Below are 71824 nucleotides of genomic sequence, written 5' to 3' on the forward strand. Positions count from 1 at the left end.
CATAACTAATCTGAACGACGTATTTGTCACCTCTATTAGACCCGTTATCAATTTAAGACCGCCGTAAGCCCATAGCCATAACTAATATGAACGACGCGTTTGTCACCTCTATTAGACCCGTTATCAATTTAAGACCGCCGTAAGCCCATAGCCATAACTAATATGAACGACGCGTTTGTCAGTTTGTCACCTCTATTAGACCGGTTATCAATTTAAGACCGCTCCGTGTTCTTCGTCTCTACTCTACTCTACTCTACTCTACTCTACTCTACTCTACTCTTCCTCGTACCACCGTAGAGAGAGGGGGAAGGCGACGCCATGTCCTGTGGTAAACAGTCCTGCCAATCAGGAGGCTGCAACAAAGACGACAACGAAGAAGAACAACCTCTCTCTCGCACCAAACATCCAATCACTATCAATGGCAACTCTGTTCGCGACCATCGCCAAATCCCACTAAACCCTAACCTCTGCGTCAAGTGCAAGCTCAACGACCCCGTTGCAGGATGCTCCAGCGGCGGCGGTGATGGCGGCAGATTTTGCGGGGATTGTTTCCGTGCTTCGCTCTTCGGAAAGTTTAGATTGGCTGTTACTTCTAATGGCATGATTTCTCCCTCTGATAAGGTCCTCGTCGCCTTCTCCGCCGGCCCTTGCTCTCGGTAATTCTCTCTCTTCTTCTTTTTCGTTTACTTATTGTGTTTCGTGTATCTCGCAAATTAGAAGGTGCACACGGTCCGTAGGATGAGGACAATAAGGACAGTATATTGATTATATGATAGTTTTGTTTGTGTTTTTGTATATGTTGCAGAAGCTTGCAAATTAGAAGCTTGGAACTTAGTTTTGGTTGATGGCAAAAACATATTTTAGAATCCTATAGCTGTAAATCATGAATGTGGATGCTAGAAGTAGTGCTTTAAACTCTTGTGTCATAAGCTGAATTCATAGTGGTTATGGCCCTTGTTTTTTTTTTTTTTTGGTGAAAAAGGATAAAACATTAAAAATTAAGTAATAGAGTCATACATCTCCTAAGTGCTATCCATACTAGGATCCCTAATACATTCCGCTAGGGGGAGAGGGGAAAAATCTTAGCTATCCTATTACATATCGCCAAGTCATTAGTGTTGCTACACTGCTTGGCCATCATATCCGCTATCTTGTTGTACTCCCTACCGCAGTGAAGAATCTCGAGACTTTCAAACTTCTTGCCTAACTCCATGCATTTACAAAGAACATTAGCATATATGTTAGTATGGGTTACTTCTTGGTCAAGAAGTTGAGTGGCCATTTTACAACCGGAAAACAGCATCAATTTCTTTAAGCCATGGTCTAGGGCTATTGATAAGCCTTCACGGATGCCCTTTAGTTACGCTAAGAGCGTGTCTCCTGCAAAGGTAGTTTTTGTGAAGCCCAAAATCCATCTCCCTTCATTGTCGCGAATAACTCCCCCCACCCCAGAAGTTTGTAGATGACTTTGGAAAGCAGCGTCAAGAAAGTGGAGTCTGGTCCATTAGGTTTGGGACTTGGTTTGCGTTTTCGTGGATATGGCTGTGAAGATTTGCTTGTAAAAATTCCTTAGCATTTCTCCCTGTGCAACCACAGCCTCAGCTGTCAAAGGGTTCTTAGAGGGATTAAAAACACTATGGTTTCGGCTCTTCCAAATTTCAAAACACAGGAAAGGAAACATGATGGGCATGGCGAATTTCCAAGTTTTAATTCCGATTGGATTTTATCCAATGAGATACATCAGTGTTCCTATGAGGGTCACAGGAAGCAATGAGATTCCAAATCTCAAGAGAGCGTGGCCATGATCAAAGAATATGGTGGGAGTTTTCAACACCTTAATTGCACCTAGTGCATTGGGCTGAGATGGTGATGTGACGATCGCTAAGGAGTTTGCCATGGGGTAGCCGGTCTTGGCATACCAACCAGAAGAAGAATTGAATTTTTGGGGTTGTTTGGATTTTCCAAACCCAGTCAATAGCCGGAATGGCAGGGTCGGAATGGCAGGGAGGAAAGTTGGGTTTTATAGGCAGAGGATAAAGAAAACCCTTGTTGTGATAGAAAGAGGGGGACAAGGGAATCTGGTTGTGCCTCCTCCTTTGGGACATCTAAATCGTAGATCCTACTGATGGTAGTGTCAGGGAGGCTTATGGATAACATTTGTAAATTCCATTCACCATCCATACTTACATCTTTCACTTTTAAACTCACTTTCATGATTGTTAGGGGTCCCTCACAAAATGTTCTGATGGGTCCTATTCCGAGCCAATCATCATGCCAAAAGTTATTGTTTTCTTCGTTCCCTAGGATCCATTGACTATTTTCAGCTAACAACGACCATCCTTTCCCTACATTCTGCCATACTAGCGACCTTTTCCGGAAGGAAGTGACATAATGTTTATGAACATACTTAGAGGTGTGTAACAAACCCAGCACGTCCACCAATATTAGTCACGTATCAGAGACGTGGCAAGAGGGGTAAGGAAGGACAAGAGAGGCAACGGTCACCTGGAGGAGCAGGGGATAATCAGACTGCCAGGACAGAGGATAATCAGAAAATGGCAGAGAATATTCTGAATTAAATGAGCTGTATGGTGAGGTGGCACCAGAGGGTAGGAGGAGAAGAACCTAGTGGCTATAAATAACAAGGGTGGGAAAGGGTTAAGGTATCCAGAAATTGAGTAATTGCATTGTGTAATTGGGAGAGATCTTGGCCTCTCGAAAGCCTTGACTTACCTTGTAATAGTGTTCTTCTTAATCAATCAACCACCATTAACATTCTGAGCTTCATTTATTTTGATTACTGTTTCTATATTGTGCTGCTAGTAACAGTGAGGAGAGTAGTTTGTTACAACTTGGTATCAGAGCACAAGGTCCATGGCACCACCCACAGCCGTCCAAAATGCTCAACGAATGGACAAAATAGAAGAGGAGATAACCACCCTCAAGAATACCGTGGCGGAGGAAGTAGCAACGGCAGTGGCGAAAGCCGCGGCGGAAATGCAAACTTCGATCACCCAACAAATCATTTCAAGCATGGATCTCTCGATTCAGAGGTTAGAGGGACGCATTGAAAGAACGAGGGAGAACCATGAAGGGATGATTGAAGTAATCCGAGCAGGGCAAAACAGATTTCAAGAGGAAATCAGGAACTCATTGAATCAAAGGAGGGCCCCCTCTTTTCAAGATGGGGGTGAGGAGGAGAACCTCCGTTGGGGGGAGTTTGGGCCCGGAGAGGACAGAACCCCACACACGGAGGAAAGGAGAGAAGGAAATGACTTCACCTTCGCCGAGAATCCGGGGGGAGGAGGAGCCTTTGTGGTGAACCCCGGTGGTGGGGGGTCCGGAGGCGGACCCGGCGGATATGAAGACGGACAGGGGTGGAGAAGAGGTGCAGCAGGATTTACGGGAGGGGCTCGTGGCGGATTTGGGTGGAACGGATGGGAAACCGGAGGCCCAGGCGGAAGTGGCAGTGGCAACGGACATTTTGAAGGGAGAAACGGTGACAGAGGAGAATCCGGGTATGGGGGAAACTGGGATAATGGAGGCGGTTCCGGCGGTGGAGGCCCAGGGAGTGGAAATCGCCGATATCGAAAACTGGATATGCCTCTATTCGACGGAAAAGACCCGGATGACTGGGTTGTCAAGGCGGAGCGTTACTTCAACTTCTATTATCTCACAGAGGCAGAGAAGATGGAGGCGGCGGTGGTTGGGCTGGAGGGTGACGCTCTCTCATGGTATAATTGGGAACACCGACGGCGGCCCATAAATAGGTGGTCGGAGCTACGAAAGTTAGTTCTACAGCAGTTTCGACCGGCAAATTCTGGATCCCGTTATGAACAATGGCTCGCCGTCCGTCAAACGGACACCGTCGTTAACTATCGCCGGCAGTTCATTAAGTTAGCGGCACCACTGGACCAGATACCTGAAAGGATCCTTATGGGACAATTTTTGCATGGCTTGAAGGAAGATGTGAAGGCTGAAGTCAGGCAAATGGGGCCATTGACCTTGGACCAAGCTATGGACCAAGCAGCACGGGCCGAAGAAAAACTAAGGGTAGCAAGGGGGCCCAAATCCTATGGATCAGGAGGAATTAAGGGAGTCAACACGTGGGGGGCCCAAAACAGAGGTAACAATTCTTCCCTTAGTAATAATCAGCCCAATATGGGTCAATCTTACCCTCTTAAAAACTGGGGACATCAGAACTCCTCGGGAGTACAAATCCACTGCCTAAACCACCAGGAGAAATCAGGAGGTTGACTGAGCGAGAATTACAGGAGAAAAAAGAGAAAGGTCTGTGTTTTAGGTGTGACGACAAATGGACCATTGGTCATCGTTGCCGGAGGAAAGAATTAAGTGTCTTACTCACCTACGAAGAAGAGGGGGACGAAGCAGAGCTGGGGGAAAAGGAGGTAGGAGAAGGGGAGACAGAGGAGCCACCTACGGCGGAGGTATCTCTCAACTCGGTGGTGGGAATCACCAATCCGAAAACGATGAAGGTGGTAGGAGAAATCGACGGGAATCAGGTTGTCATTATGGTTGATCCCGAGGCAACCCACAACTTCGTATCTATGGCAGTGGTGGAAAAATTGGGCTTACCGGTGAGAGATTCTAAACGGTTCGAAGTATCATTGGGTAACGGGGATTCAATCCTCGGAATGGGTGAATGCACCGGAGTAAGAGTAAGGATAGGGGAGCTGGAGCTTGATGAGGATTTCTTGCCAATTAAATTAGGTAATCGTGACCTGATCTTAGGAATACAATGGTTAGAGAAGCTAGGTACGGTGGTGACGAATTGGAAGGAGCAGACTATGAGGTTCAGGGGCAAAATAGTCACCTTAAAGGGTGATCCAGCATTAAACCGGTCGTGCATTTCGTTAAAGGCTATGATTCGGACCATCCGCAAGGAAAAGGGGGGCTTCTTGATTGAGATGGGGCAGATGGACCAAAGCTCAGATAACAAGGCACAAGGGGAAGACACAACAAGGAAGGCACCTGCCTTTTTGAGACACGTGATGGAGCAATACCGAGGGGTATTCCGAGAACCTGCTGGGCTACCTCCACCAAGGGGACATGAGCACCAGATCACTTTGAGGCAAGGTAGCAATCTAGTTGGGGTGAGGCCCTACCGGTATCCGCAATATCAAAAAGATGAGATTGAGCGGTTGATCACCGAGATGCTAGAAGCCGGTATCATTAGACCCTCAACAAGCCCTTTCTCAAGCCCCGTGTTACTGGTGCGCAAGAAGGACGGTTCTTGGCGCTTTTGTGTGGATTACCGGGCTCTCAATAAGGAGACCATACCGGATAAATACCCAATTCCGGTGATTGATGAGCTTCTTGATGAGCTCCATGGTTCCAAGGTGTTCACCAAATTGGATCTCAAGTCGGGGTACCATCAAATATTGTTCAAACCGGAAGACACTCACAAGACGGCATTTCGCACACATGAAGGACACTATGAGTTCCTAGTGATGCCCTTCGGGCTAACCAATGCCCCGGCCACATTTCAATCACTCATGAATGAGGTATTCCGGCCCTTCCTTCGTAAATTTGTGCTTGTTTTCTTTGATGATATACTTGTGTATAGTGCTAATGAAAAAGAGCATGAGTATCACTTGGCAATGGTTTTACAAACACTGGAAGCAAATCAATTGTTTGTAAATCTTAAAAAGTGTGAGATAGGCCTTCCGGAAGTAGCATACTTGGGTCACAAGGTGAGTGGAGATGGTGTGGCGGCAGATTATGATAAAATCCGCGCCATGGTAGAATGGGAACCTCCCAAAAATTTGAGGGAGCTGAGGGGGTTCCTTGGGCTCACAGGGTACTACAGAAAGTTCGTGGCCCGTTACGCACAAATCGCGCAACCTCTTACCGCCCAGCTCAAGAAAGAGGCCTTCGGGTGGACTGAAGAAGCAGACCAAGCATTTCAGGCCTTGAAGACAGCCATGACAAATACTCCAGTCCTGGCCCTCCCTAATTTTAAAATACCCTTCATACTGGAGACAGACGCATCCGGATACGGAGTAGGAGCGGTTCTGATGCAGAACCATCACCCCATAGCCTTCTACAGCAAATTGTTAGGGCCACGCTCTCAAGCCAGATCGGTTTATGAAAAAGAATTAATGGCAATCTGTTTAGCCATTCAAAAATGGCGCCATTACCTTCTGGGGCGACATTTTATTGTGCGAACGGATCAGCAAAGCCTTAAGTTCATTATGCAGCAACGAGAGGTGGGGTCTCAATATCAGCGTTGGGTGAGCAAGTTAATGGGTCTGGACTTCGAAATACAATATAAACCGGGGCCATCTAATCGGGTAGCTGATGCGCTATCCCGAAAGCAATCTGGGGAAGTTGAATTGGGGGCTACGGAGTGTAGGCAAGAAGTTAACTGGGCGGAGTTACATCGAGAAATCGAGCAAGATCAGACTATGCAGAAAATGATAACAGAATTGCAAGTTGATCCAGAAAGCTCACCCATATTTTTCGTTGGTGGAAGGCAGGTTGTTGTACAAGGGATGGGTCGTCATTCCACAAACCTCAGTTTTTGTGCGGAGATTATTGGAGGAAAATCACGATTCTCCCACTGGTGGACACTCGGGAGATCTAAAAACTTATCTCTGATTGGCTACGAATTGGTATTGGGTGGGCATGAGGGGTGATGTGACGAATTATGTGAGGAGATGCGGGGTGTGTCAACAGTTCAAAGCTACTAATCTGAGCCCAGCACGGCTGTTGCAACCCTTACCCGTGCCTAGGTTGGTGTGGGAAGAAATAACGATGGACTTCATCGAAGGTCTTCCTCGTTCTAAGGGCTGTGACACCGTGTTTGTGGTGGTAGACCGGCTCACGAAGTATGCACATTTCTTAACTCTCAAGCATACATTCACAGCGTATACAGTAGCAGGAGTGTTCATCAAAGAAATCGTCAAGTTACACGGATTCCCTTCATCCATTGTGTCCGATAGGGATCGAATATTTATGAGCTTGTTTTGGAAGGAGCTTTTCCGTCTTCATGGCACAACACTGAAGAGGAGCACCGCCTACCATCCGCATACGGATGGACAAACGGAAATAGTAAACAAATGTTTGGAGGCTTATTTGCGTTGTTTCACTTCGGGTCAGCCAAGGCAATGGGCTACATGGCTCCACTGGGCTGAGTTTTGGTATAATTCATCTCCCCATCTTTCCACAAAGATCACTCCGTTCAAGGCCCTGTATGGGAGAGACCCACCCCAATTAATTCGCCTGGGCAGAGGACATACCGCTGTTGATAGCTTGGAGACATTGTTGCTAGAGCGAGAAGCCATACTGGATGACCTCAGACTTAACCTGGTCAAGGCTCAACAGAGGATGTCCAAGTATGCAAACCAAAAAAGAAGGCAAGAATCGTATGAGGTTGGGGATAGGGTGTATCTCAAATTGCAGCCTTACCGGCAACAATCCTTGGCACGTCGTCCCTTTGAGAAATTATCCCCGAGATTTTATGGACCCTTTACCATCATCCAACGCATTGGGGAAGTGGCTTACAAGCTGGAGCTTCCAACACACAGTAAAATCCACCCAATTTTCCATATATCTCAGTTGAAAAAAGCAATAGGGGAGACTCAGGCTGTGGCAGTGATCCCAAGTAACATTTCACCTGACCTAGAGTGGCTAGCTGAGCCTGAGGCAGTTCTGGACGTACGCACAGTGGGTTCACCCTCAACCCCACTCCTTGAAGTACTCATTAAGTGGCAGCAATCTTCCAACTTCGAGGCAACATGGGAAGAGTTCCATTCAATCCAACATCGCTTTCCTCACTTCCACCTTGAGGACAAGGTGAGTGTTTGGGACCGGGGTAATGTAACAAACCCAGCACGTCCACCAATATTAGTCACGTATCAGAGACGTGGCAAGAGGGGTAAGGAAGGACAAGAGAGGCAACGGTCACCTGGAGGAGCAGGGGATAATCAGACTGCCAGGACAGAGGATAATCAGAAAATGGCAGAGAATATTCTGAATTAAATGAGCTGTATGGTGAGGTGGCACCAGAGGGTAGGAGGAGAAGAACCTAGTGGCTATAAATAAGAAGGGTGGGAAAGGGTTAAGATATCCAGAAATTGAGTAATTGCATTGTGTAATTGGGAGAGATCTTGGCCTCTCGAAAGCCTTGACTTACCTTGTAATAGTGTTCTTCTTAATCAATCAACCACCATTAACATTCTGAGCTTCATTTTATTTTGATTACTGTTTCTATATTGTGCTGCTAGTAACAGTGAGGAGAGTAGTTTGTTACAAGGTGATACACTTTTGTGCTAGATTTTCAGAACCTTGGGACAACTTCCATCCTAATTTAGCCATGTATGCTTTGTTCATTAGAGTTTGATTGCAAATACCTAGGCCTCCATAAGCTTTTGGTGTGAAAGTTTTCTTTTTACCTACTAGGTGAATTTTGTTCTCTTTATCCTGATCCCCCCCCCCAAAAAAAAAAAATTTATTGCACACTCTATCTAAGTCTTGGAAGGTCGCCACAGGGAAGAATGTAGCTTGCATGTAATATGCTGGGATTGTGGCAAGCGTAGAGGAAATCAGGCATAATCTACCCGCTCTAGAGAGGTACTTTGTTTTCTAGGCTGCGACCACAAATTGGACTTGGTTTCGCGATGGCCTTTTATGGGATAAAGGGAGTCCTAAGTAAGATGCTCAATATTTTAGCGTGTAGGTAATTTCTTGTAAACCACGATCCGACTTCCTTGCTCTTTGATATGTTTAGTTGATATTGTCATGTTACCCATACCTCTGTAGTTAAAATAAAGATTTCTTTTAAGTGAATTTTGAACCACCTCATGTGTTTACTGCTGGACCATATTGATTTGCAACCTTCAAAAAGTGTATCGTGTGCACTGCAAAAATGATTGAGATCATGCTTTTGTTTTTCTCGGGGGACAACAAATATATTCTATCTGTTTAGTGTTACATGTATGTGATAGGAATTAAGTATTCTGGCTCCAAGTAGAAACTTGGACACTGACTTGGGATGTCAGTTGTTGAACCTTTTAACGTAAAAGAGAGAGAACTTTCAATTTTCTTTTGGGAAATGGCGAAGCCTGACTGCTTGCTGCTACATCTACTCGTACTCGTTCCCATATATCATATGCCTCAACTTCAAAAATGTTGCTTGTTTGATGCTATAGAGGCATTCTTTGAATTACTTAGAGCTAAATGCCTACTTCTTTTAGTGATTTTCACCTCTTGATTTCATCACATATCCTTAGAGACGAGTCAAACTCTTAAAGACTAAGCAGCATTGCCTCCTGGATGAAGTTGATGGCTCGCTTAAAAAAGTGATTTTTAGAGACTCCAACTTTGCTTCAATAATGGTTTCTGGTATACAACTGTACATTATAGTGGACCCGAGGTAGGCGGTAATTTTCATTAGTATGCTCTGACTCGGTGGTGGTAATAAATATCATAAGGATTTAAATCTGTTTGACACATGATGATCTTTGATGGTCTAAACGCAAGAATTAACCACCCATAACTTTTCTAAATATTCCATCCATCTCAGAATGATGAATAATTTCAACGCTTGTGTTTGTACATAGATTTAGGAGTTAATTGTAAGCCATATAGTCGTGCTCTTTCATTGTAAAAGTAGATGTAACAAGAGAAAATGGGGTTTAACTTTATTGAAGGGGATGTGGCCAGGTGGGGCATTTAAATTGCATATTACTGAAAAGTGGACGAGATAGAAGATAGTGGAGACCAACCAATGGGGAGAGAATTAAAATTACAGTGGGTCCTGTTTATTTAAGTAAGTGTTGCAATTATCTCTTGACGAATGCAAAACTAAAGTGTTGCAATTACTTTATGCCCGAGGGAGTAGTTTATTGCAAGAAGTATCATTTCCTGTTTTAAAGAAGAATTTTGTATGTACCAGGGTGGCTTTGCAATTCGTCCATGAGATGCAAGAAAAAGCTCAAAAGAACTTTGACGCAAGTAGGGATAAATCTCTTCCCGTCTTTGGGGTGGGAATTGTTTTTGTTGACGAAAGTTCAGCTCGCTGTGTTCCAACTGCTGAAGCTGATGAAGTAATTCAACACATTAAGACTGTTGCCAGTGATCTTGCCGCGCCAGAGAAATTGTTACATATTGCTCCTCTTGAAAGCATCTACGCCTCAAATCCTGCTGATGGTAGAGAGAGGTTGAGAAGGCTGCTAGGTGCTATTAGTGATAATACTGGTAAAGAAGACGCTTTGACGTATCTCCGTATGCTATGTTTGCAAAAGGTTAGACACTGTAGGCATTTCATTTGTGGAAAGTTTCACCATGAAGAAAGTGATTTCCTTAATTTATGTAATGCACCGTGCAGGTCGCTGTGGAAAATGGGTACACTCAGTTGGTACTTGGGTCGTGCACTTCCACTATAGCTCGTCATGTACTTTCAGCAACTGTAAAGGTTGGTCCTTGTTAATTTGATTAGATGCCTGAATTCTCTATAAAATTTAGCTTAATTTGATGAAAATTTTGTATCTTTTTGTATATTTGTTTCGTTTTGCAGGGTCAGGGCTTCTCCTTACCGGCAGATATACAGTATGTTGATGCGAGATGGCAGGTTCCCGTGTTGCTTCCACTTCGTGATTGTCTTGCACAAGAGCTCAACCTGCTTTGTCAGCGTGATGGGTTTGTCTACTATATTCCTTTTCAACTACCTTACACCACCTGTTAGCCCCACAAAATTTTAGAATCTCACAGAACCACTTTCTCTGTCCTATTTAAATAAAGAAAAAAGACCCATTTTCACACTTTACACTCCCCCTCGTTGTGTTGGTTTCTGTTGCTACAGTAAATAGATTTTTTTAAAAAGAAATCAGAGGTAGTACATGTAAGAATCACTTTTGGAAATTTAAAGTTATCACACTCATGACTCTCTTTTACCCATTTTTGACAGGGCAGATTGAAGACATTAGTGATGGTTGATGGTCCTCAGTCTGGGATCAATGCGTTGGTTTCATCATTTGTCTCGCTTTTGCAGGTACCTCTTTTTCCTAATGCGACCCATATGAATCCTATCAGTATCTTTACAGATGTTTTGTCCATTTAGGAAGAAAATCCTTCTCGAGAATGCACGATTGTGAGGACTGCTGGGAAGCTTACACCATTTAGTTTTAATAGACTACCAGAGGTTGATGATGACCCTAAGGCACTTCTAGCATCCCAAAGGCGTCAAAAGAAGTTCAACATCAAGTCAGACGAGTCTACTCCTCCAGAATCATTCTGTTCTCTTTGCAATAGTCCACTCCATGTTTCTGACTCAAGTTTAGGAAGTTTTTCTGGTGAGCAGCAGAGTGCTGAGTCCTTCGGGGCTACTTGCTGCTCAAGTTGTAGATTTCAAATACTTCCTTATGATACGGTGTCTATGGACCAGTTTTATGCATTATTGCCTCAGCCAATAATGTCCCGAGCAACAATCAGCAACAGCTCAAGTAATCATAGATTGCTAAGGCAAGTATCATCTAATTGCAATTTGCTCATTAATTTTGCAGTCTTCAGAACTAGTTGGTAAGAATGGAGCTAATTTGGGCTTTATTGGGGTTGGAAGTGTGAGTCACTGGTCTATTTGGATTGATTAGCTTTGTTGTTTGGCTTCTTTTTAAGGAATATATCTTCTTGAAAGTCTTTTGGTTCAGGAAGTGGGACTCTTTTCAATAGGCATGGTCTGGATGTTTCTGCCTGAGTGATCAAGTGGTTAATGGACGACAGGCCAGTGGATTTATTTTGGTTGAATATAATGTAACACTATTTTGCTTTGATGAAAGCAAGTGACCTTTTAAATGAGTCTTAAAGCATACTTCTTGATGATCTAGTATGTCAGTAACTTCCCATTAGAGGATTTTATTCATTGGTCTTAGATGATCCAGGCTTGTGTTATTGTGTACCCTTACCCCTCATCAAATTGAAATTAATCTGAGGGACCCACATACAAAAGATTTCAAAATGAAGAATAATATGGCAATTGATACATGATGCGGAAAATTCTGCTTGTAGATTTTCTCCATCTTATTGACTGCGACAGATGTCTGTGGTCTTGTTTTCTTAGCCCTCCCCACCACAGGCAGAGGAGCGGGAGGGAGGAGAGAAACAATTTAAAAGTACCTTTTTATTGAATATGGTTTCTCAGGGGAGAGGTGTGCTTAACTTATCTTGCTTAGACCCTGTGGATAGTAGATGCTAAGTCCTTGATCACTTGAATGCAGAGAGAAAATCCAGGAGTTCCTACTTTCAGACAGTGAAGATGGAAGCTGAGCTCAACGATTCAAATGAATGACTTGCACCTACCCTGATATTGGAAGCCTTTGGTAATGCAATTTTTTGATTTGAAGTGCTCTGATGGCTTGGTGCTTAGTTAACTGGAGGTCATCCTAGGGCTAATCAGGTAATGATGAGTGATGACAAGCTCATTAAGTTGCTCGGCTTGTCAGATGTTCTAAACATGATAGGTGTCTGTTGAATTGTTATGGAGTTGATTGATCTCTAGTACTGAGCGAAGGAGAATCTTTCAAGGTTGAGTGTGTCAGTTTCGCAGCAGAAGTGGCATTGAATTATTCAGAATTGGAGCGTAGCTGCTGCATATGTATTTTTATGTTCACGGCTTTCCTGTGATGTATTTTTGTTCTCTTAAATTGTGGTTTTGCAGGAATTGGAAGTCTGCTAGATTGTTGCTCAATTTTGAATATATTGTTAATCTCGAAGTTTGTAAAAATAGTGGCCAAATTTCAATGATATTTCTTGTAATTCCCCTGAGGTAACACAGGGGAGTTGGAGAGAGTGAAAAAAGGGACCTTTGCACTCTTTTGGTTAGAGAGTAATACTATCATTCATCAATTTTGAACATTAATTTATGCTCTCTCTAAAGCTGGAGATAATCACTATTATATGAAATTTTGCGCATTGAGTCGATTCATCTGGAAGATGTTGCACATTTGTTTACTTAATAATTAATAAATCTTGATTAACCACTTCAATCCCCAAATTTCAAGTATGTTCAAGAAGTATCAGATTAGTTCTTATACAGCAACTCAATTACTACAAGGCAAACAAATTTTATGGGGATGTTTGTCAATTAGAGTTTTGGAGCAAAAAGAGAGCTATGTACCATTTTTAGAGTTTTGATTAGTCAAAAACTCTAAAAGGGATCTTTAGTAAAAAAGAGTTTTAGAGAGAGTTTTGGAATAAAAACTCTTAAAATGAAAAGTTCATAATAAGTTTTTCCTTTAGAAGATTAAGGTACAAATATGTTCAATGACTTTTTTTACCTCTAATAATACTACTAGTGTCATTTTACTCAAACAAATGACAATAAGCTTTTATCAATCAGTTAATTGTTACCAACACATCTATAGAAAAAAGTTGTCAAATCAACCGTCAAATTTGCTGAACAAAAAGTTAAAACTCTAACAACAAACTTTAAACTCTTAACAGTTAAACTCTAGACTCTATTTGCCAAACATGCCTATATTAGCTTCCGTTCCAATCTCTAAAAAGAGTAGCTACTTCCGATGCCTTTCACCCTCATTCACTTCAGTAAACCAAGGGTGTATTACAGATGTTGATGAAAGTAACAAGTAGTGCCTTCACTCAATACCCCATAAAATCAGCTAACAAAAAGTTCATTTACATGATTTAGCATGCTAAAAAAAAAGTGCTCCAGTAGTTGTATCAAGCAAGTTCCGTCTTTTTATCATGTATCTACAGAATACATTCTGCAATTTGTATTCCACATGAAAAATTGCACCAATGATCTCTTCCAGGCCAAGTGCACCACATTTCTTGTAATGACAGGATTACAAGGTTTTGCTGCTTGCGTTAAAGAACCTCTTTGTTGTGTAACCTCTTGTCATCGATCTGTAAACATAAATTTGAAATTACTCTCAATTACTTGAAGTGAAAAGGAGGAAAAAGAAGAAAGTTGCTTCGTTAGACCAGCTCTTCTAGATTCTTATTCACACAACCAGAGTTCAGCGGCAGCAGACAGGCAAAAGTGTAAAACAAAGCAAACAAGGATAGACCAGGAGCCTCAAATGGCATCCACAGATGAACTACATATCAGTCATCAGTAAGGTGAGCTGACAAGTTAGTGTCCATCAAATATAGGATTTCAAAAGTAATTGTGGTGTAGGATGTGCCTCTAGGTGTGATGTGAGCCGAGCCAAGCTCAAGCTTGGGGTAGCTTGGCAGGTCGAGCTCTGACATTTCAGGCTCAGCTGTGTTCATAACTTAACACAAGCTCGAACCTGAGTATGACTCACAAGCTCCATTTACGAAAATATTCTTTCAAGTTATGATATTCATATTTCTAATTTTGCTGATATTTTGAGATCCTAAGAAGTTTTATTCATTTATAGTATAGCACTACTCATAAATCATAACTCGTTCATTTTCTTTTATTTATAGATTCAAGCCTGCTGAAAAGTGCTCATTTCCACTTATTTAAGTCTCAACACGTGCTCAAACTAAAATCAAGCTCACTCGAATCAGGCTTTGACTCAGCCGAGCTCAGGTAGGTTCAATATAACCTCAAGAGGAGAGGAGCCAGGAGGTGCCTGTGATGGAATCTAACAAGATCATGATGATCCAAACCTACTGCAACTTTTATTCTTTGAGTTGTCATAATATAATAGCATACCATGCTTCCTCCAACAAAATCATTTAGGAATTCTGTATCTCTTAAATTTGATGGATCTTAGCTATATTCTGCATGATGATAGAGTTTAAAGATCCCTCGAGAGAAATTCCCCTGAATTCTATTCTTATAGCCTTGTTCTTCTGGGGGAGCAAAAAGCCAAAAAAGCAATAACTACTATCTACATTTCTACTTACTTTTGATCCAAAGTGGCTGATCAAAGATAAGAATTCAGTAATCACTATTCACTCACATGCTGCTTCAATATTAATCTTCCGGCTCCATACCCTTCTTTAACAACTTTGGCCGTGGTTTTGTAGGCTTTAAATAGCATGCCTGTAGACGAACCATTGACTTCAAAACCTCAACCAGCTTTGCTTCAACTTCTAACCCAGCTGGCTCAAGAAATCTCAAAACGCGAGCAACAGCCTCCATGGTACTCATGCACCCTTTATATGGTTCCTTCTTTAAAATTAGATCTGAATTGTATATGCTCCCACCACCAACATCGTAATCACAACCAAAACATATGCAAGTTGCAAATTTAGATAAAAATGGAAGACTTGCATACATCATCTCCTTAGCGTGTTTCCAAGTACCGTCAAATACAATTAGAACAAATCCATCTATGCACTCACTGTTTGATGATGATCTCCACTCACCAATATCTACCGAAGGCATCAATTCTGTGCCTGCAGTGAAAGGAACAATGGCCGAGTGTATGTAAATCCAATGCAGTCCTCAGTTTTAGATAGTTTCTCAAACAAGAATCTTCCGTCAATCCTAAATATAAGTTGTTTTAGCTATTTCCTTCTGTTTTCAAACTACAACACCAATGCAACATTAGATGTCACTTTAGTTTATATATTATACAACATAGGCCATTTTATCAATACAAATAGATTTAACCAAAACTATTTTAGATAACAAATTAAAACAATGCAATTTCAACTAGATATAGCCATTTTTGCAAAATATGCTGAAAAAATATCCTAAAACGGCTTAATTATCCATATCCTACAAGACAAATTCAAGTCAGATGAACATTAACACTTTGTTTGGATAAGAGGAGCAGGAGAGAAAGGAAGTGAAGGGAAGGGAGACGAACTAGTTCCCTTGTTCGGATAAGAGGTCAGGGGAAGGAAAGGGAGAGACGGATCCATTTCCCTCCCACTTTGGAGAGATTTGGACAAAAAATAAAGCTCCACCTTTCACCTCCTTTCTTTCCCATCCTCTTCATCCTCTCTCCCTCCCCTTTCTTTCCCTTTTTCTAAGTTGCTACTTGCTATCTAAACAAAGTGTAATAGTTTTTTTGCAAAATTTGTCAGAAAGAACATTTTATATACCACTTTTTACGAGAATATACCTTTTATAATTTTTCTGACAACTTAAGACCTTAGATTAAAGTTCTTTGCGAGATACAACCTTATCCTGTTTTCTGACATTAACCCACTAATTTCCGGCATTAACCCACTTAAATCCCTCAAGTGAGATTATTCCACTCCCTTAACTTTCCCTCCATAATTGCTATCTAAACACAATGCAAAGATTATCTAGCACTCAAATGCAATTTAAGCACTATCATCAATTTAATCTAACAAATCAAAGATTCAAAGATAACTCCCCCCAACAAAAAAAAATGAAAATTGAAAATATGGGTCACATCACAAATCTGAACTGCAACACATTTCCAAATTCTGTAACATTACTTTCTTCACCAAAATCATTCACCAGTAATACTAATGTCTAATACATAATAAAATCTACGGCAAATGCAAATTTAATGAAGAGAAAACAAATGAAATATACCAGGAAAAAGATAGACAGCGCGACGAAGCGGTGTAGAATCAGCTCCAGAATGGTAGAGATTATCGAGAAGAGGTGAGGAGCCTTTGCGAAGTTTCCTACCAATTATGATTTGGCAATTTTTGAGGCATTTTCTAAGAACTGGAACTGTTGCCAGTTTTTGGCGTTGTTCATGAGGATGTTGTAAGATTACTATTTGTGTGGCGGTTGAAAGTGGTTGGTGAGGGAGTTTATCACACAAGCATACTTTCACAGGACGATCGCAGCCTGCTGTGCATATTCTCCGCCGGGCTTCGCCGTCGCTAGGGAGTATTGGTGAGAGTGGGAGTTGTTCTGCTTCTTCCATTTTTTTCTTAAGTTTGATTCAAGTTGTTTGCTTCATAACGAAATATCGAAATCGAATTAATTTTATAGTCCCTCCGTTTTCATATGTTTGCACTATTCACGCCCCTGGCTTTGATCGTATTTTTTATTAATATATAAAAATAAAAATGATGAGATAAGACGGTGTTGGATTTGGAGTTCACTCATGGTACACCTGGGTGTACCATGAGCATGGTACATCCAGGTATTTTTGTAATAAATTACAACTTCAGGGACACGTTCGTAATTTCGCCTACTCTTTCTCCTCTTCCTCTTCGACATGTTCTCCTCTCTGCGTGCTTTCACTGCCATTTTTTCCGGCGATGCTGCCGCTGCTCATTTCTACTCCTCTATCTCTCACCGCCAGCGAAAAAGTAAAGAAAAACAAAACCCATAAAAATGGAGATGTTGGGCATGAAGAAAACTCGAGGAAGCAGTCACAACTCATGAAACTCGTCGTTTTTGCAGACTTGAATGTCGATCCTCCTGAAATTGACGAAGAAGAGACAAATCCTCTTCTTTTTTCTGCTTTTTTTCCTCCCAAGTCTTTCCTATTTCTTGCTAAAATTTCATTTATTCCATGTTTTTTTTGAATAAATTGATGAATTTTTCAATGGTTCTGGTTTTGTTTTTCATTTTAGAAGAGTTATTTATCTAAAAAAGAAACGAGTTGAAATTCGTCGATTTTCGGAATTGGAGTTGAAATTTCTCAAGATGATTGGGGGGTTAGGGTTTTCCGACGATGCCATTGTTGCTCGTTTGCTATATTCTTGTTGTTTTGCTCAATGTTGTTCATTTGTTCAATTGTTATGTTGTTGTTGTTGTTGTTGTTTTTCAATTCTTTTCTCTCTCCTCCTTCCAAACACAACAATGGAGATCTAAAATTTGCAGGGAAAAAAAAGAAATTTTCAGATCTGAAATTGAGGAAGATGATGATGAGCAAATGACAAACTTTGCTCATTTCGTTAAAGTGTGCTCATTTTCTTAAATGAGTAGAAACGCTTGCTCATTCTGTTCATTTGCTCATTTGTTCATTTTGCTCATTTGGAGAAAATAGCCTTGGGTGTACCATGAGCATGGTACACCCAGGTCTACTATAAAGATTCCCTTGGATCTGTTTAAGTTAATATTTTCATAATATTATATTTTTATAATTTTTTACAAATATATAAGTAGAGATAATGATAGTTAAGTTGTGCGTTGATGAATGTGAAAGTCAAATTGTTGCACTTATTTGGAAACCGACGTTAGTATTAGTTATAAAGTTTTAGGGAAAAAAAGTAATATGTGGGACATAAAGGAAATGTGAAGAAAGTGTGTGAATTGTAAAAAGGAGAAATTTGATCCTAAAGATAAATAATATAAAATAGACTTTTCTATCCTATACGACATACGTCTGGTGCAAAAGATAGGCCTTATATTATATTCCCTTCTACCAGATCATACTATTCTTATATGTACGCGATGCGAACGTTGATTGTTTGGGTTTGTTCTTAATAAATTTTATCTAAATATAATTTTAGAGGTATGATTTATAATTATTGTTGTACAAACTAATATTAAGTGATTAGAAATTGTAATGAACATTTAGATATAAGGTCTTATAGTTAATTTAAATTTGTAATTTTTTTAATTAAATAACCATTTTTCTAATTGTGTCAAGTTACTTTGTTAATGCTTATTAAGTTTAATTTATCACTAGAATTTTAACCCCGTCTTTAACTTAGGAAAGGATAGATTATAGGATGTTTGAATATCTAATTATATATTTAGCTAAGGACAAAAAGAAGTTTTTAAAGGGGGACACCATAGCTCCCATGTCTTATATAATAGAGATATCATGCATCAACATAGAAGAATTTTCCTAAATTAGATCAATTGATAAGGAAACTAAAAAACTACTAAATACATAGCATAATTTTAGGGAGAATCTTCTATGTTAGTTAAGATGGAGCTCATGATACTTGATTTGCTAAAAGGAGATGTAATATATGTCTTATCCTTTGCACCACGTGTATAGGATAAAAAAAAAAAACTCATATAAAATTGATATGATCATTCCAAAAACAGTAAAAAGAAGAAGTAGGTAAACTTATAAATAACAATGGAAAAAGTAAAGTGGGTAAACTAATATAAACTAGAGTGAGTGTTATGGAGATTGGGTCATTGCCAAATTAATAAAAGTACAATTTATTATGAGCTATCTATTTTATACTGATTCATCAAATTGGGTCTTTGTCAATTCGGTAAAAATCTAGGTTAAATATCCCTTTTTTTTTAGTATAAATATGTCATCAGTGATTTTTTTTTATATTTAGAAAACCTCCTATTTTCTTACACCAATTTGGCAATCCGGTCTAAAAGTGTTTGGTTAACAATATGGAAAAACTAAATACCTATATGAATTTCTAATTAATTGGGAGACTTTAGGTACATTTCCACTATTTGTTAACCAAATTCCTCACATATTTTATAATTGTAGTAATTTTTACATATTATATTTTCTCGTATCAATCAAACAACCAGTCAGTCGTCTAGAATATTGAAATGATTTGTGGCGGTATGGACTATTGCTCAACAATTAGAACTCAAAAGTCAATTTTTTTAAAAATGGCAACTCAAAAGTCATTTTTGAAATTAAGATAGTGTCTACTCAAGTTTAGCTCAAAATATCTCTACTATACTCCCCGTATCATTTTAATTGTTACACTTTGATATTTTACATTATTCATAAATTTCATTTTGACCATCATTTGTGATTTATGCGCGGATGAAAATATAGTCATGTGGGATCTTGTTAGATTCATCATAACATGTATTTTATTAATATGTACTTTTTATAATTTTTACAAATACTCCCTCTGTTTTTTTTATCTTTCTTACTTAGAATCTTGACACTATTCATATACTTAGAGAGAATCTTCTCCATTGTTTTCAATCTATAAGAAAAAATATAGTCATGTGGGGTCTTGTTTGATTCGTCTCAATTAATACATTATTAATATTCAAATGTTATAATTTTTACTAATATATAATGAAAGATATTTAAGCTCCAAGAAGCAAGTGCATTGGGAGACGCGCACAGAGAAAGTGAGAATGATAAAAAAAACAGAGGGAGTACAAAACTAAAGATATATGTCCTCAAAGTTTTGCATTGACATGCGTGAAAAGTGTAAGTATGTAGATTAAAATAAAACGGAGGGAGTATAAGTAAAGGGGAAACTATGGTCTCCTCTTATAAATTTACTTAACTACCCATCAGTAAATCAACTACTATAAAAAAAAGAAAAAAAAAGAATGTCAAATTCAAATATAGCAATAAAAAATTAACTTACATGTTGAAATGAATCAAGTTATAATCGAGCCACCAGAAAGAAACATTGACTATAAAATCTAGTATATTTATGCTGAAAAAATAAATAATAAGGAATATTACATTAATGAAATATCTTATTAATAAATTCACAAACACAATCATGTATTACATCAAATTGGTAAATTCAATCAATTAACAAAGTAAAATGATTTATTTAAACACACAAGACTACGTTAAATTGTGAAAACTACATAAGAAATTCTAAATAAATAATTCACTTAATATTATTCATATACTTAGAGAGAATCTTCTCCATTGTTTTCAATCTATAAGAAAAAATATAGTCATGTGGGGTCTTGTTTGATTCGTCTCAATTAATACATTATTAATATTCAAATGTTATAATTTTTACTAATATATAATGAAAGATATTTAAGCTCCAAGAAGCAAGTGCATTGGGAGACGCGCACAGAGAAAGTGAGAATGATAAAAAAAAACAGAGGGAGTACAAAACTAAAGATATATGTCATCAAAGTTTTGCATTGACATGCGTGAAAAGTGTAAGTATGTAGATTAAAATAAAACGGAGGGAGTATAAGTAAAGGGGAAACTATGGTCTCCTCTTATAAATTTACTTAACTACCCATCAGTAAATCAACTACTATAAAAAAAAGAAAAAAAAAGAATGTCAAATTCAAATATAGCAATAAAAAATTAACTTACATGTTGAAATGAATCAAGTTATAATCGAGCCACCAGAAAGAAACATTGACTATAAAATCTAGTATATTTATGCTGAAAAAATAAATAATAAGGAATATTACATTAATGAAATATCTTATTAATAAATTCACAAACACAATCATGTATTACATCAAAATGGTAAATTCAATCAATTAACAAAGTAAAATGATTTATTTAAACACACAAGACTACGTTAAATTGTGAAAACTACATAAGAAATTCTAAATAAATAATTCACTTAATATTCTTGTATGGTTCATCAAGTTTAATTTTAAAAACCTAAAAAAATAATAAGTAAAAGAATTAATAAAACAAGGATTAAGTGATGGACGCCTCCCTTCTTTTTTTTTAAATTTCAAAAAAAATAAAGGCGTCCATGGCAGGCACTCCACCATACGGTTAGGCGCCTGCCATGGACGCCTCCGGTCTCCTCTGGTATGCCGGTGGTAGTGATGCGTGATGGTGGTGGTGGTACGGCGGCAGATACAAAATTTCTGGTGTGCCGGTGGTGGTGTGGTGGCGCCAGGGATGGTGTCGAAGAAGGAATGGAAAGTGAGTGATTTTTGGTAAATGTGGAATAATTACCAACTAGTGGTGGTGGTGGCGGTGGCGGTGTTGGTGTGGTGTTGGGTTGCGGCAATATTGGTGGTGGCAGCAGTGTTGGTGCCTTGGTGGTGAAGGGAGAGAAGGAGGTGAAGAAAAGAAGAAAAAAAAAATTGGAGGTATAAATACATAGTATAAAAACACTGTATTTAAGACGTTAGTAGCAAATACTAGGGCGTCAAATAGCAAATTATATAGTACTCGAGATAGTACTAGATACCAAATTACCAACCAAGTCAACATAAAGTGGCTAATGGTTATGCTTCTTAAACGATGCGTCTGAGTCAAAATTGGTCGTTTTTGCGGCATTTAAAAGCACAGCTGTAATTCCACACTTCCATGGCCGTGAACTTTTTCCGGTTGAACTGAGGCGAAAAATTATAAATTGAAAGGCAAGCTCATCGAATTCATGGATTCCAAGGAAATTCCCCAGTTCGATCACACACCTTATTACTGGTATTTCATTTCTTCCTTACTCTCTCATCTTCTGTGAATCAACCAATTCTCTCCGATTTTAATGCTAACTTTTTTGACATTGACGCTATGTATTTTCGTCGTTTTCCAAAAAAAAATTGGATGCATTTTCAATTTCAAATTTGTTTCCTAGAATTGCTCTTTTGATGTTGATTTTATTGCATTGAATCGGGTTCGATTAGTTGCTTACTTGCGAGTTTTTGATCAAAAAGTATAAATTGTTTGAAGATAATTGCTGGTCTCTAAGTTATAATTTCTAGGTCTATAGATTACTTGTGGCATAATTTTCCATGATTGTGCTGAGAGTCATACATGCTATTTGAAGTTTATAGATTTTCTTATTGCCGATGGTTTAGTCAGAGTTGCATTTTACTTTTATTAGCCTTATATGCACGCGATGCATGTGAAACAGCGAAAGAATATTGAAAATTAAATTAATTCTGTAGGAGAACTGTCTTTGCATTTTGTTTTTTCAAAAACTATTATTCCAATTTAAATGTCGTTTTTTTTCGTTCAAATGATGCAGGTAGTTATCCTTTTTTTCCCCTTTTATCTATTGTTTGGTGTTCCTCATGTGTTGCCATATATAATAGAGATCTTTGCTTTTGATTTTGCTGTTTTAGGGAGGGAATTGTAGTGAAATGCTTGCCATTAGGGCTGCAAACGAACTATGTCGAGTTAAATACTTGAATGTGAAGTGTTGAGCTCTTACTATCTTTGTTCATGGATCCTTGAGTGAAACTCGAGCTTGTTTGCGAGTTTTAACTAAATTTTTAATATGTTTTAGTGAGAAGATGTTGTAGGCATTTAGATGCAAATAGCGGAAATTATAGAGCACAATCTCATGCATGAAGTAATACTAATCAAGTATAATTAAACACTCGCTCTCGTAGCGTGAATTCACTAGCAAGGTGCGGCTTCTTCTCCAAGTATGAGACTGAAGACTTCAAGTATCGCCTCTCTAGTTGGTCCATTAAGCAAGGAGTAAGAACAAGAGGTGGCTTGCTAGAACAATTGAGGAAGAAACTCTTTCTCTCTCTCACTCTATGTTGCACGACCAAGAAGAGGAAGAGAAATGGTTAGGTTTTCTTTTTGTCTCACAAAATAGAATAATAAGATATCTCTAAAAGTTGATCACTTAATATTTATATGTTACTATATTAAGGATAGATATTAGGAAATAAATATTCAAACAATATTCTCCCTCACTTTCCATCTTGGCCGAAATTATTAGGTGAATGACCACTTTTGGTTATTCTCCTAATCTTACTCTACTTGCCTAATTTGTGTGACCTAACAGGAATTCGTATGACCTAATATTATATATATTTGATTATGTGATTTCCCATGATACACATACACCTATTTCTTGTTATATTACCTCCATCTCAAATTAGTAGGGCATATATGATTTGGGTAGTTAGAACTTATTAGTCTCTACCGTTAATTTCACAAAACTTGTCTTTGAGTTATGATGTGTAAATCTGCGTGGTATACCGTTGTTGAAATTTATTATTTTTAGAAAAAATTGAATTGTCAAAGTTCTAGCACAAAGAGTGTGGACACATTCTATATCCAAATAGAGGAAGTAGTATTATCCTGATGGGAATTGGAGTAGAATTTCAAGTTCTAGACATGTCGCTTCTTTCCATGATACTACCTCCGTACTTTTTTAGTTGCACCATTTGGTTTTGTGGCACTATTCATCAACCAACTTTGTTAAGCTATCTCACATTGTTATATAAGAAAAAAACATGGTCAAGTGGGGTCTTGTTAGATTCGTCTCAATGTGAGGATTCCAAATATCAAATTTTTATAATTTTTACTTACACACAATAAGAGATATTAAATTTCAAAGAATCGTCTCGGCAAATGTGAAAAAGCAAATGGTGCAACTAAAAAATACAGAGGTAGTATTCTTTTGTCTAGTACGTCTAAAATCATCTAGAGCCTGAACCCAACTTGTGAATTTTGGATTTTTGAAATATGAATCTGGGGAAAGAATGGGGTGGCAACTGGGAAACAATTAAAAGTTAAGTAGAGTGTTCCATAGCATTATTTGTCTTCAAAGCTTTCTTTTTCTGTCCGTGCATTAAGACATATTTGACTTTTGTTGGCCCTGTCATGAGACACTGCACTGTTGATGAGAATGCTTTTGCTAAACCTTTATATTTGCTAACATGGGAAAGTGCTGTCAAACACTCGTTCGCATTTGAGAATTTGTTTTTTAGCCATTGCAAAAAGTAGGTGGAATGTCGATTAAAATGTTAGGAAATGATTTATTCTATAGGCTACCACTATTATTCTTATTAGAGGATGAGTTTATTATAGCACTACACTAATACTTCATCGCTATAAGTTTCTGGCACGCTCGGAATTTGGGTATACATGGTTTTGGACTTTTAGTTAATGGCTATTAGTTATGATGTTCGATTTGATCTGAATATGTTCTCCTTCATTTTGACTATATCTTTTGACAATAGCTACTCCATTATGATGATGTTTCCGTGCTTGATTTCCAGGATGCAGCTGATTTACTAAAATATGATTACACAGCCTGAAACGTTCAAGTAGTTTTACGTGCATGTTGTTTGTCTATTGCCTTGACTGTCTTATGAACAGGACAATATGTTCATGTCAACTTTCTCAGCTCATATATTTTTTCTAGCTGTCTTGTGATCCTGACTTCACAGTCTACAGGCACATGAGAATTTATCTCGTCATATGCCCAATCCTGCTAATTGTAGTACAGCATGTTTAGGGACTTAATAGCATTTTTTAGATCTCTATTTATATGTCTGCCAAGTGCCAATTCTTGGAATCATGTGCTTATTAACAGCCTTTATTTTTGAAGCGAGGAGAACGTATACAGGCTTTGCAAGAAATTATGTTCTTCTGGGATGGCAGACACGGAGGGTTCTGATCTTTTTGTTGTTTTTATTTCTAATGATAAGAAACAGGTAAGTTCAACTTTGCTGCTCATTCTATTTCTATCTTATTTTCACTTTCATGAATTAGCTATGATCTTCATGCGGAGTTTTTTCCTGTATGTTGAATTTAGTCTCTACAGCGATGGACTTGATATTGAGTAACATTAATCGTTGCACTGTTATCAAAGTATACTACTTGCTGCTAGATATGAGATCACATGTAGCAGTTGCTCTCTGACTCCAAGTGTTGGAGCTTCATCTATTATATATGTGATCTTAGCTTGAATTGAATGAAATTTATGATGCTTAGACTCTTCAATTTTGCTCAAGTATCATATTTTGTATATTACACTCCGAATGAGTGTGGACACTAGAGCACTAATTTTGTCCAACAACGGAAAATTAGTAATTATAACTTATACTTGATACATACATAACAAAACAGATTATCCTCGTCCACGTATCCTGATCAAAACTTTAGACACTCATAAGAATAAATGCGGTTCTTCAACTTTGATATATTCCTTGTCAAACTCTTTGACCCATACTGGAGGGCTGAGTCTGAATTTGTATTCGAATCAAAGCATCAAAGGCTGAAATAAGGTCTTCAACATTTTGTCATGAGTTACTGGAGATGAAGAGAGGTTTGAACTGTTTATATTATAGGTGCTGATTTGGATGTTCGCTGTAGATTCCACTTTGGCATCAGAAGGCCAGCCATAGGGCTGATGGGGTTATTTTGTGGGACTACCATGTAATCTGCGTACAGGTATTATAACAGATAATTGACATAATGTTTCATAAATGAATTTACTGCATGAGAATAGATTTTCAATCCATCTGCTTCTGCTGCTTCTGTCTCCCCGCTTAGGATCATTGTGGTTATGATATGTTTGACTCAAACTACAGAGAAAAGAAGATGAGAAGTCTGCACAAGTTTGGGATCTGGATTCCACTCTTCCATTTCCTTCTCCTCTAGCATCTTATGTTTCAGAAACTTTTCGTCCATCATTTCCCCTCTTTTCTGAGTATCGAAGGTGTGTCCACTTCCTTCTGAAAATTTGAAGTTAATTACTTTTCTCTCTTCATTTTTTATCATCTACTATTTTTGATATTACGTAATCATGCACCGAATATTTTTTTTGCCAATATTATGGGAGTTCTGAAGCATGTGGATTTTAATTTTGTCAGGTTTTACCGAATTATACATGCTCCCATGTTTCTCCGCTGTTTTGCTTCTGATAGAAGGCACATGAAGGATTCTGATGGGAATTGGAATGCTCAACCGCCTCCTTATGATCCCATAGTTACTGAAGGTACAATACAATCACATCAAATAAACATCTGCTATTGGTCATTTGCTCTTGAGAATTTCTTTTCTATGGTTTTCAGTAGAGTTCTCTCTTGTAATTGCTATAGAATGCTAAATTGTCTATCGGTTATGCTCAAATGGAATCTAGGATGAACTTATACCTTCTTCCTACAACCATTGATCACAAAGAGAGCATGTTCCGCCTTGTGCAGCAATTTGCTGGTTATAGATGATGCAAATTAAGTAGAAAATTTTAGAAAAAGAAATTTTAAAGCACACACTATTTTCTTTGTTGCAGAGGTACCATCCCATCAACCCAATGCCTCTCATGAGGCTCATATCTTGCCGCACTCTAGATTAGAGATGTGGAATTGATCTCCTCTTTCAGTGGGAATGTAATTCATTCTTCATGATTAATCATCATGAGAACCCAGCATGTTAACCTTTTTATCTTTTGTCTGAGATTTTATTAGCTGATCTGCTTTTGTTGTCTGCGTTTATGGTAAGCTGATTTGATTTTTACTTGTATAGAATGTTTAAAAAAAATTCTCTCTCCCCCCACCCCCACCCCCAAATGGTATATCAGGCAGGATGAAATGATGAGTTCTCCTAATTGTAGCTCCTAATTTTTGTTAGGTTTATGATTAAATTCCCTTCATTTAAAATTATCTGCTTTTTACGTTTTATCTTATCCTTCTCATGTAGATGGAGCAGTACATAACCTAAATGAGTACATGGAAATTCACAGTACTGGTGCTGTGCCTAGTATAGAAGCTGATTTGGTAAATGCTGTAAGAAATGAACGGTTAGGCGTGGTGGTTAGTGAAAGCCAGCTTGAAGAGTTTTTCTCTCTTCCAACATAAGTGACTAAGTTTTACGCCCATTTCTCCTGGAGTTTATATTGATGTATGTCTCTGTCGTAATAAACTTCTAATTATTTATTAGGGAGCTGCTATCTTTTTCTGCTGGGAGTTCGAGTTGTTGAAATGTTGTGTTGCGTATCACTTGATCAAATATGTTCAAGGCGAAGGACAATTAATGTGAAGAACTGGCTGGCTTTGGCTCTTCCTGGATTTGTAACAGCACTCCCCCATGCTAGAAGAGCACTGAAAGTGTGATCTTGCGTAGGGAAGTGTAGTTAGAAATCCTTCTGAATTTGGATGTTAAATTCAACTCTTTGTTTTACTTCATATTTCTGGTGTTGGGTGCTAACTTTATTGAATATGATTGTGATTGATACCGAGAACTTTCACATGGAATTGAATATCTAGACATGTTACATGTGCCCTGTCAAATATGCTAGAAACTTAACCTTTTGAACTACAATCTGACTTGCGTGGACCTGGTTAACGTTTACATGAGTGTGTATGAGGCCAAAAGCACGTATCATTACTGAACGATCCACTATATCATCTGGAAACCCACTATATTATGCAGAAATCCACTATATCATTCAGAATCAGACATACACTATATCAAGCAGAAACTAACTACATCATTTAGACACACTATATCACGTAGAAACTCACTATCATTTTAGATATACACTATATCATGTAGAAACTTACTATATCATTCAGACACTCACTATATCATGTAGAAACTAAATCATTTTATATGTTAGAACACGTATCATGATATAATACGCAACTTAGATCTTCCTGTATGTTAAAACATTTTAATTAATTCCTCCATTATATTGCATATAATTTTACTATATGTTTTGTGATAATAAAATCTACTATATTGTATATAAGTTCACTATATCTCTGTATAACTCACTATATGAAGTTAATATCACTTATCGATCTGGTGCACACTAACTTAGTGTGTATCGGGTCCATTTAAGTTTTTTCATCTGACCTATGCGTATGTCGCATAGTTATTTCTATTTCTGTAATCATTATAGATATCTTGGAGCTGAACGTGAACTTGAAGATAAATACAATAATAACAGGCACTTTCATCGTGTACTTATTATCTGTAGCTTAGTGTGTACAATTTTGGCATTAGTTACATACTTACATGTTGACATGTTCCTATCACAGTTTGTTTGGACATCAACCAGTTAAGGAAGAGGACAAAGTGAGAGGTAGTTAGTTATTAGCTTGCCTTAACTGTCAAGTTTTAGACAGTGTGAAGGAATAAGACGCCCCTTCTCTTTTATCCTCCATGTAGATAGGATTATGACTTATGACAATTAGATCTAATTACTGTGCAGGGTGTTTGAAGGAGAGAGTTGGAAAAAGATGCAAGTGTAGTGATCGGTCATAGTTATGACTATGTTGAATGGATGAGTATTGCAATCCAATTTAGCTAGAATAATTCATACTAGCACTTTTGTTGATGTACGGTGTACCAGGTCGTTAAATATGGGTCGAGTCGCAACTTTTATAATCCAATTCACAAGACTAAAGAGGTTTCACCTTAAAACTATATGAAAATAAGGAGAGTAGTCTATTTGAATTATAAAGTGAATTCATCTCGTTTTTTTTTATCAATATTGGACACTCAAATGTGTTGTGCGTAACAATATACCAAATAATTCTATAAAATACGAGGTTAATTACCCAATCCGACGGTGTGAAATCCCCTTAAACAAAGCGAGAAGCAAAGGGTAGGTTGGTCCTTGGTGGGGAACAATCCAAGTAAGCAAAGTAGTATATGATGCTTGAGTCCTACTTTTGCCAAGTCCAGCTCAATGTTTGAAGGGAATGTTCTCCATCTTTTCTTTTTCCCTAATCAGGCAAATCATCGGCAAGTATTAGATGTGCCTCGATATTTCTTTTTTCTTTGCTCGACTATTTTATATTTTGCGAATCATTACTAATTTTTTTTAGAAGATACCACTTTCTTCTTCTAAAAACAATTAAAGGCACATTATTTTATTGAATAATATGACATGAAATTAGATCAATTACACAAAAAATATTATTTGTGCAATAGTATATTTAAGAAATTATCAATTATATATACAGAGATGATGTTGACTGTCCAAACGAATAATTATAAGAAATTCAAAGTAAAAAATCAAATGATATCAATTGATGCATGATTTTATCACAAAATTTTAAACTAATACCTTTTTGAAAATATATCTAATGCTGATATTAGCCCTAAAGATTATATGTAGCAAAACCAAAAAAGTTAGGCTTTCATGTATCGTTAATTTTTTTAATTTTTATTTGTTTAGTTTAATAGTAAATAAGTTTGAATTTCTATGTTGAAATTAAATTGGTTGTAAAAAGTTATATAACTATAAACTTCTAACACAATTCTTACATACATATTTTCTCTTAAAACTTTCAAAGCACATAAGTCAAATTTCAAATTATCCTTATTCAAAACAAAAAAATTGTTTTCTCCTTCCTCACCTATGGCCTATGGGTTCATATCTTGACAATTATTTTTCTTCCATCACCTACGAGCCGATTTGTTATTAATTTTTGTTTGCAACTTTTAGTTTTTCTCAAAACAAAAAACAAAAATTTAAAAACTAGTGTTATCACATATGCGTTGAATGTGTGTCGTTAGTGCGAAACAACATGATCAACAATAAATTAAGTGTAATGAATATGCAACCCTTAAGACGATATATAATAAGAAGCTAAAAATAAAAATATTAAGCAACAAATAAGCATTAATTACATTTATCGACACATAATTATGTCATAAATTTCTAAATGAATACTATTATAAGAAATGTCTTTAGTGCTTATTTACAATTCTAAAAAATCTATACAAATATATTAAGTGTAATGAATTATGTCATGTCAATTAACAAAAATAAAATTAGCTTCCAACAAGAATTGAACCCGTGACCTCTTACAATTATATATGACACAATTACCATCTCAACCAACTTTTAATCATGTTTTAAATGTCCACGTTATTATATTTGTACCTTTTAAATGTTGAATTTTCCTTAATATATTTTAATGAAAATGGAAAAAAATACATATCAAATTTGTAAAACAGTACCAACCGAAGCAACGTTGGGGCCCAAATACTATTTACATATATCAAAACCCATAAACTAATATCAATGAAAATGCAATCGTAATGATAAATTATAATATGACAAAAAAAATGGACCAAATATGAATCTTAAAGAATATCAAGTAGTATAAACCTTTATGCGTGTACAAGTCATTAGTCATCAAGTAGTCAAAAACTGCAAAGAAAAGCAAAGAAGAGAGATTTCCGGGTTAAAAAAAAAACCACGAAAATCCGACATGGCCGGTGCCACCATCACCTTCATCCTAAATATTTTCAAAACACCAGGCTGTCTTAAACAACCCTCAATTCTTTCCATTATTACCAAACATACCCCTCTTCTTCTTCCATCAACTTTCCACTCTTTTTCATTTCATCTCATCACATTTTTCTCTCTCTCTCTCTTTCTTTTTCCTCTGCAATCTCTCAACATCAAAAAACTTCGAAAATTCAAACTATAAATAAAAAAACCCCCAAAAATATAAATAAAATAAACACACACAAAAAAAGGAAGCAATTATTCAATCACTTTCTTTTTTTTAGAGGTATATCCTATCTTCCCCCACCTCCCTTTGTTTTTCCAGCTCGAAAGACATTTTCTCTCTCCTCTTTTTTTTTGTTTCTCTCTTTATTGATCATCATCATCATCTTACCTCGAGATCGTTGATTCATTGATTATTAGGTTTGATTTGATTATTTTGTTTTAATTCTAGTTTATTTTGATCTTTTTGATGAATTTTGTGGTTTTGATTTGTTTGTTAATGATTGTTGATCGTTTTTTTAGTTATTTTTTGATTGATCTGAGGTTTTTATTTGAATTTTCTTTAGTTTTTTTGATCATTTTGATTTGATTTGTTGTGTTTCTGCATGATTTTGGTTAATTTGATGTGATTTGGTTATGATAAACACTCTCTAAGCTTAATTGTAGAAGAAATGGCGAAAGATTGTGGCATTTTCGCCTGTGTTTGATTGATTTTGATAAGCTTGTCAATTTTACAATTTACCTTGTGTGATCTTTTTCTTAAATCGCGTGCCTTGTCTGCATGATGCAAGTAATATGAATAAGCTTGTCAATTTACATTATGTGATCTTTTTCCTTAAATCGCGTGCTTTGTCTGCATGATGCAAGTAATATGAAACAAAGAAAGTATGATTGAATATATATTTTTTTGGATTGGAAAACTGATTGTTCGAATTGACAGTATGTATCATTTACTGTTCGAATTGATAGTATGACTGAGCGATATGTCTTTTGTTGTGTATGTTGAGCTTTACAAGTCATGTTATTGGTTTATGCAGTGTTGCTGTTTGGTTAAAACATTGATAGCGGGAGCACAAAAACTTCGAGGATGTCGAGCTCTACAAAGGCTTTGGATCCTGCTTTCCAAGGAGCAGGACAAAAACCGTATCCTTCTTTTACCGTATATTCTTATGTTATATCAACACCTTCTGTTGGTGAAGGAGTTAAATTTGGATTTTGACTGGTTTGAGGAAGAGGAAGTGAAAGTGAGAGTTAGTTTCGGAAACATGGTTGGTCTCTGATGCTTTTCATAGCTTATACCTTGAATGCTTTATTATATGATAAAGTTAATACTGCTCTCATATCTTAATTTAGTGATTTACTATGCTTCGTGGGAATTGGTCCAGCTTGCAGTTGGACACTTGGATTTCTTGCGTAGACTAATTCTTGATAGAACGGTGTAATTCTTACTAGTCAAAACCCTTGTTTGTTTGAGTTAGCTTTGTTGTTTATCTTGCTGCTTCTATTGCTTCGCTACCTGTTTGAGCCTTAAATTTTTTTTAGTGGGACTGAGATATGGCGAATTGAGGACTTCCTGCCTGTTCCATTGCCGAAGTCTGATTATGGTAAATTCTACTCAGGAGACTCATACATTGTCTTACAGGTATTATTGTTTATTACTTTGCATCACTATTTATTTGGTTCATTTTTAAGGTCTCAGTTCTTTTGTTTTCTCTTTTTGTTTGAAAAATTCGGATGGAGAGTTACCGTCAAAAGTAATGTGCTGCTAGTGATGATACTGAAGGTTTTGCATGGTCCTTTTGGAGCTTGGAATCAGTTGTGATTAGGCTGTGATGGACGTGTCTTCTTTATAAATAAGCTCTCTTTTTTAAGCAGTGATTGGTTGCACATTAACATTATTGGATAGGTGGCTGGGTGTTGGTACATTTGCTTAGGTTCCTGTAAGAAATCCTCTAATTGGTGATGGTTGGATATGTAATGGAGTGAGTATCTAATATATACATTGATGTTAAGGAGTCATCACCTGCAGCACTGCGCAGATATGTTATGGCTAGATCATTCTATCTACATATCTAGCATGCTTCTTTGCTCTAGAATACTTCACTTTAGATTCCTTTCTCAATTCTATGCACAAACCATGATGGAAATATTCTAAGTCTATCTTGTTCTGTTTCCAGCTGTAACAGTTTTTTTTTATGATAACGAACCTATGTGTAGAATTTCCAAGATACGTAGTATGTGATACTAGTATCTGATTAGTCGGAAAAGCATCTTTGAAGGTCAATTTTATAGAAGAAATATTCCGTCTCTGGTGTATATCAAATTTCATTGATTTTTTTCCTAGACGATAATTTATGTGTAGTTTATAGATTTTAGGAACTCTCTTCATGAGACCTTACTTTATGTTCTTCTAGCTTATAAGTTGTGATACTTAATTTTGCAGACAAGTTCTGGTAGAGGAGGTGCTTATCTATATGACATTCACTTTTGGCTTGGAAAAGATACCAGCCAGGTAGGTCTTTATCTGTCTTTTCCTTTTAATCTCCTTTTTGGGTCACTGTGGAGTTGAAACTTACTATGCGGTTAAATTTTTTTGATAGGATGAGTCTGGAACGGCGGCTATCAAAACAGTTGAGTTAGATGCAGTGCTTGGAGGGAAGGCTGTGCAACACAGGGAACTCCAAGGTTTTGAATCTGACAAATTTCTGTCATATTTTAAACCATGCATTATACCTTTAGAGGGTGGAGTTGCATCTGGTTTTAAGAAGCCAGTGGAAGAGGAGTTTGAAACAAGGTTGTATATCTGTCATGGAAAGCGAGCTGTTAAGATGAAGCAGGTATTCTTTGCCGTAATTTTATTCATCAGATTGGCTTCCACTTATTTATGATGTGGTCTGTTAATACAGAAGATTTGGAACTGGAATTGGTTACGTGGCTTTGCAGGTCCCATTTGCTCGCTCCTCTTTGAATCATGATGATGTTTTCATCTTGGACACTAAAGATAAGATCTATCAGTTCAATGGTGCAAACTCCAACATACAAGAAAGGGCCAAGGCCTTAGAAGTTGTCCAGTTTCTGAAGGACCAACATCATGAGGGGACATGTGACGTTGCCATTGTTGGTATGAGAGTAAAGTTTGTATACTTTTCTCATTGTTTGAGTTTGTGGTGGTGTGATCTTTTTCCTAATACAATGTCTTTGATGTAGATGATGGAAAGCTACAAGCTGAATCTGACTCTGGTGAATTCTGGGTCCTTTTTGGAGGTTTTGCCCCAATTGCTAGAAAGGTCATTAGTGAGGATGAAGTTGTTCCTGAGGAAACTGCGGCTAAGCTCTATAGGTATTCTCTCCCTCTTTTGTCTTAGAAATTAGAAAGATTACAGCAGAGTATAGATGTTTTTTTCTATAATTTTTTTTTTCTGTTGGCTGGACATCAGATTAGTTTGATTTAGATGAGATCATCTTATAGGTTTTCTTGCTACTTTTCCCAATTTTTTGCAATTTATATTCATTTTTCCCCTTTTTGGATTTGAATTAAGGAGCCCAAGTATAACTGTATAAGTTACTCCTCTCATCCACACCCTCTTTAGAATAGAGAGTGAAGGGAAATGATAGTGAAGCTAATTGTGCTTGGAATGCTCCCTGGACTGAGCTTGCAACTATATCGAAAGAATGAAACATCGAAACCTATGATTGAACTGGTCGCTTGACCACAGATGTTCTTATGTGGAGTTAAATTAAAGGCTGTCTTCTTGGGCCGGGGGGGGGGGTGTTATTGTCAGGTTTATCTCATAACAGTGAGCCCTTGAGCCTCCTTTTTGCTGCATTCCCCATAAAAGCTGCAGAGTTGACCCTGAAGGCCACCAAAAATAACCACTTACAAACAGAAGTCCACAAAAATTCAGGGGGGAGGGGGTAGGGTTTCTGATACCAAAACAAATGATTTGATCTTACGGATATTAGAATCTCGGACAATATGTTTCCAAAAGGAACTATAGACTACAAAGGGTGCACCTAAAGATTGTGGAGTAGCAGTGAAGAAATAACTAGCACAATTTACTTCTGTCTGATTTTTTTTAGATACACAGTTCCTATTTTCAAGTGTTTAATCTGTTCATTGCACTGGTGCCTTTTGCTTTAATGGGTGTGTCATGTGCCAACAGTGACATTAGATGGAAGGAGCTTTACTCGGGCTATATGCCAGCTTATGTATTTTTTTGTCTCTTGTCTAACATTTACTGTAAACTGCAGTATAATCTGGCTAAGGAGCGAGGCAGTATTAGTAAGCAGTCATAAGATCTTGTGTCAGAATTTTTTATGGAACTTTCATCATTGCCAAATTAACCAGCTTAAGTCATTATCCTTTTTGCCAAATATACGTTGCAACTTGCAAGCCATATATAACTTGTACATAGCTGTATCAATTGTTAAACTGCTGTTTTGATTGAGTTCGTAAACCATGCAAGTACATATGCTATGTTTCCCCCCTAAGCCTCGTATTGTAATTGTAATACAGATGCAAACCATCACTTTCTGCATAGTTGAACTAATAATATTCTAGTAGTTTTTCATTTTGATATAACTCCTGAGGCCTCTGTTCTTATGTAATGTTGTCATTCTGCTTTGGTCACTGTAGCATCAATGATGGTCAAGCTCAAGCCTTAGAAGGTGAATTGTCCAAGGGGAGGTTGGAAAATAACAAGTGTTACCTACTGGACTGTGGGGTTGAGGTATCTCTATGGTTTGGTCGTGTGACACAACTGGAGGATAGAAAAGCTGCCTGTCAAGCTGCAGAGGTATTGTGCACATGTTAAACCTTTTAGTTCTATATTTATTTCGCTTTTTAGATTTGGTAGAGAACCTCCTAGCCTATCCTTAAGAAGGGATAATGTTGGAGACCATGCTGGCTGGTGCAAAAAATCAATGGCCCATACGCAGACAACATAAGTGCTCACCCAACCACGAGGTTGGGGGTACGTGAGACATACTTCCCTTATTTACTGTTGTTGGCTGATTTCCTACCCCTGAAATTATAGAAAAAGAACTAAGCTTCATGTTTGTGACTTGACACTATGTATTGTTGTTCTTCACTACTTTTACCAGGATTTCATTTCCAGCCAAAAGAGGCCAAAGACAACACGTGTCACCCGAGTTATTCAAGGATATGAGACACATTCTTTCAAGTCTCACTTTGACTCGTGGCCAAGCGGGTCTGCAGCTCCTAGTACTGATGAAGGAGGAAGAGGAAAAGTAGCAGGTATCTTTGAATCCCGTTAGCTCCTAGTACAAAACGGTTATTTTGTTATTCAAAATGAATTTATTTTAGTGTTGTATATTCTTGGTAGCTTTTCTGAAGCAGCAGGGTTTAGGCGTCAAAGGTGGAAACAAAAATGTTCCAGTTAATGAGGATGTTCCACCATTGCTTGAAGCCAGTGGAAAGATTGAGGTTTACTTGTGTTTCTTTCACTTTTGTTCTTTTTTCTTTTCTTGTAAATAAACAGGTAGTACCCAGGCGATTCGCGGTTTTTTAATTAATATATTTCCAAAAAATATTGAATAAGTTAGGGCATTAATTACGGCATGTGTAACTAGACTTTTATTTTCAATGCAGTCATTTATTATGAGAATGAATGAATTATAAAGCAACAGTCATATAATGGTTTTGACAAAAAGAAAAATATAAATGTTCAGGAGGGAATTATGCTTTTCATTGGCGGAGAAATCTGCATTAGTGGCAGTCACTTTTGTAAAATTTAAAGATTCATCATTGCTTTTGGCCACAAATTGCATAGTGTTACCTATTGATTAGAGTCACTTTTTAGGTGTGGCGAATCAATGGTAGTGCCAAGACGCCAGTGTCAAAGGAAGATGTTGGCAAATTTTACAGCGGGGATTGCTACATTATTTTGTATACATACCACTCTGGCGAGAAGAAAGAAGACTACTACTTGTGCTGGTGGATTGGAAAGGATAGCATTGAGGTAAGGTTTTTGCGCATCTTCTGGCATCTTTTTTTGTTGTGAGGACAGCATCTATATTGGGCAAGAATTGTACTCCGCCACATGTCACCCCCTCCCTCTCAATATTTGGTCTCAAACCCTTGAACTCTCATTTTGTAAGTAACTGTCCAACCACAAAGCTGCAACTTGTGCTTGTGAAAAAAATGCCAACCGCAAACAATACATCATTTTGTCTTATTAAATAACCTCTGGCATCACGAGAATCCAACAACTAGTTATTTATTTCATGTCCCCATATTAGTCTAATAAAATTGCATTCACATGCCTGCTTCTCCATGACTCACATATGCATTGATGGAAGTTAGGCTTAGCCTTGTTTGCCACCTCTGTATTAATGAGGTGATTTCCTGGCAAAGATAAACCTTGAGTGGGTTTAATAAAGTGAACAGAATGAGAGAGGGAAGTTGTTGTCTGATTAAGTGTAGAGGGAATGGCCTGCCCAATCACACTGTCTGAGCCATGCCTTTGAGTAGGCTATGGCAGCGTGAACCTGCAACCTTGTTAGTTCCGGGGGATCAGTCTGTACACATTTCCACTAGGTCTTGGCGACGAACTTCTTTTTATTGCTTTCTTTCAGAGCACCAAGTAATTTGCCTATTTCTACGAACTGAAATGACAAGGGAAAATGCCCCAATCACAATGCCAAAAGCCATGCCTTTGAGTTTCTTGATAGTTTGAACCTGCAATGATTGAACCACAACCACCTACTAGCCTCGATGGCTGTGTGGAGGAAACCCCCAGGGTCTTGGGGTCTTGGCAACACTGAATTCTTTCCCACCGAGAGCATGGAACCAAAACAAGGCCGCTTTGTTTTATAAAGGTCATTATGCATGCCACAACTTCATTTAATTATTTTGGCTGTTATAACGTTATTGAAAATCTATTAGCGTATTGAGTTGGGAAATTAAAGTCTAGGGGGCGGGGATTGATGTTACACCCAAATGGGTTAACTCCAATGAGAAAAAAAAAGTGGCGAAAGGAAATCATAAATATGCCAACCAAAAACTCATTATGGGAGTTAGGACTTAAGAGTTAAAGTTCCCTTCCTTATCTTGATTTCTTGGCTCCTCGCAATGAAACGTTCCCAATATTTTTTTAGAAAGTTGTAAAATGATTTGAGCTGTAGAAGTATTACAGTTGTGGTGCGGGTGGGAGTCAAGACTATTTCTGCAGGACATGTCTTAATGCGTTCTAAACTCCTAACCAGGTTTTTCTTATTTCTCCTCTATCTGATTATAACGTAGAGTTCTAAAATTAAGCATATCGGTGGTGCTCAGCACTCAGCAGATTATAGCTGTTGCTGGTATTTGTTTGTCTCTGTTGAGAGTCAGGTAACTTTTGTCAGGCAGAGAGGAGAGAGAAAAACTGAGAGACTTCAGTAGTAAGGAAGAGGGGAGTCTCAAAACGAGGATAGATCCAAGGTGACGTCAAACATTTTAGTGAGGAAGTGGTATTGGCCCTATTAGGCATTCTATGTCCTTGCTTGTTTTGATTTTGTTGTAAGGAAAGGCTTGATTGTACTTGCTGGCTGGCTGGGATGCAACCACAAGCAGTGTAAAATTGTTCGCATCTGTGTCTTATATCCTCACTTCTCTGATCTCTCCCTCTCATCTGTGTCATTCATACACCCACACAAAGACGGGCATATACAAACTCTCTCTTGCTCGCTTTTTCAAGAATAGATATGCAGTAAGCACACATAGGAAGAATACTGTCTAAGTGGTTTTTTTTCTCATATAATTCTACCACTAAGGCGCTAACAGTGTGTGCTTCACAGCATACTTTCAATTTTCCTCGTGTTGCCTATTGTTTTCTCCGTGGGGAACTTTTTTTTTTGTTTTGAGTCCAGAGGTAGGAGAACTTTGCTGCTTTACAGAATTCTCTATATTACCAGCTTTCTCAGTTGATTTGCTATTCAGGGTATTAAACTTTGCTCCAGGATTACTTTATCGTTCTTTTGTGTCTTATTTTCAGGATGACCAGAAGATGGCAGCAAGGTTGGCTAATACAATGTGTAATTCACTGAAAGGAAGACCTGTCTTGGTATCATTGTCCCTCCTTTTATTACATTATTGTAGTTTCTACTTTTGTGGGTATCCATGCTTAAAGGTTTTTCTGGTGCAGGGTCGGATTTTCCAAGGAAAGGAGCCACCTCAATTCGTTGCAATTTTCCAGCCTATGGTTGTTCTTAAGGTAATTTTATAATAATCTTGTTTGAGAAATGTCTCTCCTTTTTTTGTTGTTGTGGCCACTGTTTTAGATGATTTTTCTGGTACATAATAGTTTTCTAAATCGCATCTTCATAAATAGGGTGGACTGAGCTCTGGATACAAGAAGTTCATCGAAGAAAAAGGGTTGACTGACACAACTTATTCAGCTGATGATGTTGCACTAATAGAGATATCAGAAACTTCCTTACATAAGAACAAAGCTATGCAAGTTGAAGCGGTATGCATTGTCTGCTTGGTTATAGTTTGAATATTATTGAATGATTCTGTGTGATGTCTGATGTCTCATCTGTAACCGTGTCATCCTTTTGAGTGTTCTTTGTCTTCTAGCTTGGTATAGTCATGAAAGTATGTGTTGTGAACTTGTGGTATACAATGAAGTGCTGTCCGTCTCATTTCTTTGTTTTAATAAATACTTGGGAATTGGGATGCTTATTGTGCTACTGATATATGGGCTGCCCTTCTTTGGAGCTGCTCTTATTGACTGACCCGTACCTGCAGAAGAACTTTTGGTTGATAATATATATGCATTACATATACATATCTATATACATATATACACACATATATACATATATACTTCCTCTGTTTTTAGTAAGTGACATGGAGAGAGAGTGGGGGACCACATGTTTAACCAATGGGAGGTGAGCATTAAGTGTGAAACAATTAAATAGGGGCAAAGATGTTATAAACAAGTTTTTTTACCACTTTGAGCTATGTGTCACTTATTGTGACATTTCTCTAAAAGGAAAGGTAATCAGTTATTAAAAAATGGAGGAAGTGTATGTTTGCATTATTATTTCTCGTAAATCGTTCTTCGTCTGTTAGGTAGAAGAGAGAGAGGAAAAAGAGGATCATATTTGCTATAAAATATAACTGGATCAAGTCAGAGAGGAGGCGTGTTGAGTGTTACTGAGAGTTTCCTATAGTTGGTTTGGTTCTATTTTTCACCAAAGGATAAGGTTCTCAGAAGCTTGTATTATCATTCAATTCTTGCTGTTTTCCAGAATCAATCAAATATAATATATTCTCGTAATATTCCCTTAATATTAAGACTTGGTGAAAAAGTAGGTCTGGTGGTTGGCTAGGTAGGCTTGCCGTTGGACCAAAAGGGTAAGGTCTAGTTGTGCAGGAAGGTGATAGAGGCAAGAGACTTGATGGTGGTCCGGGCATCATAGATAGTAAATCCGATGGTAGGCAAGGTGGCTTCGCCGGAAAATTCAATGGAGGTGGAGCAGGATGCCCATTTGAGGATGGTGTTCAATGGGAGATAGAGAACCAGATGTAAGTCCTCGAATTCCTCCACACCTTGGAGATATTTTAAGAAGATGATGCTAGGGGAAACTACGTTAATGGTCTAAATGATGCCTCATCATTTGATTATGTCAGCTTTTCTTTTGGTCTTACTGACTATAGGCCCAGTTCTCATCCCGGTTTCACTTATCAACCCACCCAATTTATAGAACATAAACCTTCTTATTCCTCTATGCCACTCAAGGGATATGAGTTGTGGCCCAAATTTGCCTTAAACTACTTCAAGGGGAAGTCCCACCATCAAGTTTCTCAACTCCAACCTTCCCAACTTTTACTAACCCCATCCAACCTTTCACACCAAATCTTCTTCCCTAGTCCTCCAACCTTGTGATGAAGAATTTGATGCTGCAACTGTGTCCAGTATGATGAGGCCGATTAGAAGTATCCACCTTTCCGACTAGGGGAAGTTTGGGCAGCCAGTAATGCAATTAACTGGTCAAAGGGTAGGTGCATTATAGGTAGAGCATTATATCTATATTAGTAGTAATTAACATGGAAGATTAGAAAGTTAGACGAAGGAGAGAAAGGGAAAAGAAAATCAGATACTGTACAATTGGAGGAGATTAGAGACTAGAGATAGAAGGCATGACGAATTTTAATTGAGAGTTTCCTTTACTTATTGGGTTTCCTTTACTTCTGTGTTGGGAGAGAACAAGCCTCTCGAAAGCTTTTTCTTATTATTCCATTCAATTGTTGCCATCGTTTAGATATCAATCAAATATGATCGTCTTCTTCCCTTAATTTAACACCCAAATGTCAGTTCATAGCATCCTTATGGGTTTCCTTTACTTCTGTACTAGTCTCATCTATTGCTATTAAGGGAATAGAATCATCTTCTTGTTAATGGCTCTCCAACTTTTGGCAGATCAAAATGTTAGCTCTTTTCAGTTCTTATCTCAGCAAAGAATTTGTTGACCTGCTTAAGATCGGCAAAGGCTTGTGTGGGAGCTAATGTTGTTTGGTTTTGTTTGTGTCTGATGCTGTAATTATGCAACTATTTTTCTGAATTTTAGAACCTGACAGCTGTTCGCAATTTTCTGTCTTCCTGGTATCATTGTCCTCTGTTATATTTCTGTATTTACTGATGATGCCTTTCTGATTAGTTTTTCTTTCTTATTTGTTCAGTTGCTTAAAAGCCATATTGATGCATGTGCTCATTTCAGGTGGCAGCATCACTGAATTCTCATAACTGCTTTATTCTGCAATCAGGATCTTCACTTTTCATTTGGCATGGCAATCAGAGCACTTTTGAGCAGCAGCAACTAGTGGCCAAAATTGCTGAATTTTTGAAGGTTACCCTTTATGCTACCGTCTTCTATAATGGACGTTGGTATTTGTGATTGAATAAAGTTGATTTTTGCATTATCTGCAGCTTCTGGATATGTGTACTCCTGCACCCCCTAAAATTCTTTCTGCTTGCTCTTTGTTGATGATATTCGTTTCCGTCACCCTTGCATCATGCAACGCGACATGATAGGAAAGCTTGTGATGTAATGAAAGATGATGTTAGATTGATAAACAGTATTGACAGTTCACTATGATTGCATCAATAATGGTTTTCAATTTCCGCTCCAATTTGAGCAAATTTTCTTGTCAAGACTCAAGAACCTTAAACATCTTAGCTTTTCAGAAAAAGCACCGTGGAAAGTGGAGTACTGCTTATTTCATTGTCATATAACATTATATAGTACACTGGAGTTCACAGCTATAATGTCTGGAAAATGAGTCTGATAAGTTTTCAAATTAGATTACACTGTTTGGCCCTCTCCTGCTTGCATGTTTGAGATCACGACAATAGCCATTTCTGGGGGTATTGGCAGAGTAACTCTGGCCAATATTTTCATAATATCACTGCTGCTATTGTGACCTGCCAAAGCAACCGAGAAAATGCTGTGGAATTTTTGGTTTTTTTTCCCTAGCCATGCCAATCAAGAGAACATTGATATTCTTCAAGATGTGTCCCAACTTATTAAGGACATGTATTACTTGGACTCTCCAAGAGTTGGACTTGTTGAGTTGTTGGAAGTGTCTGACATGGGCATGTTAAGCTTGTCTTTTCTCTCCTGTTAGTTTCCAAGGAGCATAAATAAGAATCCAAATCTAGTTAATATGGTGACTACGTGTCTCAGAAAGGGACAGCAACATAAGTTGGTGTGTCAGAGTAACAGAGATTAGAACCAAGCTTATGAGCCTTATGATAAGGATTTGGCTGGCAGTCACTTTGTGGTATATTTTGACTGAGAAGTTCATTGATGCCATGGTCCATGGGCTTGTTATACGGACACTTCAAAAAAGTTGTTTTACAACATTTGTTTTTGAATAAGTTTGACTGTAACTCATGCTTTTTACTAATTTTTGTTGTCAGCCTGGGAGTACTATTAAGCATGCTAAGGAAGGAACTGAAAATTCAGTATTTTGGTCTGCACTTGGAGGGAAACAACCTTACACAAGCAACAAGTCTTCTCAGGAACTTGTCAGGGATCCACACATGTTTTTCTTTTCCTTTAAGAAAGGTTGGGTTCTAGTCTATAAGCGGGAGTTCGTTTAACCCTGTTTTACTCTTGTATATGTAGAATTCACTTTGGACTGATTTGCATGATTAAGATTTACTTTTTATTTTTCCAATGTTGTTGGGATGATAACCATTTGTGTGTCTGGAAAGATAAGAAAAATTACATTTAATATGAGGGCACAATTTTGTTTACTTAAGCTATAGAGGGAGTATAAATCATAAAACAAGAGAAAAGAATTCATTCCATCATGGTCCTTGAGCCTCTATTGTTGACTGATGTGATTATCTGGTGCTTCTTTACTAATATATTGTCCTCTGATTTTTTTCTTTTCGCCGTGGCGGTGGATATGCAGGGAAGTTTCAGGTGTGTTAATATTAATTCCTTGCAATTGTCTAAATTTTTTTAGTGCATAAAGAAAGATAGGTGGATCATTATGAACATTTGCAGGTTGAAGAAGTCTACAATTTTACTCAAGATGATCTTTTGACTGAGGATATGATGATACTTGACACCCACGTTGAAGTTTTTGTTTGGGTTGGTCAGTCAGTTGACGCCAAAGAAAAGCAGTCAGCTTTTGAAATTGGCCAGGTACCCTACTCTGTACATGTGGTAAATATTTTACACTGCATATATGTATGGAACTCCAACCCTTTACTATATTCATCTGCAGAACTATATTCAGAGGGCTGTTTCACTTGAAGGGCTGTCTCCACAGATCCCTCTATACAGAATCACTGAAGGAAATGAGCCATGCTTTTTTACGACATACTTCTCATGGGAGCCAGCTAAAGCAATTGTAAGTGCATTTAATCGTTCTAAAAATGACTAAACTTTGCATATACTTCCTCCGTTTCGTTTCAAATGCAACAAATGAATATTTTATATCTCACAAATAATACTCTAAAATGAAACTGAGGAAGTATTTGATATCTTAATAGTGCTACTAGATACTTGCCATTGATATTTGAAGTTGCTTATTTAGATGATCTGTTGCCATTGAGATAAATCTTGTACTTTATAGTTGGATAGCAAACTAAGAACACATTACACAGGATCTATGAGTTATGTTAAGCTCTCGTCATCGTTTTGATTGCCTTTCTTTTGTCTATGCATAGTGTCAAAGGGCTTTTAAGGCACCACTGTAAGTTGAGGACTCATGTGATAGACATCATAGTGAGAACAAATCTGATTTGACGCGTAATAGAAGGTGATAGGATCAGATTGATTTTGGGTGAGTGCCAGATAGTTACATCAAGATAATGGCCATAATGCACAAATTTCCAAAAAAAATTCTACTTATATAAAAGGCGCGATATATAGAAGCAAAGAAATTATTTTGTTTGGACCCGAAGCTACGGATCGGATCTTGGAATCAAAATATTTTTACTAGTTAAAATATTAGAAGCAAAGATGTAATTTTTTTCTTAACTTATAAAATCTGATTTATTTAGCAGTTAATATTTCCCAATAATTTGTCTTTGCTTTCTCAAGATAGTTTTTTGTCAGATATGTTACATGTATAAGCTTTTTCTTCATAGCAAAGACTCTCACCATCAAGTCATTGACCTACTCTTGGATTCTTATTATCTTTTTCCCCAACTTTTTGTACTTAAAACAATTTAGTTATTCAATTGTCATGTACAATATTGTTTTGTGGTTGTACATTTATTGATGGTATGGTGTTTCTTTTTCTTCTACTTATCTTGTTTTCTTTATCGTACAATATGGTCTATAGATATTCTTGTCACCTTCGATTTTGTAGGGTAGATGTTATAATTGGATTTGTAAACACTTTCGTCTATTTGGTGATGCATAATGGTTATTTATGTTGGACTTGTAAGAGCAATCAAGCCTGAGGCAATACTGACGTGGATCTTATATTGCAATTCTTTTAGAGAGACCATGGCGGAGCCTAGATATGTTCTTTCAGTGGTCTAAAACAAATTAATGTATTTCTTAAAATAATAATAATTCAAACATAAATTTACGTATATAGAGAATTATGTTTGTGTCTATATTTATATAAATACATCCTCTACTCCATATTAATCGCAACATTTGGAATTTTACACTATTCACACACTCCCTTTTGAACATATATTATGATTTATACATTAGAATAAACATAATCATATGGGTTCTTGTTAGAAATTTTCTCGATATATACTATCAAACTATCTACTTTTTTAATATTTAATTGATAACTGAAAATTATAATGGTTAGAGTTGTGCGTTGGGAGACATAAAGCCCTATAGGCTATATGTTCCAATTCATATGTTGCAATTTTTTTCAATATTATCAAAATTTTAAAATTACTCTCAGCCATAATGTGAAACATTTTCAAAGAAAATAAGAAAGCCATTACATAGAAAACCCGCGCAGTACCGGGAATTCAACACTAGTAATGTTACAAATGTGGTTATATTTGGTTTTCTCTTTCTTAAGATTCCTAGAAAAGTCAAGTAGTCAACCTCGTAATTTACTGCGCTTTTTTTTTTTTTTTGCCTTTTTATCTGTTATAAGGGTACTTTACTTTTGCTTTTGCTTTTGCTTTTGCTTATGCTACTTTTCTTTCACCAATATCCTCGTAGTCTTTGACTCTTACATTCCTTCCCAGATCCATATCTCTTTCAGCCATATATTGCTACTTACCTAAAGACAGTCGTTATAGGAATTACATTTCACCCTAAACTTAAGATTACATTCTATCGTCTTAAAGTACATTTTCTGCTATATTCATGTTTGTTGCCTGTAGGTAGAGGATTATTTCAAAAGTTGGCCCATTACAAGTCATATTTTTGAGTTGTAAAGGGTTATTACATTACTTACATATATTAAACTTTTTATCGTACATAGGTGTACCATGAGCATGGTGCACCCAAGGCTATTTTTTGCTCATCACTCATTCGGAATCCTCCAATGAGCAAAATTCACACAATAGGGAGAGTTCTAAATGAGCTAAAATTAGCCTTGGGCATACCATGCACATGGCACCACGGTGTATAGCGAATACACTCTCTACATTTTGGGCGATAAAGAGCCCATACAACTTGTACTGGGATGCTCCATTGCATACAACTGCTGTAAAAACATGCCAAAAGCAATTGCGATCTATTAATGAGACACTATAACAGATTACAATTTGTTGATGTGTTGGTGCTATTTGAAATATAACCATGCTTCTTCACAGTTCTCTTAATAAGATTTAATTAAGCATCACTTGAAAGAAAATCATCCGCAAGCTTCCTGCTAGGTACCCTGTATTTGTCCAAGTCTCCGCTAGCTTGAACACCATCCAGAAGAGGAAGTTCACTTTTTCTTCGTGTTTTCTTTTTTCTTTAGTTTACTCTTTGTGCCCCTCTCCATTTTCACATCCTCTATCTATACGATCATTAATTGGTTATCATAGCTATTAACTATCAAAGACCTTACACGTGCATTTTCTTGATGATTACAATTCTTTAATGCAGTACATAATTAACTGTAAATGAATTTAAGAACCATTGATTCAAAATATTACTATCTTTTTCCCTGTACCAACATAACCTGTTTGGAAATTTTACTTTTGGCCTTGGTAGTTGTAATAAGAGATACTAGTATCTTTTGCATGCGATGCTTGCGTGACATTGCGCGTAAGTGATTTTGTGGAAGTTTTTAATTTAATCGTCATTCAAGTATATTGTTGTATTTTTTGTTTTTACTGGTGCAGACTGCATATGTAACTGCTTTGCAGTGGTAGGGATCCTTTTTTTCCCTTTCTTTAAAAAAGTGAGAGAATGCAATTAGTAATTTTGTTTGGTTAATAGGGGTATTTTAGGTAAAGAGGGTGGACACCAAAAAGTCAGGAGTTCCCATATATAATAGAGATAATGAGTTTGCCATATAAGAGTTGGCTTCTTGACAGACATTTGATTCATAGTGCCTCTTATCCTTGGCAGCTTACTTGAGCAGTTGAGCCTCATCTTTGTATGTATCAACATGTTGCTTTTAATCTGGTGTTGAGGATAGATACATGATGCACTTATATCATCTGAATACATAAAGTTGAGTTGGCTTTTTGTGGGACTGTCAGTTACTTGTTTCTTTAGTGTCATCCCGAGTACTTTGTTGGTTCCTTATTTACTGCATTGGCTTGTTGCATCACAGTTTGTAGAAAGGTTTGTTATTGTGTGCAATTAACACTATGTGCCTTTAACCATGTGTAAATGTTAATGCTTTTGTGCAAGTTCTGTTGTAATTTGATGAACCCATAGCTCACTGTTAACCTCGCCTTTCCTTTTACTTTTTTTTCAGTAGCTAGTTTTTTAAGTTGCTCCTCATGAATTTTTTTTGTTCACAGGCCCAAGGGAATTCATTTCAGAAGAAGGTCATGCTATTTTTTGGTGTAGGCCATTCTGCAGAGGTACTTCTTGAAGTGACTAATATGATATTTTATTTTTGTGGCTACTCGTATGAGGTAGTAGTATGCAATATCTATAAGTTATGCACCTAATATCAGGCATAAGGCATTAACCTGCTATATATTGGCTGTATAGTGATAGATTTATAGACATATTTGATGAAAATGTTACATGTTTGATTTTGGGAGGTTAAGTGGGAGGGCGTTCCTTCTAGTTGTTTTCATTGCATCCACTTGCTGGCTTCCACGATGATTCTAACTTCAATAACTTCTTTTTTCTGGACCGGGAATTTCTCACTTATGTCAACTATGGTGAGTCATTTTCTATTTGTTGCTTGTGAAAAGATCTTATGATGAAGAATACTGATCACTGTCTTGGATTTATACGCTGCTCCACAAATGCTGATATGATGGGCTGTATTACTAGGCTCTATTATGTTCAACTTATTTTAACTTATTTAAGAAAAAATAAGTTAAGATAAGATAAGATAAAATGAATAAAACGGATTAACTATGTTAGACAACACCACAATAAATTAGAAAGAAGATAAGACAAGATAAGATAAATTCAGATAAGATAAAATAATTTCAGATAAGTCAAAATAAGTTGAATCAAACAGATTGTTAATGTAACTGATATGTATCCAATTAGGAAAACCCTCTTGAATCCATTTTAGTCGTAAGGATATGGATTAAAATTTCTTTTGAATTTAGGAAAAACAACTTAAAAAATAGTGGATGAATGGAACGATTGTAAGTGGTTGTAATGGTGAAATTGATTGATTGAACTTAGAAGGCAATAACTTTTAAGGTTGAATATAGTGGCAACGACGATGAATTGTTCGAACTCTTAACAAGAATTCTCGTAGAGGTTTATTTACAAAACCTTAACAAAAAACTTAATCTCATGAAACGTCCTTAGTTTTAAAAAGCGCGCCCAAGGCGTACCTAGGCGCTAGGCGAGTGGAGGCGTGGGCCAAAATGCATCCACCAAGTCAAACGAAGCGCATGACAAGAGGCAAACTCAGGCGCGCGCTTTTTGCCGCCTCTGTGTGAGGCGTAGGCGCAGCGAGGCGCGCACTTGTAGGGAAGAGGCGTAGAAACGTCAATCTTGGTTGTATTCAAAGAAGAAGAAGAAAATTTCAGATTAAATGTTACCTTAGCTTTAATACACACATTTCGAGCAAAAGCCCTCACCTAATGGCATGAAATATCTCAAATTTCAACTGAAAATCAAAAGCCTTAATTTGGAGAAAAGACCCTAATTTGCGAAATCGAGATTTGTGTTAAATTGAGTGGTCGCCATACTTCCAGACTGTGATAGAAAAGGCCGGCTGGCATCCTCGCTTGATGTTTAGTAACAAATGGACGGTGGTCGCCGCCGGTGATTAGATTTGAGGTAAGTTCTCTGCGATTTACTTTCCCTTCTCTTCGATATACTTTTTCTCCTTCTTCGTCCCCCTCTGTCATCTTTTGTTCTCTCTTCCTCTTCGATGTGGAGTTATGTTTGATTTTCGAATCATGATACTCTGGTTCTCATGTTCTTTGGAAAAATTGATTTAATCAGTCCTAACTATGGATATCCTGATAAAAACAGTCACAACTATGGTTTTTTAATTGTTCAGCCCCAACTTTGAAGGGCGTTTTACAATAGTAGTCTCGGGGTCCCATTAGGTAATTTTGCCTTTTTTTCTATTTTCTTCCTCCCTCCTTCCTTCACAGCTCCGTCCTCCTCTCCACTGTCACCCAACCCCTTCCCGTTCTACCCCACTACCCCCTCCCCGACCTCTCCTAACCCCTCGCCCGCCACCCTCTCCTCGTGCCCCGCCACCCCCTCCTCGTGCCCCGCCAAACTCTCCCCCCCCCCTACAACTCCCCGCTCCTACCCCTGAAACCCCTCCCTTTCCCTCCCCTTCCCCCACTTCCCATTCCCCCTCCCTCTGTGCCAGCCACCCCTCCCCTGAAATCTCTCCTTCCTTCAGCTCCCTGCCAGCCACCTATCTTGCCCCCCAAACCCCTCTCTGCCCTAAAACTCCCTCCCCCCGCTACCACCTCTCCCACCACCAAAATACCTCCCCCACCCCTGAAATCACCCCGAAACACCTCCCCCACCACCCCGGAAACACCTCCCACACCCTCGAAATCACCCCCGAAACACTTTCCTCACCCACGAAACACCACCACCACCTTTGAAACCACCTCCCAAAAACCCTAGAGATGAAGGCGAGAGAGAACTTGGGAGGATGCGGGGGACTGGGGGTCGAAGGGTGGGCGGCGACAATAGGGTCGTTCTAGGACTGCGGGGTGGGGGACTGGGGGTGGTGGCAGTATGGTGGTAGGGGAAGGGGAGGGAGGAGAGAGGAGAGAGAATGAGTGAAAGAGGTAGAAAAAACAGGTGAAAAAAAGGGTTAATTCGTTTTTTACCAGTTTAGCAAGTCACCTGTTCACTCGAACTGCCAGTATAAAGGGGGGGGGGTTAAGTTGGGACTGAACAATAAAAAATGATAGTTGAGATTGTTTTTGTCACTACGTCCATAGCTTGGGACTGATTAAATCAAACTTTCCTTTTTTCTTCTATTCTGCTCTTTATCTTTCTTTTTCTCAATTTCGTGGAGCCCATTGTTACCTCAACAGAGAAGTAATTTTTTTTTGGAATAGCAGTGAACTAGAGAAGTATATAAGTGAATAGAAACATATATTCCTAATTTAGAAATGCTGCCAATTTTTTATTAATTACTTTTTTTTAATGAAATTTTATATTAATTACTTTATGTGTTTATCTACAGAAAATTCAATACCATAAAAAATAAATAAATAAGGGTGCGCCTCATCTACAAGATGCCTGCACCTTCGCCTTGCGCCTCGGTGCGCTTTGCGCCTTGCACCTTGGTGCGCTTTGCGTCTTGCGCCTCGATGCGCTTTGCGCCTTGCACCTTGCACCTTGCCCCTTTTAAAACTAAGTTTGGTAGTGTGAAAACAAGGCTCTGTTTTCCTATTTCAAATTAGGTAAGTCTTGTATGCTTCAGAACAGATTGATTGAGATAATTATTTGGATTAGAACAGACCAATATTTTAGATAAATCTTTTCACCTCCACAAGACCAAAAAGATTTAGACAAGACCAGATTGTTAATAGAGTGGAAGGCTTCTTTTTGTTATTAGGTATAGCTTAGTTTTTTTGTATAGGTGAATTAAGTACGATATTATATAATCTTTCAGATTGCACCCTTTTGGATTGTTACTCATGGTCTTTTGAGAATATTGACATAACGTTTCTTTTCTGTAATGCCCTACCATCATTCGCTAATAACCTCAACGGGTCCCGAATCTGACAACCTTGCTAGACGTCTTCTCAAATGACTGAGCAATAGTTAGATTTTAAGATTAGATCCTGAAAATGGTACTGCTAATGTGAAGGACATTAACAGAACAAAATCATTCCCTATCCTCAATTGAAAAGCAGGTGCATCCTTTGAGCATGAGGAAGACTAGACAACCATGCAGATCCCAACTATTAAGCTTTTTAACGTATCTACAGACACAAGCCTAAAGCACTTCCATTTTTACGTATCTTCAGCAGCAAGCCTAAGATTCTCCATTTTTACTTAAGGCAAAAGGAAATTAGATTTTTGAAAAGCCTGTTCCTCTTCTAGTCTTCGGTACTATGTTTTTTTCCCCTTTTTTAGTTTGTTTGCGCCGGAGTGTGGAGGGTGGGGAGGGTGGGGGAGGAATTGGGTTTCTTCATTTCTTTAGTCTTGCAATGCTTCAGGTTTGTGTTATTTATCATAATTTATATGTTTTCACTAATGGCTAGCTACAAAATAGTCTCTTTTACTAGACTCTTGGTGTTTTTTTGAATGTTGAGACTTCAGTTGAGATAAGAATTTGCGAAAAATATGATAAAGGTTTATTTGTCGATTCATTTTTTATGGGAGGGGGATTCATAAGCTTCATTTCCAGAAGAAAGAAAAGTACTCTTGAGCTTCGATCATGCTCATCTGTTGGGATTCTTTTTTAAGAAGCAATTTTCCAGTGAACTATCTTGAGATTTTGACTTATCTATATTCCATAACTGGCTGTTCTGGAAGAAAATTCATCTCAAACGTGAGTTATGAATGACTGTGAAACTTGAATGACAAAAATGTCGGGGATCAAATAGCATAAGCTCATAATGCTATATATATTCCTGTTACCGTAGTATATTATGTTAATATCAAAAAGACTTGTGTGGACCACACTAAATTTTGTGGACCAGGTCTGTTTAATTTTTTTTTGTTGATAGAATATAGAGGTTATGCAGATCCTTAAATTTCTTTTCTTACTAAGTGGGCAAATCCTTTTATTTTTTTCTTATTCTTGTCTATTTTTCTCTCTTTGGGTTCTGCACTTCTCTTCTTTGTTTACCTATTATGAACAGAGACGTGTCTGATGGAAACAGATGCCTGATTGTGTATGACCTTGCAGAACCCGGGTAGATCAAATGGGGGAGGAGCAACACAGAGAGCTTCGGCTTTAGCAGCCTTGTCATCAGCCTTTAACCCCTCTTCCGGAGAAAAGTCGGGTTCTCCAAATGTGAGTGCATTTATATGATTCTTATTTTCCTCTTCATTTTGGTCATGTAGATGACTCTTTCAATTTGAAGAGAAAGGGTAATAAATCAGTCTTATAAGGAAAGGAGGGGGAAGAAAGGGTACGATGTGGTTGATTTGATCCTTAATAATCACCCCCCCCCCCCTTAAGACAAAACTCATTCTTTTATGCCTTTGGTTGGCTAGCAAAACTGTTTTTTTCCTTCTCTTTTCTTTTACCCCTTTGACCTCTCTTTTTCTGTACTGGATTGCACCATATTGCACCATATCCTAGTCATTTAACTCATATACTCCCTTTGTACTTGGCTCTACTCAGATAGTTCACTTTGACACAGTCTGTGATTTATACATAAAGAAAACATATTCCTAGTGAGATCATGTTAGAAGTGTCTTGATATTGCTCGAAAGCTAGTGAACGACAAAACAAGTGAGGGTAGTTTTTTCAAAATATTTATTTTCTGTAACTTTTTTACTTTTTGATAATCGAATATCTAAATGGTAAGTTTTGTGCTGACATATGTGATGATGCGGAACCGTTACGCATCACGTGAAAGTCAAACAATATAGATTTTTTAGTTAAATTTAAATTTTCATATCTTGGAGATAGTATCGAGACGGATCTAGCCAAAAAGTATATATCACTAAGGATGGTCAAAGTGAAGTCTTTGGTTAGTGCAAATGTAAAATGATGGGGGAAGTATGATGATATTGATACTTAATCACAAGCTCAGCTAGAACTATGGTTCATGAAGATGGGAAGAATTTTTTTACTCTAAATAGGTAATAGAAAGATCCTTGGAGGTGTGTCAAACAGCGTGCTTGAGGCATGCTTCAGGCTCTAAGCCTCAGAAAAAGTGTTACTATAAATGAAAATCAGGATTAGTTGATCGTTTCTTCATATGATAATGGCTTGATTTTTTAATTACTATGCTTAGTAGTGGTTATCCTTATCGCTTACTATATATTACTTTGTACTAATATTGTTGAACCTTGATTTGAGAAGGCATGCTCCTTGGCTTATGTCGTGAAGGCTAGGTTCTGGGGCTCTTATCGCCTTAGCCCTTGTGCTTTGAAGTCATTGTTCTATTGGTCTGGTGTGTAGATATAGCTTTTGCCCATGGGGATTCTTTTTTTATTGTATGGATGTATTAAATATGAAAAATTTCTAAAGACGCTCCCGTTCAAGAAGAACTTCAATATATTATGATGTTAAAGTTATATATTATGGCATTTCTTCTATCTGGAATTATAGGAAATTTCAAATCCAATTGTAATTACAAAACAATTCTCTATGTGCACAGATGTATCTTGTACTCTTTTTGAAGTTATTCACTATCCCCCACCTCCCTAAATATGCATCTCCAGTTTTTATTGATCTCAAATATGCATCCTTTGATGAACAGAAGTCAAATGGGTCAAGCCAAGGGGGTGCGACGCAACGCGCTGCTGCTTTAGCTGCTTTGTCATCTGCCTTGAGCCCATCTCCTGAAAACAAGCCTGTTGGAGCCACTGCTCCAAAGCCAGTTAATACTGGTCAGGGATCACAAAGAGCTGCTGCGTTGGCTGCTCTTTCTTCAGCACTTACAGCTGAAAAGACACCTGATGGATCTCCTGCTCGATCTGCGAGGAGTCCTTCCCCACCTGGAGATAATACCCCGCCTGGTGAGTTTATCAATCTCATTTCTTTTGTTATATTAGGGAGGAATGTAGTACAAATAGCACTACTTGGGTACATTCAGATACCTTCACTGCAGGTCTTCTAGGAATCGCACCAATACTAGTCTGATTTCCTAGGTTAAGGCTGTTCATGTCTTGACCTCTCCAACATTCCAATTTCGGGTTAATTGCTGGATAAACCCTCAAATCAAATGTGTATGTAAATGATAATGTTTGCCTCTTAGAAAAATCTCATAGCTATCATTGGAGGTGGATTTTAAAAAATGAATTATTTGTGGGGTTTGACCAGATATTGGGTACTAAAGAGGAAGTACTTGTTTATAGGCAAATTTCGGTTTCTTGAGAGCCACTTAAGTAAAATCTTACGCTGTCATTCAGGCTTCACGTTTGTACGGATAATGTTTCGGGGGAGACGGGAGGAAATGATATGGGGTTGATCTTTATTCTTCTGGTAATATGTTTGGACAGGATCACTTTTCTTTCCCTCTTTATTGATAAATGTTTTCAATTGAAAATATCTGAAAGGAAAAAGTTTTCTTCGAGTTCTCTTCCCTTTCATCCGAACACTTTGAAATATGAACTCACTGATTATATTCATGGTTTAGTGGTAAAGCTGTCATTTTATTATGGAAGAATATATACATAAAAAAGGGTCACTTGATATTAATTCTCTTGCAGCTCGGAAAGAGACAGAAAGCTCTCCTTCAGATGTGACTGAAGAGACTCAAGAAACTACAGAAGATCAAGAATCAGAGGTTGTGGAACCAGTAGTACCTGAAAGCAATGACGAGGAATCAGTATCCAAAGATGAAGCTGAAGAGGAAGACTCTGCTTCTGGAAGCACACAGAGCACATTCAGTTATGAGCAACTAAGGGCTAGATCAGAAAATCCTGTCACAGGAATTGATTTTAAGCGCAGAGAGGTTGGTCCGCCCGTGAGATCAATAATGTTTTTGATAATTTATTGCTTTGAACAGCTAGTCATTCTCACTTGTTTCACATTGTAGGCCTATCTATCTGAAGAAGAATTTCAGTCTATTTTTGGTGTGACAAAGGAAGCCTTTAACCAACTTCCCAGATGGAAGCAAGACATGCAGAAAAAGAAGTTTGATCTGTTTTAGATTCAATTTTTCGATTGGTGATTACGTATTTATGTTTAATCTTTGCTGTGAAAGTTCTTCATGCTCATTTACAGAATGTTGTTGGTAAAAGATGTGAGGTCATATAGTACATTCAGCTTGGTTAGTTTTTCTTTATGGTACCTGCTCTTTGGGTTGGTGTTTTCTATAGCTGTTAATATTGGTTTTGATTTCGGGATAGTCGGTCCGAAGAGTGATTTTTGTATCTCTTCATTGATTTCATTTGGTTTAGAGGGGTCTTTAAGATGGGTCATCATTCTTTTTTATAATATACTAATCATGTATTCAAGACTATCGAACAAGCTTTGATCCTTTTGTCCAGGGTGTATATGTATTGGATTGTACTCTATAAAAGCTTTTGTCTTTGTGTCGATTACTCAGAATTATAATTATGTGATTCGTAGCTTACCCCGAGCTTGAGCATTGTGTTGCTCTGCTCGACTCGTGGCACTTTCCCTCGAAGTTGATTGGAGTCTCAATTCTAGTTCAACTTGTCCAAACACCAATTTGAAAATTCTAATATTGTTCTCAAATCTGAAATTAATTCGCTATTGATGTAATTCGGATCTCCATCATTTGTTTTCGCCATTCATTAATTTCAATAAAGGTTGCAAGTTTAATTTCAACGAAGGTTGTAAATTTGGAGGAGAGAAAAATTTGTAGGAGAAAAATTTCGAGGTAAGAAACTGGGGTAGAGATAAATTAGAGGTAAGAGAACTAAAAGAGGAGATAAAAAATTTGAGGTAAGAGAAACAATGAAGGAGTAGAGTAGAGAAGTGAGAAATGAGTGAAATTGTGCTCATTTGGAGATTTTATAATACAATTTTCGCCTGAGTGTATCATGAATATGATACAATCTGGTATATCATGAACGGAGTCCCAACAAGAAATTGGCTTGCTTGATCGTCATCACTATTCACTGCCATCTATATTCAATCCAAGCACTATCCAAATTAAGATACCAAACGAACTTACTCATGCAGTGATAATATGAGGCCGGTAAAGGCTAATATTCTCAGAAGCTAAGCATGTCGACAATGGAATGAATGGTTTGCTGATGTTTAAAAGTTTGGGCCCTTTCTTCCTCCTAATTTCAGGATTACATCTCTCTTATATCCTTTGTTGTTAGCAGGGCCGTCTCGTACAATTTAGAGTCCTATGCTCTAATTAAATCATAAGGATTGAAATTTTTATGTGAATAGGAAGAGACAAAAGGATCATTAATGGATTTTTTTTTTTGGGAGAACAGGAAGAATAAAGCAAAACACCAAATAGAAATTAATTAGATTTATTTCTATTTTAATTTAGGCGAAAAATTCGGCTCTTATATTTTGAAAGCCATATGCAGTTGCTCACCCTGCACATGGTCTTAGCCGCCCATGGTTGTTAGTATTGAAAACGCTCATTAGCTTTGTACATGTCTTATGGTTGAAGCTCTATTTTCGGTGTCAAGATGTACGATTGTTTAACTCTATTCACATTGCAAGAAAAGAGTGGGAAACTAATAACTATATCAAAATTGATGTTTTTGTAGTAAGGAAATTAAACAAAAACAAAGAGCGGAGACAATTAAGGGTCAGTCATCCTAAAACTAAGATTCATTTCTTGTCGCAAATATTCACTTGTAGAATACCATATCTCAATTGGTTGACGTATTCAATGCTCAAGCTCAAGATGAAATGTTAGAAATGTTAAAAACTTGTTTGGCTTTATGTATAGATAAATTATTCTTATTGAATTAGAGGTTAAAGAAATAAAAAAAATTAGCTAATTAATTATACCATATAAGTCAGCCCTCAAAAGAAAAAAAAACAACATATGAGTCACATGCGAAGTTGACCTAAACTAATGACGAAGACTCACAGAACACTATCTTATAAATAAAAAAAACTCATACAACACTAGAACCTTAACCTAGTAACCTTAGCTTGTTCAAAAGTTCAAGGCATGGAAAATTAATTAAAAGGAAGCAAATGAAGCTCATGCTAATAAAGTTGCCTTTTCATGACCTTAGTTGTTAAGAATTGCTTTCATTCATTGCTGCTTCGTAGGGCTTTATGGATGTGGGTCAATTTAGAGTCTCCTTTGTTGGTATTTCAACCACACTATTTAAGTGGCACTTATCCAAGGTACCTACCACTTCTAATGATTACTAGTTAATACTACTGTATTATCTCGAATAATTAACATGTAATCCAATAGGTTGAGTGTCACTAATTAATATTTCGTTTAATTTTATATAATGAATGTCTTTTTTCATTCATTATTGATGTTGGGTATTGTTAACCTTTTTGCCTTTTGTTGATTAAAAGTTTATGAAATCATATTTATAGATCATATAGAACCTTCACTTTTTTGAAATGGGTCCTTCCAAATTTCTATTGGTATAAAAAGGAAGAAAGCACTTAACATAGGATCCTTGTAATATTTTATGTGAAAAGCATTAGTGCATAGGGAATAAAATTAAATTTTCTATGATGAACTCATCTTCTACTTGAAAAGTTTTTATCATTGTGATATACTCTTTTAATATATATATCTACCATATACATATAATCAAAGGTCAATTATCATATTAATTATTTTAAATTTTATTATAATTATTGTATTTTCAATGAATATATGATCTGATTATCAGCACGTTAAATTAAATACTCATATATTCTTGAAAAAAAAAATTAGAAAGAATTTTATTGGGAGTACGTAATATGAGAAGTATTGCTTGAGATGAATTTTTTCAATGGGTGAGATGAATTGTCCTACCGAACTGAAATCTTGCACATGTCAACTCAGTACAGGTTAGCGGGCTAGACACTTTGAAATTAAGGGAAGAGGGTAAGAGAAATCCCTACCCTCAAAGTGTTCGTAGTGGGAATTGAGCCACCAAACTCACGATTGAAACTTGAAAAACAACACTAGGCCAAGCTTAATTTATTTTTTTGTTTGAGACGACCTATAATGAAATATAATCTACCATTTAAAAAAAGGGCTTACATTTTTTTTCTTTCTACTCACATTTTTCTTAAAACTCTATCAAGATTCAAGATAGTAGTTTCTTGGACTACAACAATTGAAATACATATTTTGGAAATGTAAGACAAAATTTCTGAAGCATGCGTAGAGTCTAGAGACCACAAGTTAGAAGTTTGTCAAGAAGTGTGAGGTGCCAAATGACATACTACCAAGTACAAACAAAAGATACACTACTAATTGGTAAAATCCTCATAAGTAATGTATTCAGCTAGACTACTAAGATCGATAAAATAGTAGGGGCCAAATGGTCCATTTATGTTTGTCTTTAGCACTATAAAAAAAGTAGTGGCAGCACTAGCCACTAAGAGAGAATAAAACGGCGAGACCACAACAAAAGGCAAGTACGAATTAAAATGGTCCAACACCTTAAAGTTAAAATCCTTCTTTAAGGGGTATTTTGGTCTTTTTCGCTTCTACAATAACTCTTCTTCTCCCTTTTTTTTATGGGAGGAACAACAAAGTTACAAATGCTTCGATCTTTGGAGTAGTTTATCTAGCCACACACACTTTAGGCTTCATCTCATTGAATCTTAAATTTTTGCTTAAGCATGTGATACATGCAACAAAATAAGAGCCTTCTTTTTGCTTTTCTTTCTTTGATTTGTGTTTCTATTTTCTGCTTTTTGGTTTTTTTGGTGGCTTAACTTGAGTTAAAGAAACAAAAGTTTCATCCTAGTTCATAAATGATAAATGTAATTAGGATATTTCCCTCTCTCCCGACTCCCTAATAAATATTACGTATGATTGTATGAATATAGGGTGTATTCTTTTTACCTGACAAAATCTAAACTGAACTTATTAGACCTGATTAACTCTTATTAGAACTTAATTCTAAGTGTTGTGTTAAACATAAAAACATGATTAGACCTGATCTAAAAATAATAGACCTGAAAATTAATTTAGATAATATGTGCTATATAGTTAAAACAAAATAAATATATATAAAAAGACGATATTATAAAGTTATTTATTTATATAATACGGACGATCTTTAATAATTAAGAGTGGTGTTTATCACATACTAACTCTTTTTTCAAATTTAACTTGAATAACATTTATTTGTGCCACACTAGCACCAGTACTCGTGCATTCCAGGAACTTCTCACGAATGCATGACATATTGACATTGACGCATTGACAACATAAAATCGTCCCACTTATGAATCCATGAATAATAAGAATAGTGTCGGTGGGTGAATTTTGTATTCTTTTTCACAAACTCATAAGCAACACAAGTTTTTCATCACTTACACTGGTGGGGAACTGGGGATCCCAGTACTTGTAAGTTGTATATCAAATAGGAGTACCTTCTTTTTTCACTTCTGATCATAACAATTATTTGTGATAGACATATCTTCCACCAAACTCCTGTCACTCTCATAAATCTAGCAAGTTTACATTTGTCAATTGTCATGTATATATATTTGGTGGGGAATTTTTTTGTTGTGTTCCCCTCCTGTATTTTTCCTTGTAAAATCGATTTATATACCAATAGTAACAGCCTATGGAACTCATCTTGTTGTATAAAGTGAGGTCGTTAATAAATTTTCTTACTCACATATGTATATTGCCTAAAATGAGCCATGATCCTAATACCCACTTGCAAATTGTGCAAACTTACCACAAAGGAGTTCCTAATTGATTCTAGTGTTATCATTCGTCTTCTACAGGCTAAAGGTAACACAATTACTTATCTATGATGGACGGTTCAACATATCCTTGGTTTGGGTATTTCAATTCCTTCGTGTTCTTTTCACAAGATCTCTCGTCAACAAGTTTAAAATTCTCATACACTTACAAATTTTCATAGATTTTCTCTTTAACTTTTTTATATAGTGTTAGATGTAGCTCTTGCCAACAAAATTGTGCAAAACTTTCTTGCAAATTTTTGAGGTGTGTGTTATGGGAACTAAAACTGGTTGAACAATACTTGATTAACTTATCGGCAAGTCGTGGCGTGGATGAATATTGTCCTAAAGTTAAATTTGCTCTGTTATGTACACATGGACTCTTAACAACTAACATCCAGGGATACGCGGTTACTGTTTCTCCAGTGCAGTCAGAGTCACAGCTTGAGAACACCTTGAACAATGCCTAGAAGATAGAGAGAATGTGGTTAAAGAATATATGAGGGCATGTTCTTTTCGGCATAAAACAGCTGAATTGAATTGAACTGAACTGAATTGAATTGAATTGAATTGAAATGAATTGAATTGAATTGAACTGAATTGAAATGAATAGTGATATGTGAGAGTAAAAGTATTGTCCAGAGCTGAATTTGTGTTTTTCTCTCCAAGGGGAAGCAATTTTCATTACCACTCATTACCACCTACAAGGTGGTATTGGATGGGAATGGAAATTCATGAAGTGGACACTTTAGGATAAATTAGCATTACCATGGAAATGGACAATTATATTTTTCACAAATTTACACACAAATTCATTCCCATTATCACCATTCATGACTAACTACCAAATAGGCTGCTAAGAGTATAGTTTATTAATAAGCAGAACTTGATCTAATCAAAATCAAGGCTGAATTTAATACAGTTTGAAATTATGGTTATATTTCGAATTAGAGTAGAGTAGTCAAAGGCATAATCAAGATTTTTCTATTGGGGAGGTCAAGTCTATGGAGTACATCATTTCACTATAGAAGGAAAATAAGTAATTTCCCCTAACTTTTTATAGATATTCGAAACGAGTGGGGAAGTCATGACCTAAGTCAACCCTCCTAAATCTATCTTGGGGAGTATATATACAAATGCGGTATATATATCTAGTCCTATATGTACGTGATGCGTGTAAAAACAAATAAAAAGTCAATTGCCTAATAATATATACGAAAAATTATTCGTAAATTTCATTGTATATTTTTCTTCTATTTTTTGAAAGCCAATGATAAAAGATGGTGAATTTGTATTTTATTACTTAAGGGTATAAAAGGAATTACTATTTTTGGTGTCCCCTCCTCTTCCCTTATATAACAGAGATAGGAGGAAGTTTCACTTTTATATACTACCTCCGTTTCAAAATAAGTGCAACATTTGCATAGTGTTTACTATTCACAGTTTAAACTTTAATTAGCTTTGGTGATTTACATTTTAGGAAAAACATAGTCATGTGGGATCTTGTTAGATTCGTCCGGATGTGAATTTTTTTAATATCAACTTTTTATAATTTTTACTTATTAATAATTGAAGATATTAATGATTAAAATAATGCATTGGCAAACGTGCAAACAAGAAATGTTGCACTTATTTAGAAACAGAGGAAGTAGATTAGTACACAACTAAAAAAAATTGAACATGCATAGAAAAACAATCTAATACAAAAAGTCGAAAAGTATGTTTGAAGTGATTTTATATGGTTTGATATATGCAATCCTGAGAAGTAAGAATTAATCATAAGCATTAAATACATTTCTTAAAATGATACACAGTAGGAATTTATCCCATCCTAAACCAAGCTATTTTCACCAGATTTAACAAACATATAATGAAGATATTTCTTTTGTAATCATGTTTAAAAATTATTCCTCCAATAATTATAATTTTGTTATGTTGCAGCTATTTGCCAGCGCACAGAGTCCCACTTTTTGTTCGGTTTCTAAGAAAGATCTTGCTTGACCTCATTGTATGGTAGCTACCCAACCAAAGCTTTGAATTTGGGTAAAGCCGTAAATGTTAGTCCAGGAAGCAAACATCAAACTCCCACGATTTACGAATTACTCTTTTATATATCCCTCTACCTTAGCCCTTAAGATGAAGCTCTGCTCTGTTGACTTTACTTTCTCTTATTTCATCAAACTAATTTCATAGAAAGATAAGTAATGATCACATCAAAACAACTAACAATACTTTTTCCTGAACTTCATATGAGAAGATAATACTATAAAAATATTATCATAATTTATAAATAAGCTTTAAAAATAGCCATCGATACATAATTTTGTCATAGATTTCTAAATCACTCCTCCCTCCGTCCCGAAAAGATAAGATTTACTTATGAATAGTACAGTGTCAATGTTACACCTAAATATATATTTTTGGAACGTGTGGAGTACCATTAATTTAGAAAATGTATTTAGTGCTTATAGTTAGTGTTTCGGTTACAAAACGGATGACGCCCTTCACGGAAGTCCGCAAGAAGTGGAGATGGTGTTCACTAGTGAATAGTTGCAAGGAAACAAACGTAAACTACACACGGGGATGCAAGGAAACCTCCTCCGATGCTCAAGTCAGTATTGTGCTCTTAAAGGATTTAGAGAGATAAGAAATTAGTGTTTAACATGTACCTCCAAAATAGTACTATTGGGCTATTTATACAAGTAATATTCCTCTAAAAGGGTGCGTAATCCTTTTCCACGTGCATGACTAAGATGTGTCTAACATAAGAGAAGATTCCTCTATTTTGTCTTATTATATAGCTGCCAATAGTGTTGTCGGACAATATTGTTGAACTGATCCTAAGTGTTGATGATGTTTTCTTGGTCACGTCCTGTATGGTATTCGCGGACACCATAACAGATCCGCTAACATACTTGAGTTATACCCATACAATTAGTCTTGAATTAAAATACCATTTATATTAATTATATATATATATATAAATAAAAAAAACCCAACATTATATGAAGTAGTGTATTAAAGAATGTATATAGTTCTGTAGCAATAAAGATGAGTAAAGACTAGTAAGGTGAATTGTGAGTAGACTAAATGAAGAAACCCCACGCATTAAAAAGTGGAAGCTCCACATGGGGTTGGGGGAGCTTCATGAATGAATGCAACACCACCACACCACACCACACCACACCACTTTCCTATTACCTTGCAGTTGCCTCACATCTCCTCCATGATTTTTTTTTTCTTCCTCTCTAATTAATTCTTTTAATTCTGTCTTCCCCTTTCATCATTGAGAAAGAGGAAAACATAGCTTAGATGTAAAATCTCATGAACAGGAACACCAAATCTTTCCTTAATAAACATGACTCTTTAGTTTTGCACCTTACCACGGTTTTCACGTTCTATGATCTCTGTCTTAGCTTGTTGTATGATCACACCGTTAATGATTCAATGACCCTTGACAAATGACAACCCTCAATTACATGTTCTCAGGATTTTGAGGAATATATCTTAGATTTTTAGGGCATGGATGTTCCAATTGGCTTAGGGTGTTAAAGTAGCTAGATAGCTTTAAATTATCTTCTATATATAACTTTTAAATATTATGATTCCACACGAGTCTATGTGTGTATGCTCTAAAATTTTCTCGTGTAAAGAGGAATAATATATATGAAGCAATATAAGAATTGTGATGATAATATCGTCAAGAAATTAAAATATCAATTTTGTAACTTACAGAATCGAACTAATTGAGTATTAAGAATATTTCTATAATATTAGGTTTAAAGTTTAATTGTTTATTATATATATATAGAGAGAGAGTGTGTGTCAAGCATCTAGGAGTCTTTATTATCTTTTCTACAAACACATGAAGATACCGATAAACCACGCATGAGTATCATGCTCGAAGAGCTAGCTTGTTTGAAAATATAAATACACTTTTGGAGCAATCCATATGATATGGGATCGAAGAGTTGACGAACCCTAGCAATTGGTACATACAAGTAGTTTCTTGAGGTTAATATGGAGAAAGGCATTATTTACATTAATTATAGTTAAATGTATCTGTTAGTTATATGTGATAATATTACGTTTTGAAGTTGTGCCGTTTGATGAAACGTGATGAGAAAGAAGAAAAGTGAAAGCGAAAGTTCTGTTTCAGGGCTTAGTTGTACCTTTCCCTTGGTACATGGTGTGTGCACACATCACTATACGGTGAGCCCACACCAAACCTTCTGGAACTCGATTTTTGTTGCAGGTTGTATGATTGGCACACACCAGGTTGTGTTGGCACGCCCATACCATACTCTGATGTGACTCTTTGTGAATCATTGTGTTCCTCTTCGTGTGAAGAACACATGCTTTCATTATATTCATTTCTTTTGATCTTTTATGGTATATATAGTAGGATGTCACATACGAAATGAGGTTATATATATTCACATTCTTGCTTGGTAGAATTATTTCTAGATTTCTCTCCTTGTTCTTTTGAAACATATTTTCCAAACACGTTGTAGTGTATAGAGTTTGTCATCAACGTAACTATTCTCTATTTTTTTTTTCTTCTTTGTATCTCATAGGTATTTACAGTGAAGTCGTTGATCATAGTGAGTCGGTAAAATACTTAAAGGAAAGCATATTCTTACGTGTTTGGAAGATGCGTCCGGTTACCCACATTTCATATATACACATTCATAACAGTTTGACCATCGAGTTAAAAGTCTCATTTATCAACAACCAGTCGTTGAAACTTACCATTCATAACAGTCTACTTGCATAATTTTATGCTTGTTTTATTTACCTTAATTTCATCTTTTATCAGAAAAAATAAGTTTATTAGTTAAGTTCAGATAATGACTAATAAGTTTAGATAAGTTCAATTCACCAAAATAGGTCTAACACTCTCACAACATAAAGTTTAATAAGTTTTGATAAGGTCTTATAAGAACTAATAAAGTCTAATAAATTCTGATGAGCTCAATTAATTTCAGGTAAGCAAAAATAAATTAGATATAACACACCCTATGTTTTTTTTTTTTTTTTTTGATCCATATGAGCCACGAAGGTAATACAAAGTACAAAGAAGGGGAGGGGGATTTGAACCTGTGACCTATCGTTCACAGCACCTCAATCTTAACCACTAGGCCAAGACATCCTTGGTTATAACACACCCTATGTACACAAGTGTTGAATATCGTTTTTGGTGTTGGAGTAAACTCTACATTTAACTTCAAAGTACAATAAAGTTTTAAACTCTAGATCCTTAACAATAAATTATAAATCCTCGTTAACTCTGAAATTTTGACCCACAATTAATTTGCAACTTCAACGACCTTTCCAATAAGACATACACCTACATCATTTGGTTTGCTTGTTGATCACTTTATCGCTTCCCTCGCTTATTAGTTATTAGTTCTGCTGGAAAATTAACTCTTTTTAAGAAGCAGATTAGTCTTTTAAGAATTGCCATGTTCCCATGTCCTCGATCATCCAAACTCACCCTATGGAGAAATGATAAACATTTAATTGCTAGATGTTTATAAACATCTAGCAGGGGTAAAATTGTCAATATACATGAAAAAAAGTTATCAGTACAAAAAAAGTAATCTCGAAAATTGGGCACTGTCAGAAAATTTCGATGCTAATATATGATGTTCATGCTACTACAACTTGTGTTCGTGTAACTATAACTAGTGTTTATGCAACTAAAAATAGTGTTTATGTATAAACAGATAGTGTTCGTATTTTTTTAATTGGACACTGTCAGAAGATTCCGATGCTAATATACAGTGTTCATGCTAATAGAACTAGTGTTCGTGTAACTATAACTAGTGTTTATGCAACTCACACTAGTGTTTGTGTATAAACAGATAGTGTTCGTATTTTTTTTTTACATATCTAAATAAGAGATAGAGAAGAGTAAAATAAAAATATGATGAAATTATATCAAGATGGATGTCTATTTGTAGAGAATAAAAATATATGAATATTGGTATATTTTTTATTTTTTCTAAAATATATTTTTTGAGATATACAAGTTCAAAAAATTGGAAAAAGTAATTTGTTTGGATAAACAATATAGTGACATGTGTACCACTCACATGTTGCCACATTATTGCTAGATGTTTGGCAAACATCTAGCAATTAGATGTTTATCATTTCTCCACCCTATGGCCTATACGGCTATACCGACACCAAAATTCATCTACCACCAAAACCAAAATTGAGCTCCCTCTCCAGCAATATCTCCTTGTTTAATTAATACTCTCTGTAAATTTTTTTATCTTTTTCACTTCCAATTTTGACAGTATTTATAATTAGAAGGAATGTTCTAAATTCTTCGCTATATATAAGAAAAAAATATAGTCATGTTGATCTTGTTTGATTCGTCTTAGTGATTATTTTATTGATATTCAATCATTATAATTTTACTAATATGTAATGAAATATATTTAAAGTCAAAGAAGTGCATTGGCAAACATGCACAATAAAAGTAGGAAAGATTAAAAAAAAAATACAAAGTGACTGAGTGAGTATTAACTAGTCTTATATGTACACGTTGCGTGCTTTAATTTCAAAAATTATTATTCTATTATATATATACTGCATCCGTACTATAGTTATGATTAATTTCAAATGTGAAAGACTAATAGTTAGATGAATTTAGATATATTAATTTGCTAATGTAAAAACTAACAAAGGTTGTGAGTAATATTAACTTTTTTGTGAATGAATTTTGAGCAAACAGAATAGAGGTAATGAGTTGGTTTTACTAAATGAAAGTGTATCAAAGGTAGTGAGTGTTTAAAACATTTCAAGTGTACGTCATGTATACCATCTTCTTTTGTAAAAAAAAAAGTATTTTATCCATTTGAATTTTTGATTGAAATATTTGATGCATATATCATTTTTAACTTGCAATGGGAATTAAATTCTTATAGGAATTTACTATTTGTGAGAAATTAACTCCTTTATGAAATTCCTAGTCTAAATTATTTGATAGTCATAAGGAAAGTTGTAATTCATAGAAATTTATGTAGGAATTAGGAGTGACCAATGGGAGGCCATGGTAGGTAAATAAATCCCTATATTTTGTGAGAATTTTAAATTTCCATGAATTTGCATTGCCCCCATTTTTCTCACTTCCTGTCAACCAAACAACTACCCAAATCTGAAAATCATGCGAATTTCTATTGCTTATATGATTTTCTATATACCAAACGACCACTGGAATGGCAAGTTGAAATGAGAAAGGGTTATTAAAATATTTTTGTAAATTATTTTCATTCCATTAAATCATAAAAGGATAATTTGGTTTTTAATGTCATAATATATAGAGACTAATTTCTACAAGAACTAAGTAAGAAAATAGCTGAATTTTAGAATCATACGCACGTCTCATAATTGCTTCAAATTTTCTCATGTCATTGTGTATTTTTTTTCCAAAGTACATATAGGTTACTATGGCATCACTTTTAAAATAAAAACTTTCATGTGTAGGATATCATTAGATAATTCACGATTTTGTGCAGATGTAAGGAAATTTTTTAAGAAATATGTAAATTATGGTAAATTATTTTATTTTGTAGATTAAAGTACTTCTTATGTTTGTTCTTTCGTTGCATGTTTTGATTTTTTGTGCTTTTGTCAATATACTTTGTTGGGTTTAAATATCTTTCGCTGAATATAGTAAAAAAGTTTAACAATTGAATATTAATAAATTAATAAATGAGACTAATCAAATAATATCCAACATTTTAATTATGTATTGTGAAGAATTTAATTTCTGTTAAATTGTGAATAGTATAAAATCTCAAATATGAAAATAAAAAGAAACGGATGGAGAATATGTTAATTAATTAAAATAATGAAAAGAATCAATAGGTTGAAAATAGTAAATCATGTTTTTTACCACAATTCTATGATCCTGCAATTTTACGACCCGATTCTATCATAAAACTTCACAATACAATTCCAAATATTATCTTTCTCCTATTAGCTTTTGGTAGTGCTGGCGATGAGTCGGGTTGGGTCAAGATCAGGTTGGGTTGGCAGGTTAACGGGTTGAGAACCCCTTGACCCAACCCGACCTGTTAACTTAAACGAGTTAGGAATTACAACCCAACCTAGCCTTATGATAAATGGGTCAGCCTTCAGGTCGACCCGTTTAATTTTTTTCGTATTTTTTCCATAAAAAAAGTAAAACAACAAAAATTATGTTGCAAAGCAACAGTAGACAGCAACTTAGGCTAGCATCAAGCCATTACATAACCATGTGCTAGATTTTGTTCAAAATCAACAAAATCAACCCAACCCAATTGGTGTTCAAAATCAACACAATTACAACTCCATAATCAATTGTTCAACATTTCTCTTTCAAAAAAAATAAAATAAATCAATTGTTCAACATTAACTGTAACTAGTTAGGATTTTTTACATTTTAACTTTTTATATGGGCTAGCCCAATTTTTTTTAGCTGTGAAATGAATTAGGATTTTTAGGTTATTTTCATAAATGGGTTAAACGGGTTAAAATCAAATCAAAATTTTCAACTTGACCCAAACCATTTAATTAAACGGATTTGGGTCAGGTCGACCCATTTAATTAAACGGGTTGAAAATTTCAACCCAATCCATTATTAATGGGTTCGCGTCAGGTCAGATTGGCGGGTTGGGTAATATTTTGCCAGCTCTAACTTTTGGTCACGTGTTACTTCAATCTTAAAGAATTGAACTACTATCATTTGAGAATGAAAAATGTAGTTATTAATGTGTGTAAAATTTTAACATGAGTCTTTTGACCATATTATAGCATAATTGTCACTAATTGACCTTATATTGTACGAAATTGCGATCCTACGATTTGATCCTACCAACCCTTATGATCCAAAGTATAATTTCAATCCTGATAACAGTGCCTAATATGAAAATCATGATTTCTGCCGATTTGTTTTTGTTCTATTTATGTAGGATTTGACACTTTCTATTGGTTATGTATCAACCATTTTATTAGTTTTCCTAAATGTCTCCCTTGGTCAAAAATCTTTTTCTTATCATTTTTTTTTTGTATTTTGTAACTTTTAGAACCAGTTATCATTTTTTGTAATGAGTGAATATGAAGTAATTCGATTTTACCAAGATTTCTACATGTTCTTTTATGAATTTCGATTGTGAGATTCTTTCTTTCACTTTGATATATATTGATTTATCTAGGGATGGCAGTGGGGCCGGGTCAAGTAGGAGACCCACCCCATCTCCACCCAAGTGGGGCGGGATTGGGTCTAGGTTTGGCGGGGATGGGGCGGGGATGGGGATTAAAATCCTACCCGCAATGGGTGGTGGAGCGGAGATGGATTTTATGCTATCCCCTCCCCATCTCCGCCCGCCTCACATATATATGATTAAAATTCTATTTATATACTTATATTTTTAATAATTTAATCTTGCAAAATATAAATATGTGGGTATGGCGCAGCAGGTACGAAGTGGGTGCGGATACCCATGCAAGTGGTGGGTGTGGGGATGAATTAAGTGGGTAAGATGCGGGTATGAAGCGGGTGTGCGTACCCATGCGGGTGGTGGGGCGGGTGGTGGGCGGGGATGGATATAAATACGTACCTGGTGGGACTGAGATGGAGATTGGAATTTTATGCGGTTTGCACCCGCCCCGCCCAATTGTCATCCCTAAATTTATGCTTGGTTTTTCAGTATTTTTCTTAAATTTCCTTATATTGGTTCAAATTTTAATTGAATATTTAAAATCAGTGTCATCTCTTAAAATGCTTTTAGTTGAAAATGGATGAGTAACTAATTGAAATTGGTTCAGATTTTAATTGAAATTTTAGGTTAATAGTTTAAGGCCTTTTTGGAATACCTTATGTATTTTAAGCCACTTTTTGTTTTAAATTTGCCGCTAATTTGCTATTTCATAGATTATATAACTTGTTTTTGGTGTCGTTAGTTTTTGAAATTCTATTTATATACTTAAAATAAATTGGAGAGAATATGCCCTAATTCTATAAATAGTTTTGGTGTCGACTAAAAAATTTAATGGTGACTTGTGAAGTTTAATTAGTTTTTGAAAAAATAATAAAATAAATATCTTTGCAGTTGCCTAATAGTATATAGGTGAATCGGTATATATCTATTATAGACAATCTGGAAAACCTTTTTAGAGTCACCTTCAAATTTCAAAGGTGACTCGTAATGGTTAATCAATTAGTTTTTTTAAGAAAAAATTGTCTTTCGTGTTGTCTCGCTCTTAAATAATAGGCGGCTTGCATTTTGTCACATGAAAAAGAATGGTAGAAAAATGAAAAAGTTACACTTATAACTTGTTTGCTAGAAAGGATTTGGAAGAAAAAGAAAGAAAGTGCAAGGAAAAAAATTGTTTGTTTTTTTTTTCAAAAAAAAAATTGAATAAAATGAAATGGAAGGAATTAAAACTAAAGACTTTTTAAGAAAATTTCACTTTTCTTTCCTTCTAAAAGTATGGAATTTAGAAGGAAAAATAAAATTTACGGACTTGTAAGCATCATTCAGCTTCTTTTCCTTTTTTCTTATTTTGATGGCAAAGTCAAGATTGTTAACTTTTCAATTTTTATTTTATTTTTGTGGTGTACAACTCTACTTGTTTTTAATTCCACATACGACTCTACTCTTTGAATTTTTGTGGATAAAAAATTATTTCAGGAATTTCGTAATTTTAATAGTCTTTTTGTACATCAATAGTCTTCAATGCTTAACAATTATTACGCAATTGTTATGTAATGATTTTTTTAATCAATTTATCTCGATTTTTTACGAATGACTTCAAATACACGTGGGTCATATCTTAAATTCATCACTGTGCACTTAAATTTTTTGGCTCTGCCCCTTGGTAAAAACTGTCTTGAATTTGTGGTTCCACCATTGTGGGACCTTCCAAATTTCCGGTTCAGTTATGGTGGAATCGGAATTTTCAAAAGGTTCAAACATGGTGGAAGTGGAAAATTAAGGTGATTCCAAGTTAACAGTAATTTCTTGTTTTTTAGTGCTCGAAATTCAGGTGATTCCACATTAACAGTAATTTTTTCTCAATGCACATCTTTGAACTTAAATATCTTTCATTATATATTAGTAAAAAATATAACGATTGAATATTAATAATGCACTAATTGAGACGAATCACACAAGACTCCACATGACTATATTTTTTCTTATATATTGAAAAAAATTGAGAAGATTCTCCTCAAGTATGAATAGTGTCAAGATTTTAAGTGAAAACGATAAAAGAAAATAGAGGAAATATAGCACATAATATATGTAACTGTTTCATATTAATAAAGAAGATAGATAAATTCACTTCATAATGCAAAGAAGTTCCTTTATCTTGTGGAGTGGATATAACTACAATCCGTCTTGTATGGACCCGGTTCATACTAAAAATAGTACTCACTTATACACTATATCAAAAATAGATACACTATATCAAAAATAAATACACTATATGATACATAGGTACACTATATCAAAAAAAGATACACTATATCATACAGATGTACGCTATATCATAACTAAGTACACTATATCCTATAGGAACACTATATCATAACTACGTACACTATATCCTATAGGAAAATATGTACTTAAACGCATTACAGAAACATACACTATATCAAAAATAGATACACTATATCAAAAATAGATATACTATATTATACATAGGTACACTATATCATTTTAACATACACTATATCATATTAATATACACTATATCATATCAATATACACTATCTTAAACTCATGTGATATGGATCGGTTATACACTAATTAGTGTGCACCGGGTTCATATTAGTTTTTTTTTTTAATATAACTATATAAGGCGTTGATTACTTCTACATATATGGTTCTTTATTCCTCATTTAGGCAACTTGACACGGTATTCAATACTTTAGTGCATATAGTATATTAGTATATGGTTCTTTATTCCTCATTTAGTGAGCTTGTCACAAACTGTAGTCTTTATAATCCTTTTATAAGTTGGCTTTCTTGTCATTGGAAATGAGCTAGTGTCAATGTGTCATGTTCTTTTACTTTCAAACAATTTTAACATGATGAACGTACTATCTCTATACCTAGAAATAAAAATAAGATCTACCCTGTAAGGCTGTAATAACAAGAAGCAACAGATCAATGAGTTATTTGTTCCTCGAGATGCTAGACACATCAAAAGTATTGAGCTTCCACTGTTTAATGAGGCTCCCGATCAACCGTATTGGCCTCATACGCAATCTGGTTCCTATTCTACAAAATCAGGTTATAATTATGTTTTTCAGCAACATTCACAAGAAATTCAGAGCATGACAGGTCCAGTTGGTTCGACGTTTTTTCGTCAACTTTGGGGTCTGAACATCATGCCAAAGTGGAAATTGTTTATTTGGAAATTGTGGCATAATTGCTTGGCCACGGCTTCAAATCTACAGTATCGTGGAATTCCTATTTTGAACCAATGCCAAACGTGTCTTCACGATGAGGAAAACGACCAACATATTTTCAGACACTGCCCTTTAGCTCTAGAGGCTTGGGGACGAAGTACTTTGAACATTTCGCCTTTAGATTTCCCGGATTTGACCCTAGCCTCGTGGCTAGAATTATGGATTGGAAAATTTCGTAAAGAAGATGGTTATGGGGGTAATCGGTTGCCGGAGTTTATTAACACATTGTGGGCTATTTGGACTACGCGAAATGGCCAAGTCTTTCGACAGGTTAGGGCATCTTTGCAATCATTAGACGGCCAAGTTCGGGAAGGTGCTGGTCAACACTCACGGTTTATCGATGC

General features: G+C 36.2%; 4 protein-coding genes across 9 annotated transcripts; 3 read left to right on the forward strand and 1 right to left on the reverse strand.

Moving 5' to 3' along the window:
- Positions 1-247: 247 nt before the first annotated feature.
- LOC104889355 (cytoplasmic tRNA 2-thiolation protein 2) lies at positions 248-12666 on the forward strand. Its single transcript, XM_057393153.1, has 6 exons — positions 248-656; positions 9920-10268; positions 10352-10438; positions 10541-10662; positions 10936-11014; positions 11084-12666. The coding sequence occupies exons 1-6, from the start codon at positions 319-321 to the stop codon at positions 11543-11545; spliced, it is 1437 nt and encodes a 478-aa protein (XP_057249136.1). The 5' UTR covers positions 248-318; the 3' UTR covers positions 11546-12666.
- Positions 12667-13377: 711 nt separating this feature from the next.
- On the reverse strand, positions 13378-16826 carry LOC104889356 (tRNA-uridine aminocarboxypropyltransferase A). 2 transcript variants are annotated; one of them, XR_789554.4, is made up of 3 exons: positions 16472-16826; positions 14860-15354; positions 13378-13884 (listed from the first exon to the last, which is right to left on the reverse strand). XR_789554.4 is itself a non-coding variant. In XM_010674550.4 (3 exons), the coding sequence occupies exons 1-2, from the start codon at positions 16812-16814 to the stop codon at positions 14930-14932; spliced, it is 768 nt and encodes a 255-aa protein (XP_010672852.1). In that variant the 5' UTR covers positions 16815-16826; the 3' UTR covers positions 13378-13884; positions 14916-14929. The 2 variants fall into 2 exon arrangements, 1 of the variants encoding a protein (XP_010672852.1); XM_010674550.4 differs by having other exon boundaries at positions 14916-15354.
- A 4944-nt stretch (positions 16827-21770) lies between these two features.
- LOC104889357 (protein N-terminal glutamine amidohydrolase) lies at positions 21771-27505 on the forward strand. 2 transcript variants are annotated; one of them, XM_057393154.1, is made up of 6 exons: positions 21771-21950; positions 24823-24928; positions 25590-25667; positions 25808-25935; positions 26090-26214; positions 27156-27505. In XM_057393154.1, exons 1-6 carry the CDS (start codon positions 21904-21906, stop codon positions 27326-27328), a joined length of 657 nt encoding a protein of 218 aa, XP_057249137.1. In that variant the 5' UTR covers positions 21771-21903; the 3' UTR covers positions 27329-27505. The 2 variants fall into 2 exon arrangements, with proteins under 2 accessions (XP_057249137.1, XP_010672853.1); XM_010674551.4 differs by having other exon boundaries at positions 21774-21950; positions 26916-27505.
- Positions 27506-30538: 3033 nt separating this feature from the next.
- On the forward strand, positions 30539-54720 carry LOC104889358 (villin-3). 4 transcript variants are annotated; one of them, XM_010674552.4, is made up of 24 exons: positions 30556-30888; positions 31506-31611; positions 32011-32110; positions 32912-32980; positions 33069-33305; positions 33412-33589; positions 33676-33808; positions 35105-35264; positions 35572-35725; positions 35814-35914; positions 36291-36449; positions 38463-38531; positions 38613-38681; positions 38799-38936; positions 41194-41322; positions 42396-42543; positions 42896-42906; positions 42991-43131; positions 43214-43339; positions 46884-46946; positions 51407-51514; positions 52935-53193; positions 53887-54131; positions 54216-54720. In XM_010674552.4, the coding sequence occupies exons 2-24, from the start codon at positions 31556-31558 to the stop codon at positions 54327-54329; spliced, it is 2967 nt and encodes a 988-aa protein (XP_010672854.1). In that variant the 5' UTR covers positions 30556-30888; positions 31506-31555; the 3' UTR covers positions 54330-54720. The 4 variants fall into 4 exon arrangements, with proteins under 4 accessions (XP_057249140.1, XP_057249139.1, XP_010672854.1 ...); XM_057393155.1 differs by having other exon boundaries at positions 30556-30751; XM_057393156.1 differs by lacking the exon at positions 51407-51514 and having other exon boundaries at positions 30551-30751.
- The last annotated feature ends 17104 nt before the right edge of the window (positions 54721-71824 follow it).

Source organism: Beta vulgaris, chromosome 3, assembly GCF_026745355.1.
Source record: "Beta vulgaris subsp. vulgaris cultivar EL10 chromosome 3, EL10.2, whole genome shotgun sequence".
NCBI lineage: Eukaryota > Viridiplantae > Streptophyta > Magnoliopsida > Caryophyllales > Amaranthaceae > Beta > Beta vulgaris.

Bases quoted from the DNA above. Each gene is read 5' to 3' on its own strand.
- LOC104889357 (XM_057393154.1), top strand. From the start codon at position 21,904: ATGGATTCCAAGGAAATTCCCCAGTTCGATCACACACCTTATTACTG. The intron at 25,668-25,807 runs GTATTATAACAG...CTCAAACTACAG, and splicing joins ACCATGTAATCTGCGTACAG to AGAAAAGAAGATGAGAAGTC. The intron at 26,215-27,155 runs GTACAATACAAT...ATTATTTATTAG, and splicing joins TGATCCCATAGTTACTGAAG to GGAGCTGCTATCTTTTTCTG.
- LOC104889356 (XM_010674550.4), bottom strand. From the start codon at position 16,814: ATGGAAGAAGCAGAACAACTCCCACTCTCACCAATACTCCCTAGCGAC. The intron at 15,355-16,471 runs GTATATTTCATT...CTTTCACTGCAG, and splicing joins CGCTGTCTATCTTTTTCCTG to GCACAGAATTGATGCCTTCG.
- LOC104889358 (XM_010674552.4), top strand. From the start codon at position 31,556: ATGTCGAGCTCTACAAAGGCTTTGGATCCTGCTTTCCAAGGAGCAGGA. The intron at 31,612-32,010 runs GTATCCTTCTTT...AATTTTTTTTAG, and splicing joins CAAGGAGCAGGACAAAAACC to TGGGACTGAGATATGGCGAA. The intron at 38,532-38,612 runs GTATCATTGTCC...TTTCTGGTGCAG, and splicing joins TGAAAGGAAGACCTGTCTTG to GGTCGGATTTTCCAAGGAAA.
- LOC104889355 (XM_057393153.1), top strand. From the start codon at position 319: ATGTCCTGTGGTAAACAGTCCTGCCAATCAGGAGGCTGCAACAAAGAC. The intron at 10,439-10,540 runs GTTGGTCCTTGT...TTCGTTTTGCAG, and splicing joins TACTTTCAGCAACTGTAAAG to GGTCAGGGCTTCTCCTTACC. The intron at 10,663-10,935 runs GTTTGTCTACTA...TTGACAGGGCAG, and splicing joins CTGCTTTGTCAGCGTGATGG to ATTGAAGACATTAGTGATGG.